The 56,647-nt window shown below is 40.3% G+C and overlaps 1 protein-coding gene across 1 annotated transcript; it reads right to left on the bottom strand.

Moving 5' to 3' along the window:
* Nucleotides 1-2,434: 2,434 nt before the first annotated feature.
* Nucleotides 2,435-54,755, bottom strand: SOS1 (SOS Ras/Rac guanine nucleotide exchange factor 1). The gene is made up of 22 exons (XM_076334888.1): nucleotides 54,654-54,755; nucleotides 45,465-45,590; nucleotides 42,900-43,031; nucleotides 42,188-42,352; nucleotides 38,293-38,502; nucleotides 37,644-37,787; nucleotides 33,674-33,784; nucleotides 33,466-33,564; nucleotides 20,719-20,846; nucleotides 19,087-19,742; nucleotides 14,010-14,091; nucleotides 13,473-13,595; nucleotides 12,821-12,924; nucleotides 11,470-11,692; nucleotides 10,665-10,784; nucleotides 10,176-10,338; nucleotides 9,698-9,815; nucleotides 8,157-8,329; nucleotides 7,050-7,166; nucleotides 6,618-6,882; nucleotides 5,420-5,538; nucleotides 2,435-4,023 (listed from the first exon to the last, which is right to left on the bottom strand). Exons 1-22 carry the CDS (start codon nucleotides 54,738-54,740, stop codon nucleotides 3,529-3,531), a joined length of 3,960 nt encoding a protein of 1,319 aa, XP_076191003.1. The 5' UTR covers nucleotides 54,741-54,755; the 3' UTR covers nucleotides 2,435-3,528.
* Between the last annotated feature and the right edge of the window lie 1,892 nt (nucleotides 54,756-56,647).

Below are 56,647 nucleotides of genomic sequence, written 5' to 3'. Positions count from 1 at the left end.
CGCTACAGGCCCTACTAAAAAGTCTGTCCCCATCTTTCTTATAAGCCCCCTTTAAGTATTGAAAGGCCACAATAAGGTGTCCCCGGAGCCTTCTCTTCTCCAGGCTGAACAACCCCAACTCTCTCAGCCTTTCTTCATAGGAGAGGTGTTCCATCCCTCTGATCATTTTCGTGGCCCTCCTCTGGACCTGCTCCAACAGGCCCATGTCTCTCCTGTGCCGAGGACTCCAGAGCTGGATGCAGTACTCCAGGTGGGGTCTCACCGGAGCAGAGTAGAGGGGCAGAATCACCTCCCTCAACCTGCTGGCCACGCTTCTTTTGATGCAGCCCAGGATACAGTTGGCCTTCTGGGCTGCAAGCGCACATTGCTGGCTCATGTCCAGCTTTTCATCCACCAGTGCCCCCAAGTCCTTCTCGGCAGGGCTGCTCTCAATCCCTTCATCCCCCAGCCTGTATTGATACTGGGGGTTGCCCCAGTCCAGGTGCAGGACCTTGCACTTGGAATCCTAGCACTTCCAAATTCCCAGAGGGCTTTTCTGAGCTAACACACAACCATGACACTCTGGAAGAAAATGAACAAACCGAGGTTATGCTCCACTGTTGCACTAGACTATATATAAAGTAGAAACCTTGAGGTGAAACAGCACAAATTGTTAAGTACTGCACCTATAAAATTCTGCTGACCTCTATAACCCTGCCTACACAGTTTGCAGTTGTTCAGGCTGACTTTTAGCCATATCTCAGCACTCTAGAGTAATACAGCAACTCACCTAGCCTCCACACAAGCATGCTTCATTGTCCAGGCTACATCATCATCCCAGGCCACACCAGACCATCCAGGGTCATTTTACCAAGGAGACAGATAGCATCATTAAAACGATTTCATTTTCTATGTGACAAGTATTGTCAACTAATGCAAACATGGTCCAAATAAAAAGTCATTCCAGATTAAATTATTAATGCAAATAAAGCTGTCATTAGACGAACCAGTGGCTTAGCAGTTGTACTCAACTCCTATTCTAAATCCAAGAGGTTTGATTCTCACTGTGTCTCTCCTGTTTGCAGCTGAGTCAACACTGTGGTTTGTGCACTGTATGACTGACCCATTCTGCTGGGCTCCAAAGCACATTTAAGTTAGGTTCTTGCATGGTGACCATTATCACCTGTTGTCCGAGTACCTTACCAGTAAAGGACTTTTATCCTCAACCATAAAGATGAGAAACAGCATTCCACATTTCACAAAGGGAAACAGAGACCTACTGACATTCAAGAAATCTGTTGATTAGCAGGATCCATGCAAGGTCTCTCCTTCTAGCTGAGCAACCTAACCACTGGATCATTCCTTCTGCCTGGTCTGCTTTGGCTGAAAATAGCACAGACAAGAGCGTACAGAAGAAAAGATACAGATCAGAAAGTCTAAACTTAAGGAGTTTTCCCTGGTAATCCATTGATGAGCTAATAATTTAGATGACATTGCGAACAGTATGCCCATCGTGGTGTTTATATCCAAAGAACCGATAACCTAAACTATGTCTCCTGTAGCTTGAGGGCTTTTACAAAGCTCCCATATAATGTTCTCCTCTGAAGACGAGGTTTAGAGATCTTTACTTTTTCTTCTTTTGCCAGGAAAATGTTTCAAAACAACGTTGTTAAAGACATCAAAGAAAGAGTACAACTGACAAATTTCAACATTTGACTATGATGAAAACTGCTGTTCTTGTTGATGAAATCAGAACACTTTCTATGTAATGACCACACTAAAGGATCAAGGGGCACTGATCAATGGCATTGTGGAAAGCATTAAAAAAGGGGATTTCCGTCATCATTTGACTAACACCATCTCTAATGACACAGCTTTCCAAGACACTGAAAGCATCTTCTCTTCTTCCAAAGAGGAAATGTGTTAGAATTTTACTTTGACCCACAAGCCATATTAACTGAAGATGAGATACTTTACGCTTCACATACATACTGTAGTAGGGATTATAGAGCTTCTTTTCTTCAATAACTGTCATGCATTACTGTCACGCATTACTGTCACAGCATCGTTTAGAGTTGAAGAGCAGTACACAGGTTTATGGATAATCCATGTCATGATACTTATATCAGTACATGTTCCATCATGTGTATTTTGGGCATAGAAAGCTACTGTAAAGATTAATAGAAGTTTGAATTTTTCTAACAAGTGTCATACAGGAGGTGTAAGAAGTTTTGTAATGCATAATAATTCACCTTGGGAGTAAACCAGCTTCTCAAATATTACTAAATTATTACTTTGTAACACATGCCAAAACCGACTTCTCTTTAGATTCTCATTACTCAAATACATACACTGAACTAGGAAAAATATGTGCCACAACATATGCTTTTATCCCCTTCAGTGCTTAACCAAAAAACTGAGTTGTACATTTGTCCGTATAATAATTTAACGTATGTCAGCCAAACATATCTGTATCTTTATTTCAATTAAATTAAAAACAATCTGCAAGTATATTTATGCAATGTTCACTATATACACATGATTTATGCAACTGCAAGGCAATTCTATGTATGCTGATTAATCTATTGTTAGTAAAACATGACAATAGCTATGGAAGTTGACCAGTGAGTGCTCCTTTTCACAAGTGACTGTTTTCATGGCATGACTGAAAAAGAATAGCTACTAGCCATGAAATGGATTATCAGTAAACCTTAAAAAGAATGTGACATAACCTAGCAGAGATTAACAGTCTTCTAAATGTAGTATATTTACTTCGGATGGTAGTGCTGCTTTTTAAAAAAAAACTTGCTGTCATCTTAATGATGTAAGACTTTCATCTGCTCTAAAGAAAGCAATAATTAGACATTATGCTTCCTGGCAAAAATTTATTTTTGAACTGGCACCATAATATTTCAGAAAATAATAATAAAGTACCTCTTTGGTGAAGCCTAGGTACCCCCTACTACTCATTGTAACAACTTGTAAACAGGACCGCAATACAGTGCTTTGCCTTAATTCTAGCTCAGTTAGGTACCACAGATCTTCCTCACAGTCCTCCTCATAATTTTAGGAAGGTATTTTAAAGCAGGGAGTAAAGCAAAGGAAAATTAAGAAGAATATAAAGTTCCCTGTTTGAGATTTAAAAAAAGTGCATAATGTTTTCATTCCAAAAACTGTGCCACTGCATGGAACTGATGGATACAAGACTGTTTTCCTTCCTGTACTGGGCATTATTGATCATTACACAAACACAGTCTCTGCTCATTGGCCAAAGAAGTCTCTCAAGTCTGTTTTCTGGTACAATCAGTTGTCCAATTACTTTAGAACAATGTCCTGCATACTAAAACAAGAATAGCAAGTTAACCGGTTTTTCCATTAGAATGTCTGTTTTTGCAATTCCATTTCTGTACACTGAATTTCCAATCTATTGGAGAGTTTTTAGTGTTTGGCATACACATTGCAACTCCTTGGCACCACCAGGTTCAGTGCATCCATTGCCAGCAACAGACGTAGCACCAGGAAAATGCAACTCCCAGCGCAAGGGATAGTTCAGGAGGAGTGGGCATTCTCCAGCAACGGTGGTCCGTCTCGATGCATTGACGGGTGTGTGTGCTCCCTTTTGTAAGTTTTTGGAGGAAGCTTTGGGATATGTTGAGAAGTGCTTTGTCGTGGAGGAACAGGTGGTCCAGCAACAGAATGGAGGTCCACATCTTGCGGTATCAAAGGTGGTGATGGAAGATGCCTCCGTGCTACATGTGGAGAAGGTGTCTGAGGGGCAGGGGGAGTAAATGGAGATGGACTGTTTGGGAAAAAGGTGTTACCAAGTTCGCTTTTTCTTCCCAATGGTGGAGGTTGGAGGTGTAGTGGTGAGCTAGAGAAAACATCTGGAGTTCGCACAGGTTCTCGTGGTGGTAACACAGGAGGGCTTTCAGGGGGGTCAGAGATGCAGGTCCGGTCAGGCACTGAGTACCTTGGTGAATACACTTTAGAGGTTGGTTGCCTAGGAGGGATTGCTGGTGGGCTGTCCAGGTGCGCAGAAGTAATCTGAGGTACACAAACATTTAATTCAATAAAATTTTAGAGTGGCAGTAAAGAACAGGACACTGCTGTGAAATGGAAGCAGAGCTCCTGCACTGCAGATTGCTCTTATCCAGTTAAAGAGGAGGCACAGTAAGCAGGTGCAGAATGAAGATGGGGAGTAAGGAAGCAAAAGGGAGTGGCGGTGCCTGAAAAACCTGTTTCTCAGAGTGATGCAGTCAGAAAAGACAGAGACTGGATGTGCAGGGGGAGAGCAAGGGTATATCAATACATGAGTTAACAGCCAAGGATGGAAGGAATGAAGATGCACAGAGAGGGACAAAGGCAAGGCAAAGAATGGTCAAAGCAACAATTTCCACACTAGTTCCAGGTCTGCTTGCTGGGTAGGTCTGGATATCTTCCACCACCTCCCCAGTAACAAGCACTTGGGGTGGATAACACCACCAGATATTTCCCCAAGAAAATGCGGAAAAAGGAGAGGCAGATGATGCTAAACGGGGGGGGGTGTGGACCAAAACTATGCTTAGAAGAGGGAATTAAGTAGTCAGAATTATTGAAGTGAACAGTTCCCAAGCTGCAGACCACAGTGACAGGGTAATTGGTCTCCAACACCCTATCACGTATACGATGTTTTCAGTTACATTTTGGTAGGAACGTGATGTGTTCAACTCTTCTGGCTGACAGCAGTCACCTGTAGTCTGAAAACAACTTGCTGAAGAGCCATATACAAGCCCTCTTCAAAGGCATACAGGCTCCTAAGTAATTTTCAGTGAGATTTTCAAATCCACCCAATTCTCTGAAGTCACAAACCAGCTCCCACTGAAATCAAGAGACATTTGACACTGTCTGCAACAAAGGCTGGATCAGATCCCAAATGCCAGACGAAGGCAAAAGGAAAATGTAGCAATGGCTCAAGCAGGCAGGCAGACAGGACAGGTAATCAAGAAGGGAAAGAAAGCACTGAGCACCACAGCATCAGAGTGAAATATTCTAATGAACCTTTTCAGAGGACTGAGGTGTGTACATCACTTTCCATCATTACTGTTCTTCAGTTCTTTACCCCCACTTATACACCCCAAAATGATACTCTGGGACAATTATCACAGATGGAAACATCTGCCTGAAGCCTCAAGTTCTCACAGGCAATGTGAGGGCCTGAGCATAGCGGATCAGTAGACAAGAGACATTTCTAACCCTAAATTCAGGTCCCATGTGTTAATTTTCATTCATTTGGGATCAGGACATAATAAGGCAGAGCTGTGAAGGCTTGAAATACATGGCTGCTTACTCTTTCACATACAGTTCCTAAAAAATACATGTACTATCTTTAAGAGTTAATTTTCTATCATACCCTGCTACCCTCTGCTCCCAGAAAAAAATGCCCTTTTTTCTCCTTACTTACTTTTGATGGAGAGGATTCAGCTGGGGCAGACTCTGGTCTTCTTCGTGGAGGAACTGGAGGGGGGACATGAGCTTCATCTGAATTTTTGGTAAAGTTTATGGATGACACAGAAGCAGATCCTAGTGAACATAAAAAAAAAGTCCTGATAATGATGAACCTTTGTTCGACTCAGTATATTTCCTTTATTACTGTCAATAAAGGTGTCACAAATAATAAAGTAATTGCTCATAAAAAGCAGCATGAATCAGGAAGGTGTTAAGAAAGACAATGTAACAACCCTCTAACTTGCAGCTTCCAGACAAACTGCTTTTCTGAGCTGCAATCATATCTGTGGCCATCAGTTCCTGCACATCCTTGAGACCAAAACCACACCACAAAGTTGTTCTTGTATCACAACAGCACTAGAACAGTATCCTGAACCTGCAGTTGGTGGGCCAACCCAACAAGGAAGAAGTATCTTCTTCTGAAGAGGTATTGCAGAGACTGGGCTTGGACACTCAGCAATGTCACTGCTGTGCTAAGCAACTTCTGCTTTTAGCAAGTCATTTCACCTCCTTGTGGCAACCAGCTGAACACAGGACTAACTTCGTACTTCCTTTGAAAGCCCTCATTCATGAAAGGAGGCTACATCCACTACAAATTACTGAAAGCACACCATAAAATATGAGTTTCCCTGTATGTTGGTGAAGACAGAAGAAAAATAGGTGTCGATGGGTCCTGATGGATTTAAAGCAGGGAAATACTGATTTTAAGTTCTGCAGGAAAACCATCCATGTGCACTGAGACCAATTCGGAATGGCAGACAGCAGAATAAGGCACCCACAAAACATGCATTTTTATTCTCGTTGTTTACCATCAAACAGATACTCACCGAATACATTCACCACATATATATGGCAGCAAATCCCACAAATGTTTGTTTGGGACATATATGGGCACTAGAAATATATCTCTGCCTTCTGTTTTGACAGTTTCTCCAAAGACATGTAATACTCTATGTAACACACTTAATTGTTCAGTTTCTCCCTTTACAATAAAAACTTATTAAAAAAGGAGTAAAACACTGGAAGTTTTTGCTGCCACAAGGAGACAAAAGCAACTATTTCTATAGTCACTTTAGAAGACTAAACGTGATTTCACCTGTTTAACACCACAAAATTTAATACACATTCTTGGTAGACTATCTATTAGCACCTACTTGCATGAAAAGGACTTGAAGGATCTGAGTCAAACACACTGCAGGCATCTGTAGTACTTGAAGTAGCAGAAGCAGGGGGAGGGGTCAAAGGTGTTCGGGGAGAGTTTGGTGCAGATGCTGTAGTTTCAGTCTCGCTCTCTGGGATGCGGCTGTAACTAATTTTCCTTGGCTCCTGTTGCAGGGGTGTAGGATGTCTCATGGTACCTGGCCTTGGATTAGAGGGACGAACACCTGGGGACTTGAGAGGATAGCTGTATTTTTTGGGCTGAAATGACAAAAAAGATAATATCAAACAAAATCAAAAGGCCACAATATCACCTAAAGGTAGCTTTGTATTTATGAAGTTAGAGATCTAAAATGACTTCTGCTATCTGTGAAAGACAAATGTAAGCATTTTTTGAAAAAATTTTTTAAAAAAAATTGAATACTAACAAATCTTGGTGGAGGCTTGACATTTCGTGGCTCTATCTCTAGTGACTTGTTGAACAGATAATCTGTAAATTCTGTCTCCATGCTGTTTCCCATTGGATTCAGGTTTTCAAAAAATCTCTGAAATACATGAAGGTAGAAAACTTGTCAGCTAAGCTACTTCTTCGTAGCTTAGTACTGTTTGTTTCTACTGCACAAACGATCCCAACTGTTCCAGAGAAGAGAGAAAATGCTAGAGTCAGAAGTAATGATTGATTTTTAAGTTATTAAATCTGTTGCCAGCCCTTTGCTGGGCATTGCCACTGCTATGGTTGGCCTGAAAACCAACTGTGCAAGTACCCTAAATACTTTCTGCAGTGCAAAAATCAGACCAGGGTATCTCAAACACCTTCAGAAGAAGCTGTATGAAGTCCATCTTTACACTGATGCAGGGAAGACTGCTCTCAACGCATTCTGTCAAACCCTGAGGAGAACAAATAACAAAAGAAAATTTTGCAGAATCTCTTAAGATAACCTGTCCTATGACTCTCTGAAAGTATATAGCTCAAAAGATAATTAAAAAAAAGTAAAGGAAGAAAGGAAAGCAAACAGAGAGAGGGTTGCTTAGAGAACACCACAGGCCAAGGAGAACAAATGCCAGGAGAAAGAAAAACATGAGCATCATCACCACCAACACACGATGTAAAACGCAATGCTATCAGGTAAACCTGGAAACATAAGGCAGTGTAACAGAGGAGGAAAAAGACAACTGGAGTCACTGGACAAATAAACGCAAATGAGTGACGGACAGTGAGAATCTGGCAGTTTCTGTTCCTGTTTAAGACTGATCAGTAAGATCTACCAACCAACATCCCAATAGCTGGGGAAAAAAAAAAACCCAAACAAAAACCCCCAAACAAACCCAACAACATGCACCAAACTGCAAGCATTGAACTTTCTGCCCTTTCTTACAGTGAGACCTGACAGAGATTTTATGACAGGCCTTCTGCTCATCTCTGATTCATTCTGATTGAATCCATGTTAATTCAGTCTATCCTTATGGTCTATCATCTGACAGTCTCGCCACAAAAGTAGCTCAGTGCATGGACTCAAGGAAATAATGCCACTTACCCTGATGTCAAATTCCACTCTTAAACAATATGGCTGGTTCTGGTACTGCTGTATCTCTCCTGTTATTTCAGCTACCTTTCTTCTCTTGCTGAAGTTTATAAGTTCTTTCCCATGTCGCTTTAGAAATTCAGGGTTGCCTTCTTCTGTTTTCAAGATGTTAGTTAAGTAAATCCCTAAAGAGCACACAGAAGAGGTTCTCAACACATAGTACAAAACAAGGAGGAAGTCACATGACTGGAATACAAAGAATTCTTAAAGAATTTAACTTGTGTATTCTAATAATTTAGAAAAATTGTCTGTTAGGGTCAATAAGAGAATCACACCTAATTTTCAAATAAGGGCAACAATTTAAATATTTTAATATGCCTTTCCCAGAAAGCTGCCTTTTTTGCATCAAAATCTCAAAGTCTTTTGAGATTCTATTGTTCAGGAAGCTCACACAACTGAACACTATTAGCATTTTGCAAGACAGGAGTACACTGAACTCAAGTGCTTTCTCTCAACTGTTCTGCCTCAGTTCAGCTCTACTCCATTAGAGACCCCAGCTAAGCGCCAAAAAATTATTTTCAGGTTTTATTCTTCTGTTCCACTCTCCGCTCCTGGCTTCATGATTGCATCAAATCATTTGAAGAATAGAAAGAAAAGAGCGCTCTCAAGTCCACAGATAATATATCTGGAACTGCCACTACAACTCTTAAGTATAACTTGAGAGAAATAACTGAAGCTATTCACATGTGATCCTGCTAATCTCTACTCATCTCTGAAGCAGGACAGGAGGTTTCTTAGTTATCTTATCTTTCTTTGCAGAGCTCTGGAATATATCTTTCCCCAATCTGTAAAAGGCCAAAAAAGCCATCAGCACTATTTTCCTTCATTTTTAGCCTGAAGCCTATGCTGGACAAGTATAATGTCCAGAGTTGGAACTGATCGGCAGCAAACATCCAAGTAGCTTGCTAAAGAACAGGAATGCCATGTGCTTAACTTCACAATTTGCTAAACATCAGCAATTCCAAGCAATCTACTTGAAAGAAGAACTGTTAAGTCTGAAAATGAAGAAGAGGCTTTCTTTCCAAACTCTGTTTTTGTAGAAATAAGACTTTTTAATAGAAATAAGACTCTAGTTATAAGAAACTATAAAAATTAAAACTCCAGCTTTAAGAATTCTTGGAATTCTTGATGGGGAAGGGGGTCCATCTTTCTCTACTAGTCAATGGCAATAATATTTCTAATGTGACTGCCTTCCATTTAAGGCATTTATGGTCACAACACAGTTCAAAACACATTCAAAGTAAAAATGAGTAAATATGTAAATAAGATATCGCAGATATACTTATTTTTACTGCAAATAACATCTGCAATTAATAGTCACTTTAATTTTTCTTTCACATATATGCAATGAATGTCTGGGCACCTGAAATTCAAATGCAACTGTCCTGTAAAAACTGACTTCACACTATTGTTCATACTCTGTTTAGTGCCCTAGCTCAACACTTTCCAAATGTTTATGCGTGATACAGCTCATTTGAACCAAACGTACTTACCAAAAAAAGGCACACAAGGAGGATTAATGGACCTGAGTTTTGCCAAGTATTTCTTATAATGATCCTCACTCAGCTCATAAGCTTCTTCTAAAATCTTCTTCTGGCGACTTGGAATTTGCTAAAAAGAGAGATGAAACAGGTTGTTTGCAAAGACAGGGTAAAGGTGTAGCCCAGCAACAATACTGAGAAGTAATGGTCTCCCACTGATATTTAAGTCAGTGACCGTGAGGACAGTGCCCCACCATCTCAGGATCTTGCTACCTTTTTCTGCCTTTCTTAAGTGAGGATTGATTTCTTGCTTCTGAAACCAAGAAAAAAAAAAACCCTCTCTAACACCCTGATTGATTCATTTGTTGGGGGATTTACCTTCCTTGCTCATTCTTTGAAGGACATGCTTACTGAAAAGACAGGCTTTTAGTGTAGCTAAGGTGCACTGCACTACACTTCCATACCAAAAATGGAAAACATTTCACTGTACCTCAAATGTGTGATCCAACCTATACACTGCTGCGGAGTTCATAGCGCTGACAATCTCAAGGACACCATTAAAGTTGTTTAGCTCTTGAAAAACTTGCAGGATCTCAATTATCCGGCTCACTACAGTTACTCTTTCCTCTAGGTTTTCTGTTTCTACAATGCATCTAAATACACAAGAACATTTGATTTTGTATTACAGCGTTGATGAGTTTTCCAAAATCAAATATTAAGTTGCAACACAAACAAATATGAAAAGTTTATCAAATTACTTGACACAGTTTTGAAAATGTTTAGAGAATAAACATTTGAAAATATTCTAAGAATAAAAAGCTGAAACCATTACGGTAAAATTCTCGCAGGGACCAGTTGTAGCATCTAAACACAACTTAAAACTGGAATTCTCCCAGAACAGAATTTTTCACAGTATATCCCTGAACGGACTGTAAATGTCCAGAAATGGAGTAGGTGCAGATTCAGGAAAGTCACTTACTTTTCAAACCACAAAGTGAGGTTAGTTGTATGCCTTATCATTTTGAGAAGGTTAGGAGAATTAATTTCTTTATCTTCCTTTGTCCACACACTTCCAACTAGTTCAGATGGTTGCACAGCTCTAGAAAAGTAGATGCATGTATCAAAAAATGTAATTAAAAGCAGGGCAGATTATATTATTTTCCCAAACCCTCTTTATCTCCAGTGAATTTGGAATTAATATTTGGAAATAAATTCTTAAGGCATCACTTCTCTTCTATAATGTTAGGCTCCCCACATGACTAAGCAATTGGTATTTCTACGCTTCTTTTTTAGTGTGTAAATATTTCTTAATTTATTTGACAATTAACCACACCTCTGTTCATCTAAATGAAGAATGAAGTCTACATCTCATTCACCATAATAAAATGTGAGCTTCCAACGCCTGAACAACCTCTCACAGACAGCTGGTGAGATCTGACATGGTCCATAATTTGCTTCACAAACTAGGATATGAAGAAAACTGATTTAATTAATGTTCATACTTCTCAAAGGTTGATCAGAAAATACCAAGAGAAACCTGCAGCACAAAGCAATTAACAGTATGCATCAGTCACACGTACTGCATGTTAACTTGGGGAGGATATGAGAAACACTATTTTTTAGATTTTTTTTTTTTCCCCTCTGAAAAAATAGCAATTAATATACAGCATTGGTAAAGTCCCTTGACCTACCGTGGGGCTTCACAGCAGGGGCCCGCAGAAACAATTTCATGCTGGAGAATATTTTGGTTTGTGTCATGTGTTTTTTCAATGGAGGAAAGTTACCTGTAAAAATCTGACTCAAGTAAAGTGAGCTGCCGAGCAATTTCTATTGGATGCAAAGTGAGCAAGTCAAAAGTCTCTGTGTGTCCCGGTTTGCTTATGTGCCATTCAATCGCTGGAGGTGGGCTCTCAAAAGTAATGTTGTGACTTGGCCCAATGGCTTGTGCCTGCTTTTTCCGGTTGATGATCTTTGTGATCGACTCAACCCATTTCTTCATCGCTTTGCCTGGCACACAGAGAGAAAATTACTGTTTAGTTACTCTTAATACTGTTTTTCCAAAGAGGTCAGTGTAATTCAGAAATCTTTGGATTTAAACCCAAAACCTACTAAATTAAAGCAACTATATATTCTTTAGAAGTGTAAGTGGTGTTCTCACACAAGTCTCAAAGCATTCGAACATACAGAGGAGCATTCCTCAGACAATGCTGAGCACGCCAAGTTTGCCCAAGGACAATTCAGAACGCCCAAATTAGGCTCCTGCTCCAAATCAGGTGTTTTCCTTTCTTTTCTGACTTTACAATGAGTTTATGGGAACTAACCTTCCTTTGCCCAAAATGCACTTCTGTAAACACCCTGAACTTTATACTTTGGGCAAGAGTACATGCTTACCTCAGATAACAGAAGGGCAAAATAACAAACAGGGAGAAGCTTCTCCCTCTACTGCATTTAGCATCAAAGCTCAGAATAAAAACCAAAGGCCAAATGCCTGTTTAGCTCTACACCGTAAGAATTTCATGCATGAGATGGGAAGTCCATTGAAAATTTACCAGTAACCCACATTAAAATAGCTGGCTCATTCTCTCCCTCTCTTTAATTGCTAAACTACCATTAAATACTTCTCTAACATAACATTTTCCTACAAACTGCTCCTGAAGCTGTCTCAGTTTTTCTTACAAAGGAAGAGGAAAGACCTGTACAAACACAACTGGAAGGTGTCCTACAGGTCTAATATGCACTGTGAAATAGCTGGAAAACCCTCACTTCAAAGAAATAGTGGTTTCCACCATCAGACTTAAACTATACACAGGGGTAATTTTTGTAAGAGGACAATCAAAGCAATTACTGTCTTGATCATTACTCAGTTATTATTTTGCATTATTTCAGTCCCTTTATAACAAAACCAATACTTATTTATCAGGATATAAATAACATTCTTCTGAACAGGGGCCAGACTTTGAATAATAGTGTTTTTTTTTTTTTTAAATTAAGGTTTATTTTATATTCTTTGTGAAGTATTTAATAAGCAGTCCTGTTTTTCTTTATCTGCTCAGCAAAAGGAAAAGCGATCCCATTCCATACCTTTGAAAAGGGATGCTTTATGATAAATGCCAGCACTTAAGAAACCATAAGTACCTCTTACTGTTCCAATGAATTCCTCCAAACGTTGCAGAAGATCAGCATCTCTTTCAAAGTCATAGAAGTGGTGTTCTACCCAGTGTCGACATACATTTAATACTCTGCAAAAGTAAAGGGTAAGTAAGCACTCTGCAATACAGTCTATCTTCATGTCTAGCATTTGAAGGCTTTTAGTAGGCGAGGGCTCACAGGAATATCAGAATCAGCAGACCAAAACCAATTATTCTACTGTCTGCATTTCACCAGCAACCAGCTATAAGCGTTTTTCTACTCTAAAGAAGTCAGAGTAATGCTATTGTTCATAAAAAGAACATTATCTAAAGTGTTCTCTGCCTACATCTTTGTGGCACACTTATGCTGTATAGCCTTGCAGAAACATGGATTAAAAAAAATGGCAAGCGTAAGAATAATTTGCACACTAATAGTCTGAAACTCAGCACAAGCCTTTACCAAGTCTTTTCATGCCATGAATTCAAATTCCCACCAGCTTTTCAAGTAGCAAGGTCAAAACAGCTGACTGCCCATGCACGCTGTCTATAAGCATCTACAAGAAAGGCTGCTGGTATCACAAAGAGCCACCACATCCAAAAGATGGTACTTCAAAAGACTTAAAGGAAGTCAGTTTGGCTCACACCGATGCAATACTCACCGTAGCTGCACAGGTTGAATGTACTCTTTCCTAAATCTTTTCAGCTCTGCACTAAGAGGCTGGTCTCCATTCTCCATAGCAATACGATCAGCTTCTGTTGGCTCAGGCTCTGGAATTTCAAATCTAGCACAGAAGATGCGTATAAGCACTAGGCTCCTATTACACTAATCTTACTCACAGCATGCACAAATAAAATGTTGATTAAAAGATAGCTCAAAATTCAGAACATTTCCACATGTCAGAATATTACATCTTGGTAAGCACATAGGAAGATTTGCTAAGGTCAATAATAATACAGTTTTCAAAGACAAAACTGTGGGATGCTGGAAGTTACTGGAGCTACCTGAACGATCCTAAAACTTCTGGATATAACTTGCACATTTTACATGCAATCTTTGAATCTGACAAATTTTTAAAACGTGTTTGGAGTGAATCAAAACCAACTGGAAAACAAGAATCTTACAAACTCTATTCCAAGTAAAAATAAAAGTAATAAATTTTTGCACTTCCTATGAACAATATTTAACAGTAGCATACCTTTCTATTAGCAGACTCAGCAACTCTTGAGGTTTACAGAAGGATCTATATGTTGTTAGAAAAGTCCGAACAAAGTTGGGATCTAAGACAAAGAATAATTTTATGCTCGTGTCAGCAATTACCTATTTTTTTTTTATACTTTAAAATAACTTTAAGTATCCTTTAAAATTAAGGATGCCGGCCTATCAATTTACAGAGAAGATGATGTAAACCAAAACTGCTTTGGTAACAATTCAGAACCTCTTAAAATAGCAATACAAAGCAGAATTTTACAACAATTTTTATTCTGTTGAAAATTCAAAACAATGACTTTTTCTTTCCCTTCAATTATTAATAGACTGGATTCTTTTTCAACAATTTTGAAAATAATAAATAGATTATTTTATTTATGAGCCATCTAGTAAACAACTTTGGTTTTGACAATGATCAGGACAAGATAACTCAAAAGACATAGCAAGTAACTTCGCATTGGATAGAAATGGCCTCTTCAAGGGGAGAATGTTTTCCCTAAACTGATACAACTGATAACCAGTTGTGGTTAAGGCAGGCTAGATATTTTTTCAGCTGACAGCTACACTTTGAGGTTATATTTCACTTCAAGAAAATCAACAGATTTCATTTAAATTGACTAATTACATATCAGTTCCTTTAAAATATTCAAATGCATTTTAAAAACAAGCAAGTATTCAAAACAGAAAACCAAAGTATGTCCCTTAATTACAAAAGCAAAACCATTTGTTTTCAAGTATGAGGAAATGCAGTGACAGCACTCTGGCACTGCACAGAGCTGACTAGAAACAAGGTTAACATTGTTATCACTGACAAAATTAATGAGTGGGTTACAATGGCTTTGCATATTAAATCCATATACAGATTTTAAAAACAAACCCCAATTGGTAATTTTTCTAACACAGAGTGGCTGAAGAGGAGCACACAGGACTTGAAGCAGGAGTTCCTATAGGCTGTAATGAAGAAAAAAAAATGCCTGCATTATTTGACCTAACACTATATTAAGCCATTAGACTTGTTTCCTGGAATATGGGTTTTTAAGAGCTTTTTTAAAAATCCTCATTAACTATTTACCAGCATCTTGTACATTTGAATGAACATTCTACCTTTCTTAGATCCTACTAAGGTCTTCATTTGGGCAACAGTTTACTGTAATGTGTCACACAGATTAACCATGTATTGTGTAACACAGCATTTCCTTGCATTTCTGTTGTATGCTAATTCCCATTTCTTAAACAATTGGCTATTCTGCTTTACCCTCTCTCTGTCCTTCACTACTCCATTTTTCTTATCATAACGCCCCTCCCACCTCTCCTTGAAACTGTACGGTTTAAAATCCTTTTCAAAGGCAAAACTCCAAATCCTTTTGCATGAAGAATGTCATCCCTATCCTCATCATGAAAATATACAATTTTTCTTGTCCTAAAAAACAAGTATAGAAGCAAGCACAGTAACTCATGTTTTCATGGCTTGCATTCTGTACACAGCATCCACTCTGTATAGATTTTTGTCTACAAGAAAAAGAAAGCCTCCATAGCAATTAACATTTTCAGATCATTGCAAGTTCTGAGTCATAGCTATTGTTATTTACAGGTAGGGTCAGTGTTTAAATCCACAATACATATTGAATTTCAAACGAAGTAGATCAGAAAATCAAGTCTAACCTTGTTATCTTACTAGCAAAATCTGTAACTCAAAATAGTGTACAATATATGAGCAAGCGTTAAAAAAAATACAGACAACACTAGTTAGTCAGGATGTCTGCTCATGTGATAATTCTCTCTTCAATACAGCCAATTTGAAAGCTAAAAAAGAACAATAACTTGTTCTACAAGGATTTATAAATAATCACCCTTGAATTCCTTAAGAAAGGAAACGGACACTATGATGACGCACAAGCACTCTTAACATATCAAAGCTTTAAAAATAGAAGAGCACTGCCCTATAGATAAAAAAATGCCACGACTTTCAAATCTTGGTACCACCTAACCCAGCTGCTCTTAAACAAGAATCAGGCGAAGGAGGAGATAATGAACACAGAAACACATTAAAACAAGTAAAACCCACCAGAATATGCAAATAGGATCAGAACCTGAATTTCTAATCGAAGGGCAGTTTCTCTCCTGTAAAAATATATGGAAAGCTGCTTTTGCAGAGGAAATTTCTCCGTGTTTCCACCACAGGATGGTTTGGACAGGCTGCCACACCTTGTGGCCAGGTGGCCATCAGGGCTGTGTCTCTGTCCTAGCTTTCGCAGTGGCTGGATGCCTCCTACCCTCAGCAGCACTGCTTCGTTAGATCTAGGCTACCAGCCTGTCCCTGTTCCACAGCGAAACAGAGAAGTATGTCAGCTGATAAGCTGGTTTGTGCATTGTCAGGGAGGTGAAGGAAAAAAAATAAAAGGTCCAACACCTATATCTACAAATGAGAGGGACTCAACAAAGTTGAGACCTGATTTGACTACCATCTGAACACAGCCCATATACTCCTCAATACGCAACTAACTAAACTGCTCTTCAGCTACTTGCACAAATTGGTACCACCTCTGCAATTATATCTGTAATTATTCCTTATAATATTTGACCTACAAATATTCCTTATAGATTTGACCTACAAACCTAGAGAAGAGTAACAGCTACGATAAATACTGTCTTTAGACTATCAGGTCAAGGGCTGCCATAGCCAGTCACACCGTATTTGAGAAAAGTCGCCTCAGAAAAGTAAGGGCTTTATATTCATATGCCAGAATAGCAAGTCAATAAATTCTTTTAAGATTACAATCACACATACACAATCCTACGTGGGGCAAAGAAAGCATTTCTACAGTCTGTAGCTGTTTGGCTAAATATCACCAGAGTACTCATCTTCCCATGTCTCCCAGCAAAACAGAAGCCTTGAACTCAGCTGATACGCATACAAAAGAAGAACTAAAGGGTTACTATGGAAAGTTGTTGCCCTGCTCACTGCATCTCATAAAATGCAACAAAACACTGAATGATTTACATAGTAAATGGACCTTGTTTCCTGTACAACAGAGCATTTTTGGCTGAGTCACTATATCTCTATTTCTTTGTTCCCCTGGAAAAGACAGCACAGAATGGTTAAAACGATGACATTTTTCCTCATAGAAAACCAATTATAAAACAGAAGGTAAGATAAAGGTGTTGAGAAATGACATGCAACCTAGCAATTCAGCATCAGGTCCATGTACATTGCACTAGGATCTTTAAGGCTACAAAGACAGACTAAATACATCACAAGACAACCATTTTTATTCTTTTGGTCAAAGTCTTTCAGCCTATCTCACAGTACCCACTTTCTCAGTTTTGTCATACAATAATTTGGTCAATGTCACACATACCTACAACATTAGGCTTCAAGCAACCTACTTAAAGCTTTATTAAATAGGGGCTGTTACAAGCAGGGATTTAAATGACTGTGGACAAAGGTGGATCTAATCAATCTGAATTCTTCCTTGATGTCCTATGTGCTAGAAAGGCCAAAAAGACATGCAGATGCAAAAAAAACAGTACAAGAGACATATTTCAACAAGCCACATAGTCCTTAAAAACAGGCCTTCCAGGTTTATGGAACTGGAGAACGTAGTTTGTGGCTCCCTGGACAGAGATGACATGTGGAGAGCACTGCTAGCACCTGGAGCAACACCAAGGCTACGGCAAAGTCCCAGCACATATGGAAAGGGCAATTCTCAATGGTGCACAAGTTAGCCAAAGCAAAGCAAATGTTCACAAGGGCACTAATGAAGTACTATTTTTGCTAATTCTCTGCCAAATACAATGCTAGCTTTAACAGAAAAAAAAGTGTCTTCCTTTCTCTAAGGCTGAATTGTTTTATTTTAACTTCAAAAACCATAAAATTGTGTCATAAATCATGTCTGTAAAATTCGAAGCCAAGAGCTAAAAGTTTATAAAGTTACAAGAAAATGAAGACAGGCACAAAACTGCTCTGGTAAAAACTGCCAGCACGATATTGCATTTGGGTTTCTAATAAATCTTAGGAAAGCTCAACTGAAGGAAATGTGGAGAAGAGCAATAAAAGTAGTGGAGTGAGCAGATGTATTTACAAGCATTTTAAAAATAAACAAAAAGTACTAAACTACTCTAGTTATATTTGCTTACTCCCCAAACAATTATTCCTGGTCTATGCAGGGTATCCAGGACTGAGCTGCAGAAGAACCATTTAGGATAATCAGAGTGTAAACAGTAAAAAGAAAGGGGAAAAAAAAAAAAAAGAATCTACAGTTGAATATGAGAAGCACTAATACCAAGATGCATGAAATTTTAGAATAACTAACATACAGGTAGAATCAAAAAAATAACAACAAAAAAACCCCAAAGCCCAAGCCCATGCTTTTCAGCACAGCTTATGAAAATCCTGGGAAATTATCAAGAAAAACTCCACACACTGAGGTTGGACTGGATGATCACGTAATTGCCTTCGATGTACCTTCAACACAAACAGAAACTCAAAGTCAAAAGTCCTTAAATCAAATCCGCACTGAAATTCTGACTAAGGCAAAGTTCCGAGGCCAAATTATGCAAGTGACTGCTTCTAGCAAGCTGGTATTTGATCTTTTCATTACACACCAGCATGGACACAGGTAATAGCTGATAGAGTACAAGCCTTAACTGAAAACACTGGGCCCATAATTCTTTCCCACAATGCTGGTGCTTCATGTGCCACCCAGCTTTGGAAGTCTCGAGGGAAGGCAATTCTTGTAGCCTGGGGCATACAGGAAAAAGTATTGTCTAGAGCTCAATTCCTGCAGGCCCCCACCCCCCCATCCCGTCCATGAGAATAACCTTATGCACATGCATATCCCACTACGTTCAGCCAAACAGGATTCATATTTTTAACTGCAACAGCTACAGAGGTGCATATTTAGATCTCAAAACCTTAACTCAAAAAGCATGTTAGAATATGTGCGCTGCAAAGCATATTTGCTTTCTACACACTTTATATATTTTGCTGCATATATTTAACATAGAAAGAGAAGCATAAACTAGTCACCACCTTGAGTTTTGGCTATATAAATGAAGTGCCTCACCTGCATACATGTGGTAAGTCAGCCTCTCGATGAGCTTGACAACAGTTCCTGCCTTGATGATGGGGATTCCAGATTTGGGCTGCATGTTTTCTTCAAACACAATATTCTCTTCAGAGTCCGGTTCTGCAAATCTATAAAGCTCAGGATTTGGAAATCTCATTTGCTCCTCTTTTTCTTCCTGCAACATTGTTACATCCAACATCCTTTCCAGCGTGCTTCTATATTGCAAAGATATCAATGCTGCCATCCAGTTGTTTTTCTCTTCAGCTGATTTAGCAGCAAAAATAACACTGTTCTCATCTTTTAAGATGATTTCAAATGCATGTCTGTACTCATTAGTGTCGTCTTTATCATTGATTTGTACCTTTCGCATGAAGAACTTTTCTTTTAGACGATATTCTGCATTGCTAGCACCAGGAAGTCTTGGCTGGCCGTGATTTGACTTACAGCAAATCATCAAGCCATCAAATAGAAATATGTGTCTCTCATGCTTTGCTCCTACACGCGTGAGTGTTCCTTCCATGATGAACTCGTTACAGCATTGTCCAATGTCCTTACCCTCCCAACCATCAATATTTTTCTGGATTTCATTCATTTTCTTAATTGCTAGCTGCTTCCCCTTCATCTGCTGAGTATAGAATCGGCATGCAGATTCACTTCAGTGACGGATGGGAGAAAGGCAGCCTATTAGTATACATGTATTTAAAAACCACAACCACCACTAACAGTAAAAACACAAGATCACCTTTCTCAGTGGTGAGAATTCCACTGAGAATGCAATTTCAGCACTCAGTATCAGCACCATTGCAAGCCTTGACTAACGTTTCTCTTAAGTACCGCATCTGATAAATTTTCTACTTATCTTCTATGCAATAAATGTTTTACCTAAACACAGGCAACCAGAAGTAGGCAACCAGTTAGTGCTTCTTAGCCTAACAAACGACTAATTTCCATAGCCAAGAAACAATTTTAGACTGCATTAATTTGAAAGAAGCACATTCAGAGAAAATAAGCTGTTAAATGCATTCATGTCCAAGCCTAAAGATTACACTTTGCAGCACAGAACTTGTTTGACAAAGAAAATATTGAAACAATTTTAAGAGCAAAAGCAAAGTTTTAACACGTTTAAATAACTGGATAAATATTAGCATTAAATCAAACAGCAGACAGTATAATCCAGAATTTGCTACAACAGTGCAACTAAGTACTAGTTATCTATGTATCTATTTCTATTATCCAGTGGTAATTTTAACTAGCTATTGCACAAAAAACTCTTCAGACTAAGTAGTTTCAAATTCAAGAACATTCCCTTCTAATCACACAGAAATGTACTTTTACAATATTTTTAGGTGGATATTTATTATCTGAGCATAATTCACCCACAAATGCCATAACTTTCCACTTACCAGTGAATTTTCAGAACGTCTCAACTACCAGTATGCAAGGACACATAGAAATTAGAACAGCTTTAAAACAATAACAAATTATCTTGGCTTTGATGTCACTTCCTCTGAAAAAGCAGGCTTGTCACAAACTATTTTGTTCATTGTTTACTAAAAGAGGAAACTGGGAGCCCTGGATTTATAGCAAAGCATTAAGAGCAGAAAGCAGGAAAAATGGAAACATGTTTACCTAAGCCTTCGTTTTGCAAGACTTTTGGAGCATATCCGTTCCATACTGCTTTGAAGATTTAGTAGGGCAGTTATTGCTTGCTTTAAGCACTCTTTATCCTCTTCATCCTCACTTTTTTCTTCCAATTGCTGTGAACATTGAAAGTCAAATACAAAAAGTGTTACAAACATTTTGGTATACGCAAATCCAGAAGTTTGACCTAGGAAGAAGAAATCCAACCATCTCCTGATTTTGCATGCTCCTGTTTGTTATTAATGAAATAACCAGGTGCATTACTGACACAGGCAAGAGACACAACTGTCTGCTAAGAGCTTAATCTTAGTAAAATGAGAGCAGCAGTCACTGGTCCCTCAGATACAGACGCACTTGTTATTTACCTCAAATCTAGTTTGATTTACCTTTCATCTCCAAAAAACAAACCCATTAGAGGTGTTAAATCTTAAGAGGAACAAGTGAGGAAGGAGATCCCCATACATACCATTCTACAGCACAAGATCAAATCTGTGGCATGTCTGTATGTTTGTAACACATATAAACACTCCTGGAATAGGCAAGCTGGACCAAAAGCTAAGCATAAGTCCTTCATTGCATTTATAAAGAGAAGATTATAAGGGCTTTCACCTCACTAACAACAGTCTAATCAATAATTCAGGTTGGAAGGGACCTTGGAGATGATCTTAATCCAACCTCCAGCTCAAATACAGAGCCAACATAGATCAGGTTGCCTAGGGCCATACTGAGTTTTGAATTGCTCTCAGGATGGAGGCGCCACAACCTTTCTGCACAATCCGTTCCAATGCCTGAAATCCCTCATGGTGAAAATTTTTTTTCCCTAATAGCTTATCAGGATTTCTCTTATTGACTTTTCATAGTGGAATATGTGGAAGCACTATGCAGCTGCAAGAAGTATTACTCTGTCTTCCCCACCCCATCACACAGTCAAAGACAGCAGGAAGGTTTCCCCTCCTCCTTAGCCTCCTTTTCTCCAGAATGAGTAAGTTCACTCCCCCAGCTTCTCCTTCATCACATGCTCCACTCCTCATGTCATCTCGACAAGCCCTTCCAGTGGGTTTGTTTCAGTACACCAATGTCAACAGGAAGCCCAAGCTGGACACAGTTCTCCTGATGAAGCCTTGCCAGTACTGAACAGGTAGGCACTGCCACTTCCCTCAACCGGATGGCTACACACTTGCTAATACAGCAATACAGGCCTTTGTTGCTGTAAGGGTGTTCTGCTGGCTTGTGTTCAGCTTATTATCCACCAGGACTGTGATTTTTTTCATGCAAAAAACCAAAGGGGAAAAACAGTAACCAGAGGGATGGTGGGGAGAAGTAAATGTTCTTCCTTCATGGAGGGGTTGCTTGGCTGTTCATCAGAAAAGACAGGGGCATCTAACCATGGCCAGCTTGTAAAACCAGGGCACTTAAGTCCCAGCTGAGTACACAACTACATTAATGCCTTCATATACTAATTCAACTTTTCTTAAAGGACACAAAAATATAATAAAGTTATAAGCTAAAACGGGACGAGAATGCCTAATACTAATATTTTTGTTCCGAACTATCGCTGTGACAGATAAGTCTTATAAAACAAGATCTCCCATGGTTTTATCCTAAGATGTTTAAGATTTTTGTCTTAAATCTTCATTTAAGCATTAAAATGCTAGTGAAAAAGTTGTTGACTACAGCTCTGGCTTAGACATAAAACTGAGATAACAATTATTTACAGGACTATTAAGAGACAAGCATTTCAGACTATTACACACCAAGAACTGGCTCCACATGATTTGTTTTGACAGAGGTGGTAAAAGTGAAGTGACAGGCTGGCATGGACCAGAGTAACAGACACCCTTGGAAACAGTACAATCACGCTGTTTGCTTCCAGTGTGAAATGTAAGTATTGTCCTCCAAAATCCAACTGAATACAACATATTCATGTTTGACATTTGAATGGGTCACAGAATAGCGTTTTTTTCCCCCTGACCAGAGTTAATCATTCAGTGCAATAGCTGTCAATGCCAAAGACTACTTTGTGTTTTCAGCCATAAGAATGACCACAAGGTTTATTCTAGGCAGCTTTGGTCCATGTAGCGTAATCTGTCATACTCTTGTCCTAAGCGGCATTAGGCATGAGTGCCTACTCATGTGACAACCACTGAAATAGGGCTGACACTGCACTGCAACAGGCATTACTTCCCAAAAGGTCTCAGGGAGGATACATCACTCCAAGAAGGAACAGACTACCCTCGTCATATTCCTCTATTCTCTAGATTTAACACAGAGGTATCATCTCCCCTTCTCTCTAAGCCTAGATGATCTGTACAACTGAAGCAGACTTCAGACAAATGAGGCAGGTGCAGCACCACTGGCAGAAGTCCTGAAAGAAAGCTAAGAGAAACATGTAACTACCTCTAAGATTTTGCATCTTTCCTGCACAAGAGTTCAAAGGAGGCTCTTTGCCTTGTGCACGGCCTCTTTGCCAACTTCCATCAAAAGAGTTTGGCTGGATTTCCTATCATCTTTGCGTAGCTATCCTTCAACAACGGACAAGATTGTTTTAGCCTAGTCTCCTTGAAAACAAGCCTTATTAGATCCTACTATACTCTGCCATTTGCTTATAAGGGTACCACAGGAGACAGGATAAGGAGCAAATGACACGTAAAACATGGGACAAAATCGACGAAAATTATGCTCAACATGCACCAAAGCTTATGAAATTATTTCCTTATTTTTAGTGCTGTCTATATAACCCAAATGCTCCAGTCAAACTAACACAGATGCATTGTGCCTAGCATAAGGCAGAACAAAAATGGCCCATATCCCAAAAGAAGAAAGTTTTTGACATTTGGAAAAATCTCAGAAGAAACCTGTGCAAATGTAGGCTAACATGTATAAGTGGAGCGCTAAACCAAACAAACAGAAAAATAAAGCCCTATAAAGTAATCAGGAATTTTCTCAAATGTAGCACCTTATCAACTCAAATACCTGGGAAAAAATTACTCCTTGTATGTTCTCTTCAGAAACATACTGGTACAGATTAACGTTCATTACTGCAAAGCATTCTGCTCCTGTGTTGAGTTTATAAAATGCTTTTTACAGCAATTTCTCTCCAGTTGCAAAAATTTTGGTATTCATCACAGGAAAGTCCATGTCCAAAAGCAAAACACATGCTTGTATACCAGTGCTGGAGAGAAAGCAATTGTTTAAGACTAACATTTCCCCATCAGGACCCACTGGAAGTAACCCATATTTCCAACTGTATATACAAACTAAATCAAAGTCCAGCGAGTGTAATTATGCTCCAGGTTTAACATTTAGGAAGTAGTGTGTAGAAGCATGCATCTTCTTAAGTGCAAGACCAACACAAATGGCAAATCAGACAGTGCTGTGAACTACTATGAAGACACTTCTCTGCACACAGAAAAGGAATTTGAAAGTTTATATTCTAGCATTTTATAATTACCATAAACTGCTATCAAAAAGAATCTTAGTCAGAACTGAGCTTAAATTACAGCAATGACTTTCATCTTACGCTGCCCCCAGACAGTTTGGAAGAGGAGGTTATGGAAAGTGAAATGGCATCACTGGAAACACATCCAAGTTTCTCTGCAAATCCCACTGACTCTTCTATAGCTGTGCAGTGCCCCCTAATGAACGAATTGGGTAGATGCTAAATAAAAGTGTGCTTTTTTTTTTATAAAGTGTCCTGTGAAGAATACTGTATTATTATGGGAAGAAGGTGCAGATTTCTGATTATCAGTAGTATTACAGTCATTGTATTTTTTAATAATCTTATGAGAAAATATTGGTTTATAATGATTGTAATGATTCACAATACTACAGGCGCAGTATCCTGGCCATTCAAGGAAAACAAACTTGGAAAATAGACTGCTAAGGGAAATTTCTAATAAAAAAAGTACTCTACATTCTAGGCTGCAAGCTCTGAAGAGGTATCAAGAAGTGGAAGACAAGGTATTTTGTTCTACCTGTTGCATAACACAAGGATTAGATATTTATAAAACCAGGAAATTCCAAACAGATACAAAAGAAATCCTCCTCATGCAGTGCAAAATTAGACTATGGTAGTCCTTCTATTACACTGTCAGGGAAACGTCTATCTAGAAAGACAATGACAGAAAATACATTTATACTTACGATGAGAATATGCAGATATAACAATACTAGTAGGTGTCACAATGGATATAAAATCTTGTACTTCAGGGCTTACATCACAATATAGACTTCTGTCTTCCTAGAATATTATCCTAAATCTAACCACTGAAATTTGTGAACTGCAGGTTCCCCAATTCATCTGGGAGGAGAGATCACAAATCAGCTTCTATACACAACAGCATATGGGAGGCAAGAAAATCACAATTGAATTTGCTTAACTTAAGCATAACTCAAGATCACTTGATTGTAGCTGCTAATGATACTTACTGCCCCTCAGAATATTAATCCAAGAAGTTTAGTGCGTGTGTTCCCATGTTACAAGTGGAAGCCACACACCGCAGTACTCAGAACAACGAGCTCGAACTACTGCTTCTTCAGAGAAACCTCTTCAAAACCCACTATGTAATTTCTTCAGACATCCTGAAGCCCACAGCAAGGCAACAAAACACTTGCATAGCTGGCAAAGCAAGCCTGATCTGCAGCGTGACCTAGCTGGAAATGCTACATGAGTAAGCAACATTCACAAGAACTTGAAGTGCACTGACACCAGTTACTCCAGCTTCTGTTCTAATGCCTCACCATTTTCTTCAACATGTTTCTGAGAATGGCGTACCTCCCAAAAGGCAATCCTGAAACAGGCTATTTTATGATCAAGAATAAAAATGAACCGGGCTTCTCTGACAAATGCAGGCAGGCAGGTCTGCTGGCACTTTGCCACAAAACAACTCTGGAAGCTGTCTCAATAGCATTGAGCTGCCCAAGAGCTCTTTCTGATTTTTTGCAATTCCTCCAAATAATAAAAGCTCTGTCCAAAGCAGCAGTATGCTGGGAAAAAAGTGCTCTCATATCCAGAAACTTTTAATTTTTAGAAAGCATCAGGAAATCATCTGGAACAGCAAATGGGGACAACTGCAGGGAACACTATACAATTCTGGAAAATGCTAGCAGTCTAAAAGGCACTTCACACTTGAAGCTTAAAGGAAACTCCATGTGCCGTATTGCTGGACATACATACACAGATTTAATGCATTGGAATTTCAAAAAGTAATTTTGTTTTCATATAAACTCAGACAATCTTGAGCACAGTGCAGTAGAAATATGCATACATTTATATAACTGTTTATTTAGATTTACATTACAGCAGGAGTGTTATTTGCATTAAGAGTGGAACAGAACTTAACATATTACTGAAGTAATGGTAAAGACTTTTTCTCCACTCAAAAGTTTAACTATGCCTTCTCAGTTTAATTTTAAAAAGTTACATTAAAGCACATAATCTTACATAAACATGTCAAATATCAAACCTCAGATATCAGATATTTAGTTACAAAAAGCCTCCAGCATTCTCTTGGAAGTACATTTTAAAAGAGAGAGAAGATAAAAAGCCCTCATCTTTTATTTCACATTAAGTTTTAACTCACAATGTAAAATACGGTCAGCCCATTGGGAAGCATACTGTACAAGTAAAGCATTGAAACAGAGGAATAAAAGAAGCATTTCAACTTTTAGTACACGCTTCCCTGTTCTTTCACGGCTTCACTATGTGACTTAAAATAGACCTCAAAGATATGTGGAAAATTTAAGTACATCAAACTTCACCTGAGCCCAAAAAAGTGAAACCATTTGGACTAAAGAAACGTGAATTTAAGGAATTGCTACTTTGATTACTCAATGTGGATGCTCTTATTTGGGGAGGGAGGGAATGAAATTAAAATAAACCTGTTTCAGAAATAAATTACACTACTCTGAGTTAAGTGCCACTTTTCAAATCAGGATGGACACTGAGGAAGAGTCAGGAAGAGTTATTCAGAAATATATAACACACAGAAGTCTGTCAGTTGACATTTCACCAATTCAACAGTTCAAAGTTTTCTGTAACAGGTTTCTTATGTGGCCAGTTTGCCACTAGCACCCCCATGAATGGGTATAGCCTGTCAGGAGTCCATATTTCAGATTAGGTCTGCTCAAGTGCTACTAGAGCCTGCTAGGTATTTCAACTGGTGTCTGCTCAGCAGGAAAGTGTATTTTTGCTCTCAGTTTCTGCAACTGGGAAGGGATTCATGTACGTGAGCAATTCTCATTGAGCTTACACAATCAACATTTCCTTCATCAAGGAACAGATACAAAAACAAAGCCTTGTTTTCAAATAAGTTCCTTGATGTTCTCATAAAACCATTTCCTAAACATTCAGACTTTTTGTAGGCTGCCATATATGCATTTTATATGCCCAGATTCCATTACTAGGGAAGTGGCTACTTTGTTTACAGGAGGCCTTGTCTTCTCAGAGTATGGAAAACCCATTTGCTCTGCATTCTTCAAAAATACGTTTTGGGATTTTTTTTGCATATGCTGATGTCTCTTCCACAGCAGATTCATTACCTTTCTGCAACAAACGTACAAGTTCACACAGATCCTTCCAGAGCCTTCATGCTCTGAAATTCTCTTCTTACTGTCACTTTGGTTTGTCTCATCATTATTAGCAGACCTGCAGAATACATTAGAAATTTAAAATTCATAATTATGTTGATAACATAATTATCTAACATTCAGTTAGATCAGTATTTGAAATATCACAAAATATTTACCTATGTACTTCCACACTTGTAATTGAGGTCTTCCATTTTCTTCCCCCAAATTTTCCATCATAGTAAAGACAATTCAATTTGAAAACATCTTCCCTTTCTCTTTTGTAATTCCAAATTGGATTACAATCCACTTTCACTGCTTCGACACAATTCAAGTCTGATCTTTGCTAGGCAAGTCTGCAAGGCCGTAAGCTCAACTGGATGGCACCTCTATGTTTGGATAGAAATGTATGAATTTTTGAACGCTACATAAGATGAATTCACAATTTCAGAGATCATTCTGGGAAGCAACAGTAGAACCCTGTTGATTTTAAGAGGAACCCTGTTAATGAAGGAAAAAACAGCAGAGGAAATAAGGGATGACAAGTGGAATCCTATCTGTAGACTTGGTCTACAGAAACCATGAATGCAGCTTGGTTTACTTGTGTTTGTTATTTCCTACATCCTTCCATCGGTTTCTGCTGAAGATATCAAAGTTTCAACAGAAAACATAGGCCTCCACTGCTATAAGAATAGTGCTTATAACAGAGAAAGCATGCTGGTAGCGGGACTAAATCCACAGTTCCATGTCCAGAAACATTTCCACTGAAGAAATCAAGTATGTGAAAGTCTCAACCATACCGCTACCTCTCTCTGAGGATCTCCCTTTTGTACAGGTGACAGGAACAGAAGCAGGAGAAGAGGACACGGAAATATACTACAGCTATTAAAAGACTATACAGCAATACAAGTGTATCAGGGACTATATCATGACTGCCACAGTCACAAAAACTAATGTCAGGATTTTCAATTACAGGAGTTGAAAATCTCAGCTACAATGGACTTTTAACATTCAATCCTCGATGGATTACTTGTGTCAAAACTTTTATTTTGAGGGGGGGAAAAAAGGATCAAAATCTGTCCAAGTTCCTGTAACACCCATCTATTTTCATGAGAGCTTGGCCTTGGGTGTTCAGCATAAGCTGCTGCCATGTAAGCTAAAGAGCTATTTACCATCATTAGCAGCAGTCACTGAAAACCAGGAACAGACCACCAGCCCCAGAGAACAGTCTGCCCCAGTACAGCTCTCCTAATTCCTACAGTACCGGGGAGAATTTGCCCTGCAGGTATTCCTAGAAAATGGATCAGAAAACAGGACTCTGGAACCCTACAGTTAAACGCATAAGTGAAGTCAAAAGTCGGAGTTCAGTTAGTCTTCATTTGACTCCCCAAAGTCAAATTCATAGACTCCCCATCCAGATAAGAACAGTCTGGCCCTGTGCCATCCTACTCCCTGCCTCAAGGCATCAAAGTACAGCATTTGTTGGTCCAGCAGCAGATTAACAGTAACACAGCAGATTAACAGTAACAACAGTAACAATAAACTGAGGACTGTAAGCAAAGTGGAAGGAGGAATTTTTTACTTTTACATTTGTTAGATTTTATCCAGCTTTTGCAGAAAAGCAGTTTTAGTGGGACAATGGAAAAAATATTTTCCAAGGTAATTAGTTCTCATTAGAAAATTCCCTGGAAAGAGACATCTGCTTCTCGAAAGCCCAGATACATCCTGTGTAAAAAGAAAAAAGCTATACAACAGAACATCCAACTCCATAACAGATGACATAAGACATTGACAAATGAAGTGATACACATGCGCATATACGTATCTGATACAAACACATCAGAAATCCATCAACAAGTACCACAGCTAGAAGGAAGAAAATTAAATACATTCTGAATAACTTTTTCAATTAAAGAGTTACCTCAGAGAGCCAAATTAGTTAGATTAACCATAACCAAGTTTGTGGAAAAAGTGCACACACACACGTGTGACAAAGTTTTATTTTCCCCTATCATCTTCCCTTCGGCTGCCAAACACACAGCTGACTTAAAGCATAAACCCACTAGCATTTAAAGGAGAAAAGCAAGGGAAATACTGTCAATGAAACCACACAAGCAAGAAAAATACAGAACCTGGCTTTATCACCTCCAACTTCTACCCTAAGGCACAACTTATGTACCTTTACAACATTGCAGTTGTAATACTTCATAGCTTAACCATATGAAAAAGTTGCTTAAATTTTTCACCTACTGTCACATTCTAGGAAATCTCTTCTTAGACTTGAGACCAATTTTTACATCACCCCAGCTTTTTCTCCCAAGAAACACTCAAATACGCTTTGCGGTCCTTATCACACACTAGCAACAGTTTGGTCAAGCTACATTTCCTCCAGCAGATAGGCCTTCATCTGTCACAGAGACATAAAATTGCACATTATCTCCAGTGGATGTAAAAAAAAAAAGTCATCCTCATCTGCAGTATGTATTTACAAATACATGTAAAACAGTAATACTTCTGCTTTTACTTTTATTTCAAAACAGTATTGCACATACAAGTTACTGTTTGGAAATAAGCACACCAAAGTGATCCTTTGCTGACACTAAATAAATACTTTCTTAAAATAATTCATGACTAGTCTGAATCTGTGATTTTCTGTTTTTAATATTAATTGAAGGAGACTTTAAAAATCGACTAAAGCAAGAGAACCTGTTAATTACAGTGCCTGTACTAAATACAAGCAACACAGACAATGTTTTGAGACAATGATCTATAATTGCAGATACCGTAAAACTTTGCAGATTGCCAAAGTTCAACTAATTAAGACTCAGTGATTCTCCACCCTGGGCTGGGTTACACCAGTTACAGATGGGATCGCAAACCAACTTCATTAAATTTGTTACACTCTGGATCATGAGCCTGGCTGAAACAAGGCTGAGAATCAAAATGAAGTCAAAGCCCAAAATAGTTTGAGATGTGTTGCCCAACACAAACACACAGCAAGAGACTTACGGGATCAACCTAAAGATACTCTAGTCCTACACTACTAACATTTCACCACCCTGTGCCTTCTCCAGCAACATATACCAAATTTAATACCATCAGGTTGGGAAAAGGGTAGTTTCTTATCTTGGAAGACCTTGTCAAATCAGATTTTTTTTTTTAAGTTACATTAGCATAGTGAAAGAGGAAGACGAAAAACATTTAATTGAGGAGTATTTCTACTCGAGCTGAACTGCCAGTCAGTAAAGACTGGCAAGTTATTTATCGCCTAAGAACAAAGTTTTTAAAAATAAATAAAACACACTAGATGCTGTTGTGAAATGAAAGCATCCTGAGAATTTAAGATCATTATAGGTAGAATTCCAACTAAAAAATATTTGCAAAGAGACAAGAAGTTTCCATTCATAAGTCATGGGAGCCAAGTCTGCACTTCATTTAAAAAAAAATCTAGCTAGCTCTCCTGTTTTCCAGAACATATTATTTTATCTAAGCAAAGTTTATATATGCTTTAAGCCACTCCTACTTGGAAAAAAAGGAATTTTTAAGTAATCTTCTATTTACAAAGAAAGGAGAGAGTATCACACATGCACACAAATTTACAGCATCTGAAACAGTGCCCAATTCAATTTAAAAGTCTTGTAAACTTCTTTCTTCAACAACTCAAGGTCATAAATAACTGCACTATTTGTACCACCCTACCTTTCACTTAAGAGTCCACATTTAGAAAAGCCTATTCATATTTTCTACAAATTTGCAGAAAAGCACAATCTTACATGAAGCTGCGATTTTATATAGTTAGTTTTTTATATAAACGTTTGGGGACTTTCAGGTTGGTTGAAGGAAAACACAGCCCTTAGTCATATGCTAATTTTCCAACAAAGTTACAGCAAGGAGCTTCAGCTAAAAATAGAATATGTATTTGTGCATTTCTGGTGCCCTGCCAAACCTCAGGAAGGCTTTAGTTTCTAAATAGGATAACCATTAGTGGATAGAAATTTACTTTTTTTGTAGTCTGCATAGTTAGAAGGTAACTTTGAGATGCATTTTAAATAGATAACCTCAAAGTATGCAAGATTACACAACATAGCTCCAAGAAAAATGCTAACCCCTTTATCCTTAAGCATATCTACATTCAAGAGAAATAAAATGTTTTTTCCACATACTACTTCACCAACATTTTGTCTCTTCATACCAAGAGATCCATTTTCATAGCATTTTTAACTTGATTATTCATAGATATGCCTGCAATCACTAAATCAGGTCTCTCACCATGCAAAAGAATTCAATACAACCTTGCATCAATGAAATTGTCAGTAGCATATGGCTAAATAATTCCACCAATACCCTTCCGTAGCAAATACCCTTCCGTCAGGCCATTTTTAAGTATAACCAAGCTGGAATCTGTTTGAAGATTCCAGATATAAAAAAGAAAATGCTATTGCCAGCAGAGACTACTTGAGGGAGGGATTCATATGCTGTGTGCACATGTATATACTAATTGACAGATGAAGCTACTGCCATGAGAGCTAATATCTCTCTCCATGTGCTCCTATTATCCATCACTAGCTATTACATGTATCACATCTGACAGACCACAGTGACGGGTGTCTCACTAAAATGTGAGATGAGCAACACAGTGGGAATAAAACCTGGAAGGTTATGATATACAGAACAAAATCTAACCCAACAGTATCAAATTTACACAAGATGGAGGGGCGTGTGTGTAGAGCATGAATGAGAAAAGACAAAAATTTTACATAAAACAGGTCAGGAGTTGCAAAAAGACTGATAACCTTCTGGAGGCGGGCTTAAGCTTAGACTCCAGTTTGCCTTAAAAAAGGCGAACATGAGCTGCTCCCTATTTCCGTAAGCGCACATGCCCTCTTTCCCCCAGTAAAATTACCGATGACAAGAAGCAACACAGGATGCCTGTGTGTCAGACAACATTAATCCTTCATGCTTTGTCTATTACGTAAGACAATACCATGTTCACATGGAAGTATGCAAAGGCCACTAGGTACTGCATTTTGAGACTGTGTGATAAAAGCATGAGCAGAGAAACCTTAGGTCTGTGCAGGTCTTTAGCAAACAAAATGCAGACAAGCTGTATCATACCTCCCTTCCAATGGACTATCATGAAAGGAAATGCTTAGTATGTTAAAGGTGTCTGAAAAGTCAGACTAAACCCATGAGCTAGACAAACAGATCAAGCATACGTTCCAAAAGTCAAAAAAAAAAAAGCCTGTTATGCAAGGTGAGCTACGTGCCAAAGCTGTACGCGTAGATCTAAATCAGTAAAAATGGTGTTAAAACTGTAGACACTTAGACTCAAAGATGACCTAACTACTGGGTTATCCCAAGACAACCAACCAAATGTTCAAGAAAAACACACCCAGATTTCTTCAAAAGAGCAGAGGTTTTTTTTACTTCTGATCCAAATTTCCCCAAGTAACGAACACTGTATCCCTTCCCATTAAGTCCAAATGAAGATTCTACTTGAAAGTTTTCCTCAAAACGCTCTACACTGCTTAAAGATTATTATTCAATGCTAACTGATAAATGCCCCAGAAAAACATTCTGTTGCTATTTTCTTTACATGCGTATGTTAGAGTCTTTACTGTTACCCTACCAATGTGACATCTTATTAAAAGAAGCCCAAGAAGTGTATTTATCAACCAAGCCTCCCCTTTGAAGGAAGGGTATCACCTTTACAACCACCATGGGAGGTGCACTGCAAAAACACTGAAGCCTTTATGAAAATAAAATGAAGTCTGAAAGGAAATCTTACTGTGATTTTAAATTTACAAAGTAACAGCTAGAGAAAGCCTTGGACATTTTCTGTAATACGCCATTTGCCATTGTCTCTTACCACTGTTGAAACAATCATTCCAAGAATATGAGTACCTAGATCTCTACTGCTTTCTAAATTAATAGTAACTTGGTTATTCAACACAAATCATTAGCTGCTGTAAAACTTCCATGAAATTACAAGCTGATACTCAGTTAGTTATAGCATGCACCAGAGCATATAACCTGTTTTTCTTTCATCATAACAGTTTCATTATTCACATTCTAGTAAAAGGTTTTACACGTAACTGAGCACACAAAGCTCTGGTATCCAACACTGAGAATTATGAAAAAAACATCAGATTGACACAACATTCTTACTTTTAGCAGTTCAAAATAATGAAGACAGTGGTAAACAGGGGCAAGGAGCAGCCGGGGTAGAACATACTGAACAGCTTCTTTAAAGCCTTCACCTATTGACTAGAAACAAAATAAGTTTCAGTCTTAAAACAATAGAAGTATTGAAGCAACAATATAATTTAACTAGAATAGGAATATCAATAATATGGCTTACTTAAAAGAAAGTTACCTGTAAATAAAATGCTGCTCCTGGCTTTGATAACTGACTTAGAAAATGATCATGAAAACCAGGTCGCAAAATATCTTGTGCATATGACTCATATGGATCAAATGCTAGTTCCTAAGAAGAAATACAGAACAATTTTACAAGAGTGATTTAATATCTAAACATCATATTTCTTAAAGAAAATATATACGCTACATAGGAGAGACTTTTCTGCATACTTTTTCCAAAACATCTATAGAGAAGAATCAATACTTTTATGTGCACAGACTCATAGAGTAATTCAGTCTGGAAGAGATCTCTGAAGGTCAACTGGTCCAATTCCCTGTTCAAAGCAGGGCCCACCTCAGGGCCAAAGCCAGATCCAGCGTCAAAGCTAGCTGAGGTTGCTCAGGGTCTCGTCCAGTTGAGTTCTGAGTACCTCCAAGAACGGAGGCACCAAAAACGCTCTGGGCAGCCTATTCCAATGTTCAATTGGTTTTGTTGCATGTTTTTTTCCCCCAGTATCTAATCAGGATTACTCATTTTACCATTCTCATGCTCTCTCTCATCTCACAGTTCTCTACTGTGAACCCCCAGTAAGAGCCTGCCTCAGTCTTTTCTACACCTTCCCTTCAGGTAACTGAAGACAGCAATAAGATGTCCTTCCTCAGACTTTTCTTTTTAAGACCAAATAAACTCAGTGCTCTTAACCCTCTTTGTACATCATGGGCCTTAACTCCTTAATCATCATGGCAACCCTCATGTATAAGCATATCTTGTACTAGGAAGACCAAAACTGGACACAGTACACCAGATGTGGTCTCAAGTGCTACACAGAAATGATCCCTCAACCTGCTGGCTACACTTTTCCTAATATAACCCAGTAGGCAGTTAGCCTTCACTGCCGATTCCTGAGGACCTCCAATCGCTGTCGAGCAGCACTGCTCCTCAGCCAGGCAGCTGGACCATTGCATGGGGTTGTTTGGTCCCAGGTGCAGAACTTCATGTTTGCCTTTACTCAACTCTATGAGGTTCCTGCAGGTCCATTTCTCCAGCCTGTCAGGTCCCCCAAAAAGTAGCCCTGTCCTCCTGTGCGTCCCCCCACAATCTGGCATCACCTACCAACTTGTGTGCACGAGACAGACTGTCTCCCACAACATTAATACAGACATTAAACAGTATCAGCCCCAGTATCAAACCCTGAGGAATGCCACTTAACCCTTGGCCTCCAGATGGACTCTGTATTGCTGATGACAGTGCTTCAAGCCTGACAGTCCAGCCAGTTTCCCACCCACTCTATAATTCAACCAGCTAGTCTACATCTCACCAAGCTGACTATAAGGATACTATGAGAGACTGTGCTGAAGGCCTTGCTTAAGTTCAGATAAGGGATATTAACTGCTCTTCCCTTTGTCCATGGAGTCAGCCATCTCCTTTTAGAAAGCAATCAAGTTCGTCAGGTACAGTTTGTCCTTCGGCAATCTGTACTGGCTGTTGCCAATGACCTTCTAGTCCTTCACATGGCTGGATGTGAATTCCAGAAAGATTTGCTAATCTTCTCAGGGACTGAGGAGAGGCTGACCAGCTTCTAGTTTCCAAGATCCTCCTCATCAGTCTTTTTGAGATTGGGCATAACACTTTATCACCAATCACTGGAGACCTGCACAACTCACCACTAAATTTCAAGAATTCTAGACAGTGGCCTTGCAATGACATTAGCCAGCTGCCTCAGCATCCTGTCCTGCCCCATAGGCTTGCATATATCCACCTTAGATCAATAGTCCCTAACTTAATCTTTGACTTTCACCTCTCTCCCTCGATCTTTGGTAGCAGACCTAACTGGGAAACCTAGAAGCACATCTTGCCAGTAAAGACCAAGCAAAAGAGACTTGAGTACCTCAGTCCATTCCATGTCCTCCAGCACAGGGTCTCTCACCTCATAAGCAAGATACCCATATTTTCTATCATCTTCTTTTTCATGTTATTTTACCTATACAAGCCCTTCTTGCTTTGCTTCACATTCCTCACCAAGTTTAACTCCAGCTGAGCTGCAGCCCTCAATACCATTCCACCTGCCTAGACAATGCTTCTACATTCCTCCTGGGAAGCCTATGTTTCTTTTTGAATCATAGAATCATTTAGGTTGGAAAAGACCCCTAAGATCGAGTCCAACTATAAACCTAACACTACCAAGTCCATCACTAAACCATGTCCCTAAGCACCACATCTACACGTCTTTACCTCCAGGGATGGTGACTCAACCACTTCCCTGGGCAGCCTGTTCCAGTGCTTGATAACCCTTTCAGTGAAGAAATTTTTCCTCATGTCCAATCTAAACCTCCCCTGGCACAACTTGAGGCCATTTCCTCTCGTTCTATCACTTGCTACTTGGGAGAAGAGACCGACACCCACCTCGCTACAACCTCCTTTCAGGCAGTTGTAGAGAGCGATAAGGTCTCCCCCTCAGCCTCCTTTTCTCCAGATCAAAACAACCCCAGTTCCCTCAGCTGCTCCTCACAGGACTTGTTCTCTAGACCCTTCACCAGCTTTGTTGCTCTTCTTTGGACATGCTCCAGCACCTCAATGTCTTTCCTGTAGTGAGGGGCCCGAGTTTGGTTAAACAGGAAACTCCAAACTGCGCTTGTCCTTGCCTCCTGCTACACCTACCCTTTTTCTTAGGGACTGGGAATGCATATTCCTTGTGCTTTCAACACACTGTCTTTGAAAATAAACCAGCTCTCCTGAGCCTTTCTACCCTCAAGGCAGCCACCAATGTGATCCTGCCTCCCAATTCCCTGAACAAGCTAAGTCTACTCTCCCAAAGCCCAGGGTCTTCAGCCTGCTTATCTCCTGCACTTTTCTCAGGACCTTAAACTCTACCATCGCTACCACCTGCGACCAAGCCTGCCATTAGCTATGATGTTCCTGCCAGTTCTTCCTTGTTCATGAGAAAGAGGTCAAGGGCAGCACCTTTCTCAGTTGGCCTATCAGCATGTGCCACAAAAGGCTGTTCCCAGTGCCCTCCAGAAATCTTCTGGATTACTTGAACCACAGTAAGTTGTCTGCCCAGCAGATGTCAGGAAGGTTATTCTCCTGAAAGAACCAGGGCCTGTGATAAGGAGATGACTCCTACTTGTTTAGAGAAGATTTTGGCCATTTGTCAACTGGGCAATCTTTGCAGGAAAAGCTTGACCACAACATGCCCTTTTGGTGGGCTCCTCCTCTGATCCTGATCCTTAAACATTCAACCAGCTCATCATTCATTCCATAACAGAGCTCCATGTATTTGAGCTGATCTGTTGTTAAGCCTCCTGGCCTCATCTTCCCCACCTGTCCTTCTTGAGTGCCTGTATTCATTCATACAGCCCTCCATCATGCAACCCTTCCTGCCATGTTGCTAATTCCAGTCACATGACAGCTCTGCAACCGTGCACAGACTCCCAGACCCTCTTATCTGTACATGAGCACATGCACCCTGGGGAAACAAGACACTTCAGATGAGCCTTTGGTCATCTCACCTTCTCAGGAGGAAGGTGCAAGAGCCTTTGTTGTCATGCTTTCTGTTATGCACGTCCCCTTCTCCTCTCAATTCTTTGATCTGCAAGCTTTGGTCTCCATGCACTAATGAGCCTAGTTCAAAAGCCTTCCTCACCAGCTTAGCAAGCCTGTTGGCAAAGAAGCCCTTGTTCCACTTTGTCTTTCCACAGCAATCTTGATCTATAGCCGATTTACAGGATACTTCCATTTCTGTTGAAGTCTAGTCACAGGTGTCATTCCTTCCACCCCATGCTCTCTAAAGTTTAAACAGGCCTATAAAACTGAGGTTTGGAGACTAAAAAGGTAAAAGCACTCTCAGAAATGGGCACTCTGTTCATCATGGTGGGGCTGGAAGAAGAGATCTCAACCTAAACAAAGGCAGCTAGAACTTAGCATCTAAGTGCAAATCATTAAAATACATATGAATAGCAAAAAAAAACCCCAAGTATTTTCTTACCTCCGCCATGTCTTCAAAACAGCTGCCTACTAGTGGATGAGGACTACCTTCATCTGTCATTTCAACAGTGTCTTCTATATGACCCAATAACTTCACACTAAGTTCATGAATGTCTGATATACGACTAAATATATTTTCCACATCCTTGAAAAAGCAACAGAACCAGACAAAAATCAACAGGGAATCGGATACAATTTCTAAGAGGAAGAATGTTATGTGCAAAGATACTCTGTTATGATATAAAAGTCAGGCGCTTCCTGAAGTCAGACAAGATTTTACAATATATTTTATTATATACTTTCTGTATGGTTTATATAAGATCATAGAATTTATTTTTAAAATAATGACTATATATGTATAAATATATAAAAATTTACAATTATTCAAACATGGCAAAGAACAAGTGACAAATCTTAAATTACAGGCCTGCAAGTGAATATAGTAAATTGGGTGGTTTCTTCCACAGTTCTACAAAACCAGTGCTTCCCCACAAGTGCTCCTTTACTATTTCCATTTCAGAACTCGAGAGAAGTGCATCCTCTACTATTCATATGTTAAACTGGACAATAGTTAAGTTCTAGAAGTGTTCATCTAAATTTATAGATATTATAGTAGGGGATTTTTGTTTGTAGTTTGTAAAAATACTTACATGAGATGAAAACAGTTTGGAGTTGGAGGCATATGGCTCTCTAAAAACTCTGATAATGAGATTTAGTTCCCTTATATATTGTCGAACCTCTGCCATAAATGACTTTACTAGGTCATAATAGGTTTGCTCCCCTGAGGTGGAGGGTTCCTCATCAGATAAAGTTAGTGCACTTAAATCTTCTACATCTTGATGGAACATATCCATTAATACCTAGGTAACAAAGAGGGGGAAATCCACAAAATGAGAAGAACTTCTTTTCAAGACCTACCAGTAAGTTACCAGTAAAGGAAATCTATTATTCCCATAAAATCAGACTGATCAGCAGTAAGATCTATGTATTATCATTCTGCAATTGGTTGAGCATTACAAAAGCAATATTGCTATGAATTTGCAAGTCATTATTTGCAGTGGCAATTTCTGAAGAATTCCCAGTCATTTAGACGAATCCAGGCATCTCTCCAAGAACCTGGTCCTAAAATCAATTACAATTTTAAGAGGTCTATGAAGTATACAGACACATTTAGCTGTATTCTATTACTCTGAATTAGCCGTGCATAATCTAAATTTCTAAAGGTACTACTATATTATCTGAAGTCAAAAAGTGTGTGCATTTTGGCTTTTCAGCTTTAGCTTTAACAGGAAGTCACACATGATCATGCTCAGAACCCTGTAATCTATCTGTGATGAATACTGGCCTGCCCACACGCTGTACGTGGCCTGGTTTCTGTCCTTAGTAACTCCTGAGTTCTCCTGCTAAAACGGACCCTCAAAGAAGCGCACCAGCTTCAGAAAAGGTGGCAGTTACATTGCAGAACTACATAGACAAAAGAACCTCTAAAAACTTTGACTACCAGAGGTCCCAATTCATACCCAAGCAAGGCTTACCAAATGCAAGCAATTAATAATTCGAACTTCTCAAGAAAAGTAGATCACTGAGCACTTCTTCCAAACATGGTATTTGAGCCAGGAGTCATTACAATGACTTAGCAAGTGGCAAACAGAAATCACACTTTGGGTTGCTTCCATGATACTCAAAGAACATCTTAAAGGTAAACTAGATAAGTTGACTGCAAATTAGTAAAAGGCACCCTAATTTGAAGTATCTTTAGCAGAAAGAAAACCTAAAGCAGGTCCACAAACAATCTACAATGATGTAGATGTATTCTCACGCTAAATCCAAAACACAGCACTGTACCGGCTACTAGGAAGAAAATTAACTCCATCCAAGCCAAAACCAGGACACAAATCTTTACAACAAGCCAGCATAAGATGTAGTTCAACATACAAGATGACTTTGTCCTGGGATAGACAGATGGGACAGTATTTATAAACAAATCTCCTGCCCAGAGCTACACCCCTTCCAGGAAGTCATGAAGTGTATCAATGCATGCAAACTTCAAAATAAATTACAACTTAAGTGCTGCTTGCCAGCCTCCCTTCCGAACAGATGGAGGTGAAGCCATGGCAACCTACGCCTGTTACTGCAGAGACTGACATGACTGCTGTCAATCACTGAAAAGACTGAGGAAAAGACTGCAGGATCAAAGCTGTAAATACTCCTCTGAGAACTTCCCTAGGAGGGAAGGCTAACACATTAAACATGAACTAGAGTTTTTAAAATGGCAGAAAACAGAATGAAAAAGTATTTTTCAAAATAATTATAGAACTGGAGATCAAGAATTAAACTTCTGAACAAGCCACAAACAAACATGACATTTACCCTGGTATTTACAGTAAAAGCCTTCCTTCTTTAAAGCATATCACAGGTGCTTCTCCAGAAGACATGTCAGTTAACCAAGCTGTTGACTACTGATATTAGACAAATGAACTATTCTGCAAGAGAATACTTGGGGAATCTGTAAGTTCAAGAGATGGTCTGGTAGGTTCATCAGACTTGAATATTGGAAGAAACACACCTACCTAGAGCAGTCATTCTTCACCCAGGTCTTGTCCTAACACTCCTTAAAAATATACAGGTCTAGTGAAGAGGGAAATGGGCACACAGCAGGTTCTTTCTCCTAGTGACTCAAAGGTCCCTGCTACACACCCTGGTCTTAAGCTTCTCTGAAAGCAGAACAATGGACATTTTGCATTAAGACTGACTTCTGAAGCTCCAAGAACAGAAGGTGATTCATCTTTCAAAGCCAGTGAATGTACACGGAACTCAGGAGAATCCTAACTAATTCTGGGGAATAGGACATTATAGGGTCACTAGTGTAGGAAATTACATGGAATAATGCAGGTATTCAAGGAGGCCCCAACATTTATAACTTTACTTCACAGACGCAGTTCTAGCACATACTTGAGCTAGAAGATTCCAGGCTGTATTCACAAGGTGCATATCTCACTACTATGAAATCCACAGAAACAAATTAAAGTAATTATACCCCAGATACTGAATTCAGAGCAATCAGAAGCACGAGCAGATAGAAGAAAAACAGCTTGCATTTTAGTGGAGTTTGGTTTTTGCAGACAAGGCAAAATTTTCCAGATGGATGGATGGCACAAAAGCAAGTGTGAAAGTGCTTGAGAAAAAAATGATACACAGGGTCAAGAAACTGTTCTGGTTGTTTTGTTTCAAAAAATAAAAACAAGCAGAACATGTTATGGGTATGAACATAATATACTATGAAGTTTCTTGATGCAACTGGAAAGAAAACACCTTGGGAGCACCTTTCAATGGCTTGTTCTGCTGAGGCAGTAAACCAACAGGCCTGCTTTAGAGCCTTTCAAAAGTTTCTTCCGTGTACATATCAAAGAGTTCCTCCAATGCAATGTAATGGAAGTTCCTAAATCAACTTCACCATGGCTCTTCTGCTCACCACCTTTCCTAGGATAGAAAGAAGCATGCAGCAACAGCACTTGTTCCTGTTATTATTCTATGACAAATATTCAAACATACACCTTCAAACCCTGCCCTAATGACTCAGGCAGATATGCCCAAAAGCAAGAATGACCAAGACTACTGTCCTAACTGGGAAGTACTTGACTATTAAGACCTCACCAGATATCTTACGAGAGAGTAAAGAGAGGTGAAGAAAGTAGGATGGAAAAAAGCAAGCAGGAATGAGACAAAGGCATTCATTGAAACACAGAGACAATCCCAACTGAAGATATTGATTAACATAGATCAAGACAAAATACTGAAAAAGGTGATAAATCTGAAATCCCTGGACTTCAGCAAGATTAGAGATTCTTAAATCCCATCCTTTAAAGGATTAAATTCAAGCTTTGTTTTTTAAACAATGGAAAACTTGAGATGCTAATGAGGTGGCCACAGAAGGTAGAGTGCAAAGGCACCTGAAAGACAGACAGGGAACCTTGCTCTATCACTGCTGGAAAGAGAGGCAATTCCTGTCTGAACCTAATGAATCTTCTGAAGCTACAAGAACGACTAACTGCAGATGAAAGTATGGACGACTAAGGAGGATTAGGCTGAGATGCTAATGCAGGTGGGTTTTTTGTTTTAAAATGCTGGACCATCGAAACACTACTTTTCGCATGCAATACAGCCTTATTTATTTTGGGAGAACACCCAAGCTTAATTTCAGCCTTCTTTTTTCAAGCTACAAAATAAGGCTCCACTATTACAGCTTAGGAATGTTAAATTTTTAAGTTAGTGCTGCTTCACAATAATTTTTAAAGCATTCACACATTGTTGAGTTTAGGCAAGTGATATCAAAAGGAAGAGACACTTAACTATTAATAAGCACAAGCAACAGCTCTGTAATCTCAATGAGCTTTTTGGTAGCTTTATTACTGGAACCATATTTTATGGCAGTAATTTCTTCTTTCAAAGGTACGACACTCCATGTACTCAATAAGGAATAGACATTGTCCTCTCAAAACTTAACTAAAACTTCCTGTTAACATGAGAAACAAGAGTTAGGCTTACCTTATCAGCACACATTGCCACTTTAATATCTTGTTTTGTAATCTCATAATGTCTTATATTCCGCACATAATTCCCAACCAATTTTAAGATGTCTGCAGAAATGTATTCTAATACTGCCACTATGTAAACAGACACTTGGTGGTCAATTTTGTAGCCTAGAACTTCCTGAAAGGAAAAAAATAAGCGTTTCCAATGTTACTCAGTTGATGAAATACACACCGTAGGTTACAACTAAAACCAGTAAGTTTAAGACCCTACTCAATTAACATTCACCACATATCCACAGTCTACTTTAGTAATAGAAACACAGTAGTCTGTAGGCCTAGAGAAGAAACAGTGTCATTCTAGATGCTGCTCTATTAACTGTGGATGTGACAACAGCCAATGACTGTCCCAAAAACCTCACTTAAACATTTAGGGCTATTTCCAGAAGTTTCTTGAGCGTTTTCTCAGTCATGCAAAATGAAACAAGAAAAATCAAATTCATAGCAAAGGAGTTCTTGGCTTTGTCCAATAGAAAATTAGCTAATTTTTAAGTGAAAAAGAAATATATGCAATTAACTAAGCTGGAACACTTAAAATAAAACTTTGTACCAAACACAGATATTCTTATTCCTTTTTGTTTACATTTCAGGGAGCATACAGACATTACATGAAACAAAGGTGTCAACTTCTAATTGCATTCTAAAAGCAAGATTAAATCACTGCTTACCTTTAATAAGGGATGGATTTTTTCTACTGGGAGAGATAACGGATTTCTTCGTTTCCTCTTCTCAATAGCAGATTGGGCATCAGCTATTGCCCACTTATCAATAGGATGGGGAAAACTTTTTTGAACGCGATCCTTAAAAAAAACAGGACTAAAGGGTAAATGCACAATCTGAATGAGCTTAGCAATATTACTACATTATCAAATCACTTTCCATTACTTAACAAAGAAATGTTTGCTAATGTTAGTATTTCAACTATAAAAGCTTGTACAACATGCGTAAATGTTATCATTTTGGTACATGCTGCTCACTACATTCATAAGGCTGTATCAGAATATCATTATCATAGAATAATCTAGCACCCCAAATTTGAGAAATGACAGAATTAAGTTGCCATTGCAGGCACAGTTTGCTCCCCTTGCACACATGCCTGGTAATTCAGCATTTAAATACATGACTACATTTTATCCTAGCACTTTATTCCCTGTACAGAATGGTCACTGAATGAGATATGAGCTTTCTGTTTCTCCTTTACTGATCAGCACATGGTCCAGATTGTATACATGCAAACTGCTCTGACGATGGCAGTGAACATAACAGGAAAAGAGAAAGTCCAACAGCACCCACATATTTTAAAACAGTTTCATAGTCTACAGTTGGACCATATATGCCCCAGTTTATTTACTCCTTCCAGCAGTCAGGGTGCCTGAAGACACCTACACTCTCCCATGCATTGAATAACCCTCCTGCTGGAACTCACACACAGGTGTCTGGAGGTTCAAAAGCTTCATTGTTTTTGGTAGCCCTGGTGTTCAGAGATGCTAGAAATGTAATTTCTCAGATAACTTCACATTTTATTTTTTCAGACCACAGTTGCCACTGACTGTTTCGGTTGCAAGTGCTCACTTACGTAAATATGACCCCCATTTGAGCAACCATGAAATGAGGAAGATGGAAGTTAATGACCACATACAAAGAGCTGGTACAGGACAAAGTACACAAACAAAAACTTTCTGACAAAAAACTGGGACAGAATACAATTCTATAAAGGTGGCACCCAACTTTCCAAAGTACAGGCATTTCTTTTTCTCCCCTCATCATAACACTTCTGCAAAAGGAAAGGAGAGGTCCTACCAAAAAAAAAAAGTCTCATTCACTATCTAATACCAATTCGCTCCCCTAACATAGTCCAGCCTGCTGACTGAACAATGAAGGTATCCTGGGGGAAAAAATAAATGTGTATGACCATATAATTAAAGACAGCATCATTATGCATAAACACAAAAGGGGTAAATTGAGGTTGCTTGATCATCTCTAGGTCTTGCATTTCTCATCCTGACTTCACAGCCATAAGACTCATAATGCAACGCTGTGTGTCAAGTTTTTTGTTAGCATTGTTTAAAACACAGCATTAAACAACCTTCCACAAACCTCTTGTCTCTTGAGCTGCCAGACCAGGATGATGTTGCAAAACAGACCAGCCATTAAAGGGGACACTGGAACACCATTAGAGGTGTCAGTGTTCAAAAGAGAAGAGGAAGGATGAAATTCATGAATCTTGAACTCGGAGACAGCTACCTTTTTTTCTTTAAGGAGGTTTGGGGTGGCTTTTCGGGGGGGGGGGGGGGGGGGGGGGGGGGGCAGGCGGGGAGCGGGGGCATTGCCATTAGTCCACTTTCTTCAGAATGTGAGGAAGTTGCATCTTGTTTTGTTACCTAACCCAGCACAGGCACAGCCCCTGAGGACTGGAAACCAAAAGGCACATGGAGTCCGTAGCTTGGCACTAAAGTCTTCAAATCATGGTTAAGCACAAAGGGCTACCAAGACATTCATGGGCTTAGAAGCTTAACTCATTTAGCTTAACTAATTTGTTTCTTAGAGAAACTCTTCTCGGATCAAGCCCTCTTCTCGAAAATCAAGCTGCTTTTCTGAGCAGCAGAGGTTGCAGATCTTTGAAAGGGCAATTGTAAGAGAAGAGGTTTCTATATAGAGGAAAGAAGTGTTCCTCAACTCATTCTGAGAAAGTGACTGAACTATTTTTGTTCAAATTTCGGGGACAACGGGGGGTATATCAGCCTAAATCACCAAGCTGAGAAAGCAGCACAAAGCCTCAGACTAAGCAGCTATAGTTTGCATGCAATATCAGTGGAGAAAAAAGGTCCCTTGAAAGAAACCAGTCAGCTTTATGTACACAAGTTACACCCATCACCTATTATACAGTAATATAGTTCAGAGATAGTTTTACTGCGCATTGAACAACAAATTCAATTGATAGGAAAATCAGCTATTAGGTAACTCAGCAGGCTTTATGCAGAAGGTTCTGCTACATAAAGATACATAATTACTGTTTTCCTTTTTACATTGTGAAATAGATATATTATTATAAATATATATTAATATATTAAATATTAATATTAATTTATTAATTAACATTATTTAATATTAATTATATTACTATATATTAACATATTAAATATTAATATATTTAATATGTATTTATAATAATATATTAACTTTTCATGTAACAGTTCAAATTATTACAGATTTGTAACAATTATTCTCTATACCTCTACATCCAGAAAACTTCTTGGTTGGGCTTGACACAACATATTTAACAACTGGAGAATTAACTCCTCCACATACTGTAATGCATCTTCAGTAGAGGAAAGTTTAGGATGGACTTGCACCTGAACCTATAGGAAATAGAAGAATTCAAGCTTTGAGTTTTGCTCTTCCCCATCCACATGCTTTACTTGCAAAAAAAGATGACAAAAGAATGAGCCAAACAGCTCAGAAAAATCCAACCCAAAACATAGCTCTATTAAGGCACACCAGACGAACATGAGCGAAACACTCATCTACACCTGATAGAAATACAAATCTCAAATGTTAAATGTACTCAAATTGCTGTAAGTGACATTTAGTATCAAGAAAACAGCTAGTTAATAACGGTGCTTAGCAATGCAATTAGGAAAACTGTTTAAAACCCCTGCATATATTTATCTTTCTCCCCTCCTCTTAAACCACTGTTTGCACAAGACATTTTAAACATGGGGTTTTCTCCCTTTTACAACTCATTGTTCATCACTCAATCTATAATAATACAGAATTTTTTTCACAGAGCGCACTACAGAAACAGCAATGATTTCAGCAGTATTTAGCCTTCAAATTACTTAATCCATTCTCAATTAGCTCTCACTAAAATAAGATTGGTTTAGAAGTTTGTTTCCATACTGATTTTTCAAAAAGAAGTCAGCCTCTAGAGTACAAAAACACTTCAAAAAAAGACTACAGTGTTGTCCAGGCATTAAGCGGCAGTTCAGAGGTTTTGAAAGTTTGGTCCCCATACATTTACTTGTATGTCATAAGTGCCTGTAAATTCTCACTGGTGTAAATCCACCAAGGCACAATCCTCCTTACTCCTCCCATTATTTTTCCAGACAGTCATTTAACTTCTGAAACAAGCCTCCAGTATAGCTTTCCTTTGCACTTCTGTAGTTCACAAAATAGGACAGTTTTAACCAGTTTAAATTTCAGCTACGCAAAGCTCAGTGCTTCAGAGCTTAAACAGGCAGTTTAATCTCAGTCCTACACCAATGGCAAATATTAGCAGTCAGCTTGCTTTGGCATAATTTTCACAATGCATCTTTCAAGCCCCAATTTCATCATTTTACCATTCCACTGCACGGAACTCAAAACGCCTCCAGTTCTCTCAATCACTAACACAAGAGCTTAACCACCTTAAACCAAAACCCAACAATCTGTCTCATCCAAATACTAAGCCCTATATTCAAATAATGGTGCCATAATTATTTAATTTCACACCTGAGTTTTCATTCCCGTTTGCAGTTATAGCAAGAATTAAATGTTATGAAGTTCAAACACACAACAGCCTCTAATAGAAATCCACTTGCCTGCTAAGGCACTCATTAGTTTGAAAATTTCATGTCTGGGCATAGTCCTGGTGCTCATTTAACTGCTGCTGAGATTTAAATATGCTAGATCATGCATTTAGTTTCTTGCAGATTGCATACCCTTATGCAGCAGGTCTTAAGAAACATCTCCAGAAGTTATTGCTTTAACTTAAAAGCACTCTGGCAAAAATAGAACAGGAGAACTTCTCTCCATTTGACTAGCTAACACAACTATTTTGATTATGCCAAGAGTTTCATTTTTCCTAAGAACTTCACCATGCACAGCTACAGAGTGTTTGTGGAGGTACCTGAGTAACAGCATGCCCAGCAGTCCCAAGCATTATTTACAATTCAAACACTGACATCTGAAATACTGTACCCAGAAACTACAGACTTGCAGAAGTATTCTCTTAAAGATCAGAGCTGATCTGAGCTGCCTGGAAGATGCTGCCTTTAATGTTTTTATTTTTAAAGCAGAACTGAACAAGTTTGTATTACATTCTCCCTACAGTATACTCTAGCACTTTGTATTTCGAGAAGTGTTAAATTACTAAGTCAATCCGACAGTAAAAATACAGAGCATGATAAACCAGAGAGATGAAGAACAGCTCTATTTTCTCCTTTGCTTAGAAAACAGATTGTAGACTTAAATAGCCTCATCACAACTCTTTCGGTCTGTAACACAGAGCCTATAGGAATAAGAACAAACAAACAAAAATACCACATCAGGCCATGACCTGAAACATTATCCACAGTCAGCCAAAACAGAGTCAACAACAATAACCTACTCCTAGTTCAGGAGATAAAGTTCCAAACATTTTTCCTAAGCATTTATGTTTGGGGGGGCAATTACATCATGCTTCTCAAAGGCCATCATCTCCTAGCACTATCAAGCTCTACTTTAGTAGAATATCCACCTCGGCAGAGGAGAACATCATGAGGTGCCATTAGCTTACCAGCGTAGTTTATCTGTATTAGGTAGGTAGTAAATCGGCTTCATTGCTACTTAAGTAAGATTTAGTATCATTTAGGGTTCAAAGTCATACAAGCGAAAGAAGAAAACGACTAGACTAACAAGGAAGATTACAGGATAGCTTGGTGTACAATTATCATAGAAACATGTAATTTTAGTATCTGCACTACTGTAGTACCTAAAGGCTCAGTCCGAGAATGAAACAGTGTTATTTGAGGATACTCAAAGCAAGTCCCAAGAAGTCCATTATCTAAGACATGATGCAAGACTGAGTAAGATGCAAGATTTAGTAAGAGAAGACAAGAAATGAGAACATCTGTTAGCATACACCGTCACATGACCAGTTTCAAAAAAGAAGATCAAGTTACCAGGGGGTTTCCATCTTTCTCATAAAGTCAGCTCAGATTTTAAATTAAAAAACTGGGCCACCCTGCCTTATCACCCTTGAAAAAAAGGAGTATGGCTTGAATCCCACCAGATCCTTCAGAGTCCTATGTTAAGAATACACATGATAAAAACAGACTAACAACTTCTGAAGTGTAGTGATGTTTAGATAAGATTCTTATCTAAACATTTAACCCCTCCCTTAAATAATGACAGAACCCATCCCTTCCCTCCTACACACACACACACCAAAATGTCTATCTTATGATAAGGGAAATTACTAAAAGAGCAGCTTAAGATCTTTTCACAAAAGCTTAAATTCTTCAAAATACCCCAACAAATTCTAATGGGCAAATACAGTCTACATCAGCTACAAATCCCTGCCTCCATGGCTCCGTTTTCACTCAACCCATCTGATCACTTTTTCCGAATGTTCAATCTTTCAATCTTTTTTAACTCTCAAAAGGGAAACAACCAGGATTCTCTTTATTTGAAGATAAGCAGAACCAACATTTCTTGAACAGTTTTGCTTGTGTTCTTAAACAGAGCATGAAGAGGCAAGCAGTGTCTGCTTAAGAAAATTCGTAGCACTTCAGGAAAATCCTATGGTATGACCACTTGGCTTTTTTTTTTTTTTTGCCTTTTTTTTTTCTTCCCTTAAGATCAACAAAAGCAAGGAACTTCTATCAGGAATGGCAACAGCTTAACAATTAGGCAACCATAAATTTAAACTGCCAGAAAAAGTCAATGAAACCATCTAAAAAAAAGTGCTTAATGAATAATACAAAGATAAATATATCTGATCTTACTTTATAACCCTTAGCAACTTATTTTATATAAAGCTTTCTCAAACCATTCCTTTCAAACTCTACATAATAAATTAGAATGTAAACACTCCCACAAGCCTCATGGGAAGCAGTAGGGACCTAGACCAAACCCAGAAACAAGTTTCAGTTAAAGGACTGCAGATCAAACGGCTTCAGCTTACACAGCAGCTTGGTCTTCAACTGGTCCAACACAACTCCTAAGCTGGTCACAAGGTGACCCAAACCCGAATCTAGACTGACACTGAGCAGCTCATTCTGCACTAGAAAGAGGTGTTTGATAACAGATAAGAAAGACAGACTCGCACGCTGAATTTAACAATCTGATTGATACTAAACCACACTTCCTTAGCAACAGTTTTCGGTTCCCTCTTCCTCAAGCATCCATGAGGAAAAGTCTAATTTATGTCGATCATACAGCCAAAAAATTTCAACTTACAATGAAAAAACCTCTCCAAAGACTTCTTAAAGCAACTTCACGTGTTACACAAAAACACCAGCGTAATGCTCCCAAATCATCATTAATCAACAGAATCAGGCTCACGGTTCTCAGTTGTTCTGCTAAATACAGAACACATCAGAAAAATCCTACGTGTGGAAGGCTGCAGAGAGAACAATACCGAACTGAGTCCCATCAGGAGCAGCAGAAGCTCCAGCAGCTTCAGAAAAGTGCATAACAGAAGGAAATCATTCTAAAGCTACATAACAAACTGAAATAAAACCGAAGCATCTACTGTTGGTTAGAAATAATTTTTTTCATATCTGGGCAAGAGTACCCATGTACTGGGATTCTGGCAAGTCATAGTATGAATCAAAAACCAATGCCTGCTAAAGAACAACTGCACTTCACTGCTGACTACAGGTACTGCCGCGCTGCCAGTCTTCTTGGTGGTGGCTGAAGTGCTTGTAAGAAAGCGTCTAAAGGAAAAAACCCACCATATTTACTGCAGCATTTTGATAATAAAATGGAAGAAGCTGTAATAAGATGACAGGCCAAGCTGTTTTCCAAAGCACTATCAAAGAGGGTGAAACTCTACTGATTAGAAAATGTTAGGTTTAGAAAAATGCTTATAAACCTTCGCAGAGACAGTTTATTCAACAGATCTGTTGAATAGATAGTAGAAATGACTTGGCCACAGAGCAGGTTTTTCTGGGGGGAAGGGAAGAATTTTCTTCACTTCAGTAACTTTGAAATTCTTCACTAATGTTATAACCCTTATTTTTACTCAACATCTCTTTTGTTAATCTTCCCTCAATGACTACAAAACTACTGGACAAGCAACTGCTTATCACTAAAACACTCCAGGATGAAGTATTTTATCTACAGCTTGCATGGATGAGTGTTCTCATAGTGCAAGCACTCCATAAAAAGGTTTTTTTCTTCTATTCTTGTACATTTCTGCTGTTATTTGGCAACCCTGCCCATATTTTGTTTTCTCGATCAATTAAAAAACCAGTAAATTAAACCAAACACAAGTGTCTTGGATCCACACTTCAGCAACAATTCACTGAGGGCACAAGACTCGGATTTTTGCTAAAACTCCTCTTGATGTATCAAGGCAGCAATATCACACTGCACCAGTGAGCACGTGAAAAAACTTAAAGACTTGAACCGTAAGAGGATCTTAACTTTATCCTCCATAGCCATCAGAAGAACAGAGAACCCAAAGCTATCAGAAATTAAGGATGTTCTACATCTGCAATGAAGCAGTGCCAAGATTAAGAAGTGCCATTCTGAGTAGCAAGTGGCAATTGGATTGTCATTGATTTGAAGAACTAGGTAATTAAGTCAGGTAGAAATATCTGTGTCAGCCACAGCTTCCTGAGCACTCTGTAGTCACTGAAGCAGCTTTTCTCATCTCTTTTGCTCCATGAAAGGTACAGAAGACTGACTATGAGATACACAGACTACCTGGAAGCACGCTGTCTGGAACAGTTTCCTTAACTGAGGAAGCAAATCCCCCTCAGCTGTCAAGCCACATCAGTCCAATCATTTTGACCACAACAGATTCTGACAGCACCCCTTGTTAATTGCTCAACTGATTCAAAACAACTTGAGGTACACAAACAGCAGCATATCTGTATGATAAGAAAGTTCTTTTGTTTTTCTCAATCATTGAATTGCTTAAGGTATCAATCAGTAAGGATGACACGCTTTCTACTGTAAAAACCAATGTATCAGGGAAGAAGCAAGTCATAGGCATGCAGAGAAATTCTGACTGCATAAACAAGAGTTATACAAGCAAAACGAAGCCACAAGGAAAGATGTTTAGGAAAAGCTATCCAAAAGGTTATGACCAGAATAAAGTGTATAAATTCACTAGCGAAGGAACACCAATGTTGGAAGAGGGATCACTTTGCAGGTGTCCCTTCTGAGTCCGTTTTCCAAGGTGTATTAAAAGTCATGTATCTCCATCTCCAGCCACCCAAGAGCTCTGGTGTTTCACGTGTCTTGAATCCTCCGTCTTCAGCCCCAGCATCTCACCTTCTGTCCATCTCTGCAACTACAATTTCAGACACCAGCTGTTATTCTTACTTCCTTTTCTTGTACCTCATCATCACGATTACTGTCTTTCGTCAGCAACCAAGGATCTCTGCAACACTCCTCTTTTGCTGCTTCAAAATAACAGTGACCAGGCAGAGGAGCATCTCAGTATACATCATTTTCTTCCTAATTGAGTGCACTGTAGTCTATCTTGACAGCATCTGAAGGAGAATCGGAAGAAAAGGGATTACATTATGATCTGAATGGTACAAGAGCTGCTTTTTGCAAATGCAGCTGTTCAATGCAAATACAGTTCTATTGTTAAGGTTCATGTCTAATGAAATACAAGGCATGCTGTCCTAAGAATTTGTCGATGTAGGAAGAGATTTATTCTTACTACATATTCTTGGTTTTGTTGCTTCATAAAAAAACCAGAATCAAAATAACTAATTGAGAAAAAAAGCTATTTGCAATGATTCAACAATACCTATTTTTTAAGAAAGCTATTCCAAGGCTGTAGTTTGAGCTCCGCATTACAAGCCAACTCACAGTTACAAAAGTGCAATGGCATTTTAATGATTCAGTCCACGTGTGGCAGCTTTCCCCAATAGCTGCAAACACTCCATCCTGGTATATATACTTTAACAATGTTAAATTAAATGCCACTCTCCTCATCGGAGATATTAATTCAACATAGGTCTTCCCAAACTATTTAGTCTCTTTTCCAGCTATGCAGGAAATCATCACAATCCTGTTTGTGCATCTACCTGGTTTCAAGGTGGAGTTCAGAAAGCAGCTTGCTGTCACTACCTGAGAATGAGTGTCAGCATCTGGTCAGCTAATGAGGGAAATGAAGGAAAGGTTCTGCTCTAGTAACGATGGGATGTACACAAGCTTCAGGTAATCTGACTCCTACTGAGATAGCATGCTCTGGCAATTCAGCAGACAAAAACCATAAGGCATTGGTTTCCCTCCAGGACAGTTCTGCCCTTTGACCTCACTGGCATATGCTGCCACATTCTCTACTTTACTAGTCCCACATGCTGGCCTCCAGGTACAGCTCAGGTCTTCGGCTAGCAGAGCAAGGGGTCAGTGTCTCAAACCCACTGGCTGCAAAGCTGCAGTATTGCACCTGTCTTGTGAACGACAGATGATTGTCAAAGCAAGTACACTGCAATGTTCATGGTTTTACCTGCCACCTATGACAGGTTCATTACTTTATGGGGCCTTTATCAGGGGCTAAACACCCTAGCCAGCACTACTTGTGCCTATATAAGTTAGTAAAATACCCAGTTTGGTTTCTCCATTAATGAAGAAGCCGTTAAGAAAATAATTTAATATTTTCATCTGCCATTTAGTTTTCCTGTAACTCAAGTATTTGGCAGTTCAGTAAAGCAGGTGACAATATGGACAGATTCTTCATTTCTACCTTTACAGGGACAGCAATAATAAGCAGCAGAAGACTATGCTTCTGGAGCACAGGTGGCAATAGATAAGAAACAGGTGGTGATCTCATGAAGAACTGAGATTAAAAGAGTTAACACCTGCCAGACAGTTGCAAGTTTGAATGTGAAGCCTTCAGAACTAACTCCACCTCACTCCTGCCACCCCCTCTACCCACAGTAAGAAATAAAGCACAGCACAACAAAACCAAGACAACTATACCTCGCAGGGCCAGTTTGTCATCCTTGGTAGCTTGTCATCGTTGGCCTTCTCTGTTGACTTCAGACTCCAGAAGTCCTTTCCCCCCCAAGGAATTTATCCAACTCCTTCAGCAAGCATCTTTAATGCAGCATGACTCCACGAATGCCTTGTCCATTAGGAAGAAATCTTGCGCTTCAGATGTAGCAAGTAATTCCAAAGTCTTAGCTCATACTTGCCTTGAATCCTCACTCTACATCCTCCAGTAGTTAGCACTGAGCCTCATTCAAAATTTGACAAACCTCTGCTACACCATGGAATAAACCATCCTCCAAAGGAATGAGCTCTCACTGGTTGAGACCTTGGGTAGCTCCAGTTTCCAAGCAGTCTTCAGTCAGATGGCTGTCCAAGTGCTTACGAGCACCACAAGAAGCAACGAGTTGTACAGTTAGTGCAGAAGTACAGTTTCAAAGAAGTGACTACCGATCAGGGATAAGACATTAACAGTACATGCTACGGATGAGACAAGCAAGACGACTTCCAAGAACTGGATGAAACCCCACAGTGTTGGAGACCTCAAAGAGCACGCCCAGAAAAGCAAGGCAATACATTGCAAGAGGAAATTTGGAAGAAATACTGAACAAGTACAACTGCAACACTTGAGACTTCCAGTCTATACTGGAGGATGCAATGGTTCAACTAGCCCTAGGAGCAAATCTTTTACACAAAAGTTGCAGCTAATTACTGTAACTAGACAAACTCATAAAGTGTTGCTGTGTACGACTAAAAAGCATCAAGTTCTGCAATCTAAAGCCAGTTCAAGCAACGGTGTCAGAATCCTCTTGTTTCTTAAGCCTTCTACTTTCTGGGCTCTGGCTGCAGAAGTGGAAGAGGAGCCCTCACCATTTTTTGTCTCTTCCAAATAAATTCTTTCCACACCACAGGCGCAAGCTTCACCATCCCAAGGGAGCAAGACTTGCTAGTTTGTCCTAATGAAGCCTTCTCAGCAAAAAGACATTTAAACTAAGAGAAGCTTAACTAAAAGTCATTAAGCCCGAACACTAAATAACCAAAATTCTCTCAGCAGTTCCTCATAACGATCCCTCCCCAGCCGTGTCACTTCTGGGCGCTAAGGGAGCCTAGCAGAAACCCGCAGCAGCACTACTTGCTTCCTTCTCGGCGAAGGGGGGCCAGGACCCGCGCATCCATTAACCAGTTTTTATCTACACGGCTCCGTCTGTCAGAGCATCGCCCCAGCGCGGCTCCCGAGGCCGCCGGGCCCCGCGCGGGGACGCCGGGGCCCCCCTCCGCGGCACCCGCCGAGGCAGGCGCCCGCCTGGCAAGGTGGCAACGACCGACGCCCGCCAAGCCCTAAAGCCGCTTCCGGAGCGCGGGGAGCGCCGGCCGGCCCCGCTGCCCCAGCTCGGCCGAGGCGCCGCGGCCCGCCCCGCGCCGAGGCGTCCCGACGAGCCCCGGGCCGAGCCCCCGCTCTCGCGGCCCTGCCCGCCGGGGCGGGGGACCCCGCTCCCCCTCACCTTCTTGAGGGCGGGCACCAGCAGCCCCCGCCACTTGGGCGCGTTCTCCTCGCTGAAGAACTCGTAAAGCAGCGGCTGCGCCTGCATGGTGCCGCCGGGCCCGGCCCGCTCGGGGAGGCGGGCGGGGCGGGCCGGGCAGGCCGGGCCGGGCCGGGCCGGGCGCCGCGAGGAGGCCGCCGCGGGAGGGCTCAGCGCCTCTCAGCAGGAGGCCCGGCGGCCCCCCGCCGCCGCCGCCGGCGGCAGGCCCGCAGCGGCGGGGGGAGGCGGCGGCTGCCGCATTCCCCGCCCCCGGCTCTCGGTGGTCGCCCCGGGGGGCGGCGGTGGGCGGCGGGAGGGGGCGGCAGGAGCGGGGTCACGCGGCGCGGCGCGCGGGCCGCGAGGGGCGGGGTCGGGCGCCCGGAGCGCGAGCGCCGCCGCCTCCCCACTCTCCAGGCGCCTGTCCTCGCCCGCACGGTTGGCGGCCGCGGCGCATGCGCGGTGCAGCGGCGCGCCGCGCCTGCGCCCCGGCGACGCGTGGTCGGGGCCTTCCTCCCCCTCCTCCCCTCTCCGGCGGAAGTGACTTCACGAGGCGGCCACACCCCCCGCGCGCGCCCCCTGCCCGCGGGAGGCGCCGCGCAGGTCCGCGGCGTCGGCGGGTCCCGCAGCGCTCCGTGACCGGGCCGGGCCGGGCCGCACGGAGGGGCCAGCACCGGTGTGGTGCGGGCCTGCGAGCCGCCCGGGCACCGCCGTGCCGCCCCACCGCGGCTGCCCCCGGCCGCTGCAGCGGTGTGGGAACGGCCGCGGCCCGCCAGGCTCTCTCTCCGTGCAGCCCCAGCTCTGCCTGCCCTCGGCAGCCGCCGAGCGACCCTGGGAGAGCGGGGCCCAGCCGGGGCCCTTGGGTAGGGCCTGGGGAGGGGACAGGGCGCTGCGGAGCCATTGGGACCCCTCGGCCACACAGGCCAGGCTACGGGTGATGCCCACCAAGGGAGGGTGCGGCAGTGGAGGGGGGGTGGTCCCGCACAGCCCTCCAGAGGTCTGGGGAAGAGAGGGGGCTTTGGATCCCTGTCAAACCCCAATGGAGCTGTGCTGGGGCAGGCAAGGCCCCTCAACCCCTCTCCCAGCTAGTGCCTCTGCGGGCACGCTGATAATAATGCCCCCGAGGCTTTGCTCCCTGTAGACCATGGCCGATGTCCTCACTGCTGGCTTCTCACCAGCCTCCCTTGCCAGGGTGACCTGGAGCACAAGGAGATGGCTTCTGCCTGTGACAACCGTCTGCTCAGAGCTGGAGGCAGTGGGGTGGTGTTACTCTTCCACGGAGAGCTCTCCCCCTGTTTGAAAGACACCGTCATCTCACATGGGGACCAAGATCAGAGATAAATAAACACCCCATTCAAACAGCACAAGAACAGCCTCAAGGGTGAAAAGTAAGCTTGGTTCTCGGAAAAAAAGGCCAGAAAAAGCAAAGCTGGAATACAAATAAAGCCCAGTGGTTTAAACAAGACAAAGTCCGTGGTGGTCTGTGGGGCCTGGCAGAGCAGAGGGAGGAAGACAATGCTGGAGATGAAAAGTGAATCATTGTGCTCTGCTTTGCAGGGCAAGGGGCCAGGGAGAGCCTGAGGACCGGAAGAGGAAATAGCGAGCTGCTGTTGGAGAGCACCGCAAGGGAGATAGATGTATGAAAAACCTTCACTGGTCACTGGAAGGAAGGTTTAGGACCAGCTTCCCAGCTGGGAGGAGAGCGAAGTACCCGCACAGATTGCTTGGACAGAGACTGCTGAGTCTCCATCTCAAGGACTGGTTGCGCAGACACCTGTCAGGAATGGTATGCATGTTGGGAGGCTCACTTAATCAGTGTTTGTAAAGCACTCTGAGGACAGGAGATGTTCTTGAGACGCTGAGCTGTACTTTAGCAGGTAATGGATGGAGCCTTGCAGAAAGAACTGTCTTCACCCCACAGCTCTGCCTCAGGTGTTTTTCCTCCAGACAGATACTGCTGTCTGAAGGAGTCAGACCTC

Source organism: Aptenodytes patagonicus, chromosome 3 (assembly GCF_965638725.1).
Source record: "Aptenodytes patagonicus chromosome 3, bAptPat1.pri.cur, whole genome shotgun sequence".
Lineage (NCBI taxonomy): Eukaryota > Metazoa > Chordata > Aves > Sphenisciformes > Spheniscidae > Aptenodytes > Aptenodytes patagonicus.
Note: the sequence above shows the minus strand (reverse complement) of the source record. Positions and strands in the feature narration are given on the sequence as shown.

Excerpts from the sequence above, each read along its gene's own strand:
- SOS1 (XM_076334888.1), bottom strand. The coding sequence starts at position 54,740 with ATGCAGGCGCAGCCGCTGCTTTACGAGTTCTTCAGCGAGGAGAACGCG. Across the intron at positions 42,353-42,899 it reads AAATCCATCCCTTATTAAAG|GAAGTTCTAGGCTACAAAAT; the intron begins GTAAGCAGTGAT and ends TTTTCCTTTCAG. Across the intron at positions 19,743-20,718 it reads CTTGCAAAACGAAGGCTTAG|TGAATCTGCATGCCGATTCT; the intron begins GTAAACATGTTT and ends CCGTCACTGAAG.